A 72,089-nucleotide genomic window follows, 5' to 3' on the forward strand; every position below is an offset into this window, starting at 1 on the left:
CACTATACAACCTATGCAAAGCCATTAATCTTTCTCTGTTTCATCTTTAGAATACGGATGATAATAACAGACTGATCATAGGATTGTAGTGAGGACCCAATGAGTCTAAATGAGAGAGGTCAGGTTTGTAGCACAGGGCCTGTGACCACATAAGCACTCAGAAAATGTTATCTATTATAACCATGATATGAGAGCTGGATTCTCAATGATGACCAGGTCTTTGCTAAAGAGAAAATAGAGGGGAAATAATTCCTAGAGGTGGAAGGTACCTGTGTACAGTCAAAGAGATATAAAAAAGGGGGCAGTGAGACAGGGGAATGGATAAGGCCTTAAGAAGTGAATGAAGGGTGGCCAAGGAAAGACTTTGGAGCAAGTAAATTTAGGAAATATGACAAAAGACCTCTAATGACATTCTCCTAAATTTCCATTTTAGCTTGAGCATAATTGAGATGTGGCTACAAGGGAGTAATATGGTGATATTAATTTATTCCCATGTATAGAGGCCTAAAGGCAAAGGGAACAAATAAGGAGGCGTTGCAACAATCCTGGCAAGTGATACTGAAGGTCAAAATTAAAATGTTAGTTATGAAAGAGTGGGATGGTCAGATTCAAGAGACATTTCTGAATTTGAACACGTAGGTCTCAGTTAGCAATTAGGTAAAAGGATGACTACCAATTTCTTCTCTATGGTGACAGGAATGATGGTAAAGCATCTTGCCAATTGTCATAGTTAGGATTGGGGCACTGCAAGTAACAGAAAATCCAAAACACAGGGGCTTGGAAACATAGAAGTTTATTTCTCTCTTCAGTAGAAGTCCAGAGTCAGGCAATCCAGGGAGGATATAATGTTCCACACCGTCGGGGACCAAGTTAACGTTCATCTTGTCAATCGTCCATGCAAGGAGGATCTTCCCAAGGTCACCTCACAGTCAAAGTTGCTGTACCAGCTCCAGCTCCAGCCACATCCCCACCTTCCAGCCATCAGGAAGGGAAAAGTAGGTGAAGAAGGAAGGGTGCTCTCAACAGCTATCATTTAAGGAGGGTTCCCAGGAGCTGTCACCTTCACTCACATTTTATTAGAATGAATGAACAAGAGAGGCTTGAAAAAGTAGTTGCTATTGAGGGTGGCCATTTGCCCAGCTAAATTGAGGATTCTATATTAGAAGGAGACAGTAGGTACTGGAGAATAAGTACCAATTTCTGCCACAAGCAAACAGGACATGGGGTGGAGCAAGCATGTTTAGCTGAGAGAAAATAAACATTGAGACTAAAGTAGCTATGGGACATTAGATGAGAAATACTAAGGAAACATTGGAGACATATCTTTCAAATTTAGAAGAGATATGAAGATATATATACATTCCTTTTCTCTTGCCTCCAATTGCCCTAAAGATAAACCCTTGAGGCTCTGAAAGTTGCCCATGTATACCATTTCTAGAGAAACATATTGTATGACAATAAAACAACAATAGAAATTCCTACTTTATGATTCTTAAAAACAGAGTAATTCAAAAAGTTTACAGGTAAAAAGCCTGTAATAGCTCTCTATTGTTGCTGATAGACAAATCATTTCATGTCAGCTTTTGAAGGTATTTCCTCATTTGGCTTCAAGGATTTTTTTTTTAATTTTTTATTAGAGAAGTTGTATATTTACAAAACAATCATGCATAAAATACAGGATTCCCATACACCAACCCACCACCAACACTTTGCTTTGGTGTGGAACATTTGTTACAATTAATGACAGCACTTTTTAATCATTGTACTACTTTTCTAGCTGTAGTTACCTTTGTTATGATTGATGAAAATCATAACATTATTTTAATAATGTTATTAAATCATTTACTATCTATTGTCCATAATTTACATTAAGGGTGTTTTTTTCCCATATACCACTCTATTATTAACTCCTTGTCTTAGTATCATACATTTATTATAATTCATGAAAGAAAATTCTTATACTTGTACTATTAACTATAGTCCATCATCTACCATAGGGTTCACTGGGTGTACAGTTCTATGTTTGATCTTTTCATTTTTAATCTAGTAATATATACATCCTAAAATCCCCCCTTTTAACACATTCACCTCTGTAGTTTAGTGCTGTTGATTACACTCACAATATTATGCTACTATCACAACCATTCATTTCCAAAACTTTAGCATCAACCTAAATAGACAAGTTAAGCATCTACTCCCCATTTTCTACCCCCAACCTATCTCCTGGTAACCTACTTTCTAGAGTCTAACTCTATGAATTTGCTTATTATAATTAGTTCATATCAGTGTGATCATACAAAATTTGTCCTTTTGCATCAGATTTATTTCACTCAACATAATGTCCTCAAGGTTCATCCATGTTGTCGTATGTATCAGGGCTTCATTCCTTTTTATGGCTGAATAATATGCCATGGTATGGATATGCCACATTTTTGTATCCATTCATCAGTTGGACACTTGGGTTACTTCCATATTTTGGCAATTGTGAATAATGTGTCTATGAACATTGGTGTGCAAATATCTGAGTCCTTGCTTTCAATTATTTTGGGTATACACTTAGTAGTGGGATTACTGGGTCCTATGTTAGTTCTACACTTAGCTTTCTGAGGAACTGCCAAACTGTCTTCCACAGAGGCTGCACCATTTTACATTTCCACCAGCAATGAATGAGAGTTCCTATTTCTCCACAATCTCACCAAAACTTGTAGTTTTCTGTTTGTTTGTTTGTTTTCAATAGTGGCCATGCTAGTGGGTGTGAGATATCTCATTGTGGTTTTGATTTGCAGTTCCCTAATAGCTAGTAATGTTGAGCATCTTTTCATGTGCTTTTTTGCCATTGTATATCCTCTATGGAGAAATGTATATTCAAGTCTTTTGTGCATTTGTAAAAAGGGTTGTGTTTTTATCACTGAGTTATAGGATTTCTTTATACATTCTGGATAATAAACCCTTATCAGAAATGTGGTTTCCAAGTGTCTTCTAACATTGAGTAGTTTGTCTTTTCACTTTCATGACAAAGTAATCGATGCAAAAAATGTTTAATTTTGAGAAGGTCCCATTTATCTATTTTTTCTTTTGTTGCTTGTGCTTTGGGTGTAGAGTCTAAGAAACCATTTCCTACCACAAGATCTTGAAGATGCTTCCTATGTTTCTTCTAGGAGTTTTATAGTCTGGTTCTTATATTTAGTTCTCTGAGCCATTATGAGTTAATTTTTGTATATGATGTGATATTGGGGTCTTCTTTCATTCTTTTACATATAGATATCCAGTTGTCCCAACACCATTTGTTGAAGAGACTATTCTTTCCCAATTGAGTTGACTTGGCAGACTTGTCAAAAATCAGTTGGTCATAGGTGTGAGGATACATTTCAGAATTCTCAATTCAATTCCATTGGTCAGTGTATCTATCTTTATGCTAGAACCATGCTGTTCTGACTACTGTAGCTTTGTAATATGCTTTAGTCCTCCTAATTTCAGTCTTCTTTTTCAAGATTTTTTTGCCTATTCAAGGCTCCTTACCCTTCCAAATAAATTTGATAACTGGCTTTTCCATTTCTGCATGGTAGGCTGTTGGAATTTTGATTTGCATTAAATTTGTAAATCAATTTGGGTAGAATTGACATTTTAATGACATTTAGTCTTCAAATCCTTAAACAAAGAATGGCTTTCTGTTTATTTAGGTCTTCTTTGATTTATCTTAGCAATGTTTTTTTGTTCTCTGTATACAAACCTTTTACATCCTTGGTGAAATTTATTCCTAGGTATTTGATTCTTTTAGTTGCCATTGTAAAGAATTTTTTTCTTGTTTTCACAGTCAGATTTCTCATTACTAGTGTATCAGTACTACTACTGATTTTTAATGTCGCTCTTGTATCCTGCCACTTTGCTGAACTTGTTTATTAGCTCTAGTAGCTTTGTTGTCGATTTTTGGGGACTTTCCATATACAGGATTATGTCATCTTCAAATAGTGAATGTTTTGCTTCTTCTTTTCCAATCTGAATGCTTTTTATTTCTTTTTCTTATCTAAATTCTCTGGCTAGAATATCCAACACAATGTTGAACAAGTGGTGACAGTGGGCATACTTACCTTGTTCCAGATCTTAGCAAGAAAGTTTTTGGTTTTTCACCATTGAGTTTGATGTTAGCTGTGGGTTTTTCTTATATGTCCTTGATCATGTTGAGGAAGTTTCTTTTTATTCTGATTTTTCAAAGTGTTTTTATCAAGAAGAGATGATGGATTTTGTCATGCCTTTTCTGCATCAATCAAAATGATCATGTGGTTTTCCTCCTTCATTTTGTTAATGTGGTATATTAAATTAATTGATTTTCTTATGTTGAGCCACCCTTGCATACCTGGGATAAAATCCACTTGATCATGGGGTATAATTCTTTGAATGTGCCATTGGACTGGAATTGCAAATATCTTGTTGACTATTTTTGCATCTATATTCATAAGAGAAAATGGCCTGAAAATTTTTTTCTTGTAGTATCTTTATTTGGCTTTGGTTTTAGGGTGATATTGTCCTCATATAATAAGTTAAGAAATGTTCTCACCTCTTCAATTTTTTGGAAGAGTTTGAGCAGAATGGATGTTAATTCTTCATGGAATGCTTGATAGAATTCACCTGTGAAGTCATGTGGTCCTAGACTTTTCTTTGTTTGCAGGTTTTTGATGACTGATTCAACCTCTTTACTTGTAATTGATCTATTGAGGTCTTCTTTTTCTTCTAGAGTCAGGGCAGGTTGTTGGTGTGTTTCTAGGAAATTGTCCATTTAATCTATATTGTCTAATTTGTTGGCATACAGTTGTTCATAGTATCCTCTTATGATCCTTTTTATTTCTGTGGGGTCAGTAGTAATGTTCCCCTCTCATTTCTGATTTTATTTATTTGTATCTTCTCTATTTTTTTCTGTCAGTCTAGCTAAGGGTTTGCCAATTTTATTGATCTTAAAGAACCAACTTTCAGTTTTATTGATTCTATTTTTTTTATTCTCAATTTCATTTATTTCTGCTCTAATCTTTGTTATTTCTTTCCTTCTGCTTGCTTTGGGATTAGTTTGCTGTTCTTTTTCTAGATCCTCTAGGTATGCAGTTAGGGCTTTGATTTTAGCTCTCTTTTCTTTTTTAATGTAAGCGTTTAGGGTTATAAATTTCCCTTTCAGCCCTGCCTTCGCTGCATGCCATAAGTATTGAAATGTTGTGTTCTTGTTTTCATTCAATGACATATTTACTGATTTCACTTGTGATTTCTTCTTTGACCCAGTGATTGTTTAAGGGTGTGTTATTAACTTTCATATATTTGTGAATATTCCAGTTCTCCACTTATTATTGATTTCCAACTTCATTCCATTATGGTGATATAGAATGCTTTGTTTGATTTCAGTGTTTTTACATTTATTGAGACTTGTTGTGTGACCCAACATGTGATCTATCCTAGAGAATGATCCATGAGCATTTGAGTAGTACATATATCCTGCTGTTCTGGAGTGCAATGTTCTATATATGTCCATTACATCTAGTTCATTTATCACATTATTCAAGTTCCCCATTTCTTTATTGATACTCTGTATAGATGTTCTATCTCTTGATGAGAGTGATTTATTGGAGTCTCCAACTATTATTGTAGAGGTGTCTATTTCTCCCTTTAGTTTTGCCAGTGTTTGTCTCATGTATTTTGAGGCACCATGGTTAGGTGCATAAATGTTTATGATTATTATTTCTTCTGGGTGGATTGCCCCTTTTATTAATACACACTATCCCTCTTTGTCTCTTATAACAACTTTGCATTTAAAGTCTATTTTATCTGTTATTAGTATAGCTACCAAAACCTCTTTTTTTGGTTACTATTTCCATGGAATATCCTTTTCCAGCCTTTCACTTTCAACTTATTTTTGTCTTTGGGTCTAAAGTGAGTCTCTTGTAGACAACATATAGTTGGACCATGCTTTTTCATCTATTCCACCAATCTGTATCTTCTGATTGGGGATTTGAACCATTAACATTCAGTGTTATTACCATAAAGGCAGTACTTACTTCACCCGTTTTATCCTTTCTTTTTATATGTTATATCTTTTTTGTCTCTTTTTTTTTACCCTATTGGTTACCCTTATTGATAATTTTCATTTATTCACACTACTCCAAGCCATTCTCTCCTGACCTTTCCTTTCAACTTGCAGAACTCCCTTTAGTATTTCTTCTTGGGCAGGTCTCTTGTTGACAAACTCTTTGTTTCTGCTATCTGTGAATATTTTAAACTTTCTCTCATTGTTTGTAGGACAGTTTTGCCAGATAAAGAAGTTTTGGCTGGCAGTTTTTGTCTTTCAATACCTTAACTATATCATACAACTGTCTTCTTGCCTCCATGGTTTCTGTTGAGAAATCAGCACTTAGTCTTGTTGCAGATCCTTTGTAATTGATGACTTGCATTTCTCTTGCTGCTTTCAGAATTTTCCCTTTATCTTTGACATTTGACACTATGATTAGTATATGTCTCAGGGTGGGTCTTTTAGGATTTATTGTGTTTTGAGTATGTTGTGCTTCGTGGACATGTATATTTATGTCTTTCCTAAGAGTTGGAAAATTTGAGGCCATTGTTTCCTCAAATACTCTTTCTGTCCCTTTTCCCTTCTCTTCTCCTTGTGGGACACCCATGATGCATATGTTTGTATGCTTCATCCTGTCTGTCACTCAAATCCCTGAGACACTGCTCAATTTTTTCTATTCTTTACTCTAGCTGTTCTTCTGTCTATAATAGTTCAATTGTCCTGTCTTCTAGCTCACTGATTCTTCTGCCTGTTCAAATCTGCTGCTGTAAGCCTTTAGTGTATTTTTAATCTCTTCTATTCTGCCTTCCACTCCCATAATTTCTGGTATTTTACTATTTATACTTTCAATTTCTTCTTTATGCTCAGACAATGTCTTCCTAATATCCTTTATCTCTTTAGCAATAGTCTCCTCATCTCCTGGAATTGATTTAGGAGATTTGTGTGAACTTCTTTAAGTTGTTCCAAATTCTGTGTCTCCTCTCAAATTTTCATTTGTTCCCTTGACAGGGTCAAATCTTCCTGTTTCTTAATATGGCTTGTAATGTTTTTTTGCTGATGTCTAGGCATCTGATTATCTTGATGAGTTTAGTCTAAAGGTCAGCTCCTCTTTCTTGCTAGTGTTTTATTGTTGATTAGCTTTTATTTGATGCTGAGTCTGCCTTATTCTATACCTTTAGAACAACCCATCTTTAACTGATCTGATCAGATTTTTTCAGCTCTTCTTAACCTGATTCTTGTCCTGAATATGTGGTACAATTTTTGAGATTGTACTTTCTGTGCAACTGTTTCACCTCCAAGAGAAACCTTCCTTTCCTCTGTTCCATATCCAGGAATCTTAATCTGTTCTGTTGGGTTTTGTGCAGAAATTTCTCCCCAGTAATTTAAAGAAATTCTCCCCCTCACTCAGTGATCCATTTTCCTTTTACCTTTCAGTTCTGGGATCCTCCTAACTTAGAGCAGTTCAACTTAACCCCTACTTTTTTCCCTCTCCCTGAGGCTTTTCTGCCTGTGGTTTCTTCCCCCATTAGGGTATAATGCTCCAGAAGCTAGATGGAGTCAATCCAGAAAGGTGGATGACTCCAAAAAAGTCCATTTTATGTTTAGGTGGTCCAGCCAACAGAAACTGGATTGAGTGAGTTTAGCACTTTCCAGCCACAACTTCTCTCTCTTTTCTTTTCCTCTGGGGGGGAGGGGGGTATGTGGCATTCCCAAGTGACTTGTGTTTTGCCCTGGGTCTCTGTGGACTTGGAACCTGGTGCCTGGATATGCATGGGGTGCTAGCACCCTCTTGCCAAGTGGCTCTAAAGTCTGGCACCATGGTGGGAGAGAGGCATCCTAGCCTTTCTTTCTCCGAGGGATTCACAAGCTGCGTGGGACTGAGTGAGGGGAGGTAGTGGGACTGGCATTCTGGGACAGCAATTTCCTACCTGGCATGTTTTCTTTTTCTTTGCTTCAATGTTTGTGGAGAGCTTTTCCAGTCTCTACCATCCTCCAGAGTTTTAAGCTAGTGGGATTTGTCCTTTTATTCACTGAATCTCTGGGGAGGTATTTTTTCAGGGTCTGCCATGTTGCTATGTTGATGACGTCAGTCTCCTCCTTCATGGATTTTTGAGACTATGAAAATTCATTATCCCTTATAGCAACTTCTTTAAAACTATTTTAAAACTTCTTTAAAATATCCCACTGTGTATGCTGTGCCAAGAATAACTTTTATTTTCAGGACTCTAAAATTATAGAATTTATTTTGAGGGACAGAGCCTTTCCTGGAATCCATGGAACCTAGAAAACATGGTTTACCACCTCACCCTACCCCCACACCCAAACTCACCTCAGACACTATACCCTCAGAACAAATGTCAACATTGTGTTCAAGCTGACCTTCCATTTCCAAGAGGCTCCTCATTGTATTTCTGCTAGTTAAGGATTTAGGACTCCAAAGATAATCCCATACAGTCTTTCCAGGAAGGGAATTAATAGACTTCCAGGGCTGATTCACCACATTTTTTAAAGAGACATTGGCAAACTTGAGGAGGTTAGGAGAGAAACTGATGTGAAGTGTCTGAAAATCAAGTGCATGTATAAAAGTTTGAGGAATCTTGAGGAAAAGAGGGAGACATAGCAGGATCACAAGTTTCAAATATTGGAAACAAGGGCAAGAAACTGACATTTATCTACAAACCAGGATTAAAGGTAGAACTTGCAAAGAAACTATATGGAGAAAATGGGGCAGCCTTTCTAACACTTGAAAATAACCTATTGAAAAAATAAATTCTTAGTAAAGTAGGAAAAGAAGGCATCCCTGGCATAGTAAAGACTAGCTATATCAACCAATAACCTATTTAACAATAAACTAGAGGCATTCCCATTCAAATCAGAAATAAAACAATGACGTTTATTATTGTCACTGTTATCTGACATAGTTCTGTAAATTCTAGAGATTGAAAAACAACAATAAAAAGAAATAGGGTGTATAAGCATTAGAAAGGAGGTAATTAAAAAGACATTATTTGCAGATGATATGATTTATATTTTTACATAGAAATCCCAAGTAAATCAACCAAAAAAACTGTTGTGCTGGTTTGAATGTATTATGTCCCCCAAAATGCCATTATCTTTGATGTAATCTTGTGTGGGCAGACGTATCAGTGTTGATTAGATTATAATTCTTTGAGTGTTTCCATGGAGATGCACCTCACCCAACCGTGGGTGATGACTCTGATTGGATAATTTCCATGGAGGTGTTACCTCATTCAGCGTGGGTGTAAATTAAATCACTGGAGCCATATAAATGAGCTGACAAACAGAAGGAACTCAGTGCAGCTGAGACTGACATTTTGAAGAGGAGCTACAGCCAAGAGGGACACTTTGAAGAATGCACAGAAGCTGAGAGAGTAACTGCAGATGAGAGACATTTTGGGGATGGCTTTTGAAAGCAGACTTTTGCTCTGGAGAAACTAAGAGAGGACAAACACCCCAAGAGCAACTGAGAGTGACATTGTGGAGAGGAGCTGCAGCCTAAAGAGGAACGCCTGGGAGAAAACCATTTTGAAACCAGAACTTGGAGCAGACGCCAGCCACATGCCTTCCCAGCTAACAGAGGTTTGCCCGACACCATTGGCCATCCTCCAGTGAAGGTACCCGAATGCTGATATGTTATCTTGGATACTTTACGGCCTTAAGACTGTAACCGTGTAACCAAATAAACCCCCTTTTATAAAAGCCAATCCATTTCTGGTGTTTTACATTCCAGCAGCATTAGCAAACCAGAACAATTATTTAAACTAATAAATTTTTAGGAAGATATCCAAGTACAAAAAATGTAGAAAATCAAGAGCTTTCCTATATATCAGAAGCAATGAAATAGAATATGTAATGGGAAAAGATCTCATTAGTAAAGGAGTGACAAACATCGATTTCTAGCGATTTTTCTGTGCTACATGCAGAGGCAGATAAGCAAAGAGTCACCAGAATCCATCTAATCCCCCAGAAGTCCTCATTTTCCATTAAGAAACATGCTTGGACTAGGCTGTGTCCAGGGCCCCCCAGCTCCACATCACTTTACTTATTTATATTGGGAGAAGAGCATAGGGTCACAGATAGCCTCTGCAATGATGTGAGCTATGTGCCTGGGAAAGAGCCTTATTAGGAAAGGACAGCAAGTCAAGACATCCAGAGCTGAGTCCAGAGAGCTTAAAAATCAAACTGTCAGTATCAGCCAGAGACACTGCTGCCCTTCTGCTGAGCCAGACAGGCCAGCTGATAGCTCATAAAAAACCACCAGGAGGGTGAGTGATACTGCCTCCAAGGCCACACAGGAGACAAAAGTTTTGTCCCTTCTCACAAATAAATTGCAGTATATTCCTTAAGAAAGAGCAAAAATTTTCTGAGAAGCACTAAAGAATATCTCAAAAAAAATTTCAGAGAAGCATTAAAAAATATCTCAAGCATTCATTCCATTTATCCTTCATTCATTGAAAAATATCTTTTGAGAACTCATTCTGCTGGTGGCTGTAACAAATGATAGGTATGAAATGGTACATTCCCCTGGAGCTGACAGTCTAGTGAGAAAGACAATCAATAAACAAGAAAATAAATCTATAACTAAAATTATAGCAAACATTAGAAAGCAATTAAATAGGGGAAAAGCCAAAGAATAACCACGGGGACAGGACAGGAAGGGCTACTTTAGGTAAGTTGGTCAAACAGAGATAGTAAAATATGATGGTAGTTCAACGTTGTGGATGCAATTATAATGGGAAATTCTGAGTTGTGTATGTGTTGCCACAATAAATTTTTTTTTTTTAAATAGTAAGAAAAGTGACATTTATGGTTACACCTTTTATCAGAAAGAGTCAATATCTAAAGAGCCAGCATTTCAGGAAGAAGAAACAACATGTACAAAAGCCTGAGTTCAAAAAGAGCTAAAAGTTTTCTAGGAACAGAGGCCAATTTCATTAAAGGTCAATAGGCAAGGAGTACAGTGGTGCAAGATGAAACTGGAGAGGTAAATGACAGTAACCTTTGAGACCATATTAAGAAACTTTATTTGAAGTGCAATGGAAAATCATTTATGGGTAATAGACAAAAGGGTTATATTAACAGGTTTCTGGTTTTAAAAAGATTTCTTTGGCTGCTGTGTGGATGATGGATTGGACAAGAGAAAGAGTGGAAGTAGGAAAACCATTAAGTACAGAATTGATATAGCCCATGAGAGAAATGATCATGGCCTGAACTAAAGTGTTAGCAATGGAGATGGAGGAAAGGGGAAAGATTCAAGAAATATATCTGAAATAAAATCAAAATGAATTTTTAGGGATTATATGTGCAAGGTGAAAGAGGAAAAGAAATCAAGGAAGACTCCCATGTCCCTTGCTTGATCTACACAGGTCTTGGTGAAATGGCTAAGTCTGGACTAGGAAGAGATCAGGACAAGGTAGCTCAAGAATTCCGTTTGGAACATAATAAATTTAAGAAAGTTGTGAGACATCTAAGAGGAGCTGTCAAGGAGGCAGTCAGCTATAAAAGAACCTAAACTCCAAGGAGAGATTTAAGTTAAAGATATAAATGGAGCTGTCAGTGTGTCAATGGTTTAAGCCAGGGAAAGAATGAAATCACCAAGGAGAGTTGTTCCAAACTGAGTCATGATATTTGCCATATCTGTGAAGCACATCTATGTATCTTAATTTACTAAATATTTTTTCTATAAACCAACTAAAATGTTCACTCAATTATCCACCTTAATCTCTTCCAAAACAAAAATACCTGTGAAATTTCATGTTTAACATGATAGCAATATTCTAGTTTAACATGCAGTAAAATAAATATGTAACTATTAAAAGAAAAAATGTTTGCCATGTACCACATAAATCAACTCAGCCTCCACCAGAAGCTGAAGAAAAGGAAACATCGAAAGAATACGAGAGTTTAGGACAGAGGAGAAGAATTTGAATATTTAGAGTTTGGACAGAGGAAGAAAAACCACAAAGAGTCTGTAAAGACTGAAAAATAGCAGCTAGAGAAGAAAGAGGTAGACCAGAAGGGTGGGGGATCTTATGGGGGTTGTGGTACACCACTTAGATTCACCTTCAGGACTGAAGGACTTAATCCCCCTGCTCCAGAAGGTGCCTTCAGCCAGAGACAGCTGCCTCACTTGCGGTCACACTCCTCCTCAGAGGGCAGTCCCACCCCCACACCCCAACTCAGGACAATGCTGAAGGGCCCGTCCAGCTTCACAGCTCCCCACTGGGTCACCTAAAGTCTGGAGACTACATTGAAGCCTAACTTCTCCTGCTCAATCCTTTTCCTCCCCTTGCCCACAGGTATTGATCACAAGAGCCACTCCCTAATTAACTTCCTGCATGCTGGTCTCTGTCTCAAAGTCTGCTTCCTGGGAAAACCCATCGTGCACCACGTAGTCTCTTAGAAGGTAAGAAAGTATTTCAGGGAAAAAGAGGAGGATATGGAAAAGGCAAGTAAGAAGTCATAACACATTTCTTAATGGAAAGACTCAGTAATTGCAAAGATGTAGTTTCTCCCAAAATTCATTTGGATATTGTTTAGAAGAGAAAAAAAATTATTTTAAAATCTAACTGGAAAAGTAAACAAGTGAGAAGCATTTTTAAAAAAAAACTTTGAAAAGGAAAAATAATAAGAGTTCCATTTCTCTAGAATCTAAGTACTAAAACAAACTCAGTAACTCATACAGTATGGTGTTGATAACATAATAAATATAAAGATAAATAAATAGAAAGCTTAACATTGATCCAAAGAAATATGAATAAATGCATAAGCAAGACTTCTTCAGGAAAAAAAGGAGAGTTTTCCAGCAAAAGAATTCATATTTTCAAGGGTTCAGAAGTTTGGGAGAGGAAAGTAATTCAACAAACAGAAATTAATTATACCTAGGACAAAGATGAAGAAGGAGGACATAGCATGAGAGAAGACAAAAGAGTTAGGCAAATCAAGGGCTTGCTAAGTCGTGTTAAAGATCTTGGATTTTGTCCTACAGGTAATGGGAAACTGTCTAAGGTTGTGTCTATCATGCATTTTAAATGTGGCTGGTCTGAATTGAGAGGTGCTTCAAGTGTAAAATACACACCAGATTTCTAAGAGTTCTTATGGAAAAGAGTATGTAAAATCTCTTTGATAAGTTTTATATTGATTGCATGTAGAAATGATAATAGATTGACTATATTGGTTTAAATATATTCTTGATATTAAGTTCACCTGTGTCTTCTGTTACACTTTTGGATGCAGCTTGCAGAAAATTTTAAATTATGTATACAGCTCACATTTGGGTATCATATTATATTTCTATGAAACAGGGTCAAACTGAGGGTTTCAAGCCAGGGATTGACATGATTAATTTTGCATTTAAAAAAATATATCTCTGGCTTCTGTTTGTCCTCCTCCAATCCCCTCCCATTATGTGAATGTTGAGTTCTTGGTTTTCATTTCCTCCTCCCTACCCTCTTACACCTTCATGCCACATTCCCATCCAAACTATCCTCTTAGGAAAAGATCTTGTCCTAGTATGTTTTCTGATAACATGACATTTGCATTAGATTTCAGTTTTTTGTTGTAGAATGAAAGAGTTTATCCCTTCAGGAAAGAAGGACCAGTATGAGAAAGCAAGGAAGACAGATACATAATGCAGCATGAGGTATCATCAAGTTGATGAGTGCAACCCAAAGCCCATCCCTGCATGTCCATCTTCCTGTGTCGGGCACTACCTGCCCTGGCCCCAAAAGGCAGCCGTCCTCCACAGTCAGTCCAACTCAGAATCTTCTCTTCCCTCATCGTGTCTTACTTCTCCCTCCAAGCAGAGCACATGGCTCCCAGAAGCCTCTGCTGCCCATTCCCGCTAAGAGAACTGTGCTGAGCAAGGTGTGATCTGTGTATCCAGGTTGCTATTGTATGTGTTTATGTTTGCAGTCCTGAAGAGAATTAACCCTAAAACATAAGTTAGTTATCAGTTTGATTTTTGATATAAGGAATTTAAAAGTCTAGTCAAAGCTGCTAAGCAAGAGCCAGGGCACTTCAAGCATGAAGGACAGAAGGCAGTGGCACAACCAGTAACTGAGATGATGACAGAAGACACCTGGTAATAAACAAGCAATGTACAGGATAAAGAAATTAACTTGTAAACATGTTTTACTCCACATCAGTTAGCCGATTGGGTTTGGCATTTATCTTTATGTAAATGATTATCAGTATTGAGATCAACATGCTGAGGCTGGCTAATTTGCATATGACACAAACAAGTGGAAAAGCCTTGCCACATTCGCATCCACCAGTAGAGCTCTTCTGATTGAACTCCCTGTGCCTTCCTTCTGGGAGAGAGTGGAGAGAGTGGCTCCTGCCTTGCACACCAAGGCAGGGCCTCCTCCTGTGCCACTCAACGGTTAGAATGCAGGACGTCGTCAACAGTGCAGCACCCTGAGGACCCTGGAGTAGCATGAAAAGACAGTGCAAGCCACCAGCCCTGCTTTTCCCTTGTGCTTTGCTTAAGGATGTATGAACAATGATAGCCCTTTGGGTCATTATTATTATTCGTTACTCAATATTACCCTTGTTGGCTGCTACTTTTTGCTGGATATTTTAAGTAGGTTCTAACCAGCTTAACAAACTTGTGGTTGCCATTAATTTATCTGATGGTGATGTTGGAGGCAACCAAACATGAAAGGAGCCACTGTGCCCCAAACACCAGCTATCTAAAGATCCAAGAATGATATGACACTCCCCTGTCTAGAAAGGCTTCCATTCTAGTGGCAGGGTTATTTAAGCATCCTGAGAGAGAGGTAGAAAGGGAAAGTGAGGGAAAGAGGGAGAGGGACAGAGGGGGAGGGAGAAAGAGAGGGAGAGAGGAAGAGGGGGAAGGGAAGAGGGAGGGGAAGGAGAGGGCCATCTCCCACCTAATTCTTCCTCCCACTTTCTACATCCCTTGAGTCAAAACCTTCCATGGCACCAAGGCTAGGGCTAATTACATGTTCGTAATTTTCAAGCCTTGAAACTGGAATGGTAGTTAAAAGAGTATCTGCCTCCCCACCACACTCCAGGAGGTTTGGATTCCCTGAGAGTACAAAAATCTATATTTAAAATAAAAATCCCCTGAAGGGTTTCTTATGATCACCCTTGCTAGACCAGCACAGTTCTCATCCCTCACTTCACAACGTATCCCCAAAGCCCAGAGTACTTGTGCTAGTTTTTGAACTACCAGCCTCAGGGCCTGAAAATCACAACCATGGCCCTGACACAAAGCTCTGCTCAAAAAGATTGTTCAAAGCCATGGAAGGATCTGGCTTTTTCATAATTGTAACAGATATTGAAATGAAGCACATTCTATTCTCTCCATGGGGAGAGGTTTTTTTTTCCCCTTTCTCCCCTTCAGTTCAAAGACTCTTCCAGATACCCAGATAGCATAATAATTTGCTTTTCTTTCCTATTTATGCATGCTTATAGACACAAACTCCTCTGTTTTTGTCCTGTTTCAATAAAAATTATTGACACGAACTTTACAATGAGTGGCTCTGATATAACTGATTGTTCTCCCGGTGAGTAATAATACTCATAAAAAGAAATGGAAAGCACGGGAAGAATCAGAGAGCGGGCAGAAATTGGAATTAGAGGGAAACTGTTTAGCATTTATAACGTCCATAAACTTAACCTTGTATTTGTGTCAGCTACTTTATAGTTTTCCAATTTACTTTTTAATTGAGTCCTTTTTTTTAGCCATGTTTGGAAGATATAACTCTAAGTCGTCTTTCAACACCATACCACTTTAGTTCAGTTCAATTGATCGCTCCTTGTATTTATTCTTCTTGTGTCCGACATATATCACTTTCCATTTGGCCAACTGCAAATGCAATTTACCATGCATCAAGCCACTCACACAGCAGATCTGCATTAGTTAATATTTTACTTGGAGTGATCTTTCCATGTTTGCTATTAGCCTTGATCACTGCCACCTACCATATTGTTTACACTACAAAGACAGAAGGAGTGGTTCAAATGAACTGATTTACTTGCCTGATTGTATAGTTTTAGTTTAACCATGCAATGTGAGGCTGCTGTTAGAGGCACATAAAAGTGAGTTAACTGAAGCTACATTGGTCCCAAACTCTAAATACTCTGCAGAAATGTACATACTGCCCTTCCAGGCTTTCTTTTAGTGTGGTCTCCAGGAAGGATTCTGTAGTTGAAAGTCTGGTGACCTAAAGCCTAGTTGTGACTCGTTTTCTGTCTTTGCTTCTGTCTATCACCTGATCCTGGAAGGCTCAGAGAATGCTTCCTGAAAGGAAATGTCACTGCCATTTTCTGGTATGTCAAAAAAACTGATCAGTTGAAAAGGAGGGGGATCAAGTAAACAGCAGAAAGGCAAAGAGGTAGAGCCAAGGATAGGAAGTGCTAAAAATCCAAGAAAGGACAGTTCAAAACACTAGAGCTGAGAGAAGACAAACAGGTGGTGGCTTGCTTTGGAGTCAGAGGTACTTAGCTCTATTTAGAGAACATAAGATCACAGGCTTAATGTCTGCCATTCCGACTGCACTTCACTGGGTTGTTCAGAGGACTGGATGAAAGTACAAATGCAAAGGGATTTCCATTCAGTTTTGAGAGAGATGCTGAGGATACTCTGATAAAGGAAGCAGATGCACTCCCTGCCCTCTTGGTGCTCATGCCAGAGGTTTTATAATGTAAAGGACCATGGAGATGCAAGTTATTACTATTAGTACTATTGTTGGTGCTGTTGAAATAGGATCAATCCCGATTCTTCCCATTAGAAAATACTAAATCCTTTTGAAATTTTTTAATAAATTCTACTAGAATATATGTTGCCACTGGAAAAGTGCCATCAGACCAGTCTCACATTTACAGAAATTTTATGCTCTGGCATGCAACCATTCAAGCAGCTTCTCATTCTGAGTTAATTTCTACACAAATTAAAGGAATGTATTTAATGATATATATTTATCTGAAGACACTTCTGATTTCTGTTTACAAAAATGGAGGACGTATCAAAAGCTGTCTTCTTTTCATTCCTTGTGTTGGCAAAGTCCCATGTAGATTTATGCCCTCTTCTTTTGTGCCCATAGCACTTAGTTCATGTATCCATTACAGAAATTATCTGGTCATATTAATTATATCTACCGGCTCCTTGAGGACAACAATTACGTCTTAATTATTTTTGTGTCACTAGCACCTAATGCAGTTACCAAGCACCTACCATGTGACAAGCACTGTGGAAACCACTGGAGATAAAGGGTTGATTCAGATATTGACCTTCTTCTAAGGAACTCATAATTAAGTGGGGCAGACACATTTGTAAACAAAGGGTTGCAATAATGTGTTATGGGTTGCATCAGCTAGCATGCTTTAGGCTATAAGTAACAGAAAAGTCAACCCAAACAGACTTTAAAAATAAGAACATTTCCCTGCTATTCCCGTCTTTATTTTCCTTCCCATGCTATGCACCTATTCCTTCCCATTCTGATGCAAAGATGCTGGCATCTGAGGAAGCAGAGTGGTGAGAGGGGAGGGCACAGAATGGGCAGAGGGAAGAGGTGGCAGAGTGCTTGGTAGCTTGAGCAAATAAGTTAATTGATAAAGCAAGAAAGTAAATATGTTGAGGCTAATGGGGGCCAGGTTTTTTATTGTTTGAGAAGGAATTTTCCAGGCATGGAAAACAGGAGGCTAGAAAGAACCCTGAAGCATTAGACTTGAGTTTTAAACCTCAGTATGAACTCAATGGCTATTTAATATACATATTCGGATATATAAAGAAACAGTTGTTGATATATGTATGTGTGTGTGCGTGCGTACATACATAGGTAGGTCTACACATGTGTAGAGTTCCTAACTCTGTCCTCGGAGAGGGCCTAGATGCAGTGACACTCTGGAAGCTATGGCCACACAGAACAACAGGACTCAGTTTCTAACTCCCATCCTCCACTAGAGTTTGGTCATGAGGAAACATCAGAGAGACTCTTATTAAGAGCCATACTATAAAATAAAAGACCTGCTCTCTTTAAGGGTGTTAAGGACAAGGGCAAGAGAAAAAGACTGAGGACTGTTCCAGTTAGAAGACAACTAGTGAAACATGACAACTAAATGCAAACATGCTCTTGGATGGGATCCTCCTTATCTCAGTTTGCTTCATTCCTATTTACTCAGTTGCCTGCACCTTTCCCATTACTTTCCTCTAGCATTCATTGTTCCCCTTTCCCTTCCCTGCATGCTGTATGGATGCCTCTCTCCGTTCTGAACTGGAATGTTCTGTTTAATGAATTCAAAATGGCCGAAAAGCCATCAACACCTAGAGTAGCAGGGCTCACAGTGTGGGAGGCTGACCAACGGTGGCAAAAGAGGCCACGCAAGGGAGTCCACAAGTGGATTTTTTAATTTTTAATAGACTCTAGAAAAAATAGAATTGGCACATCAAATCTTTAAACAAATCCTGACATAAATGAGCAGGTGGAGGAAGAATTTTGTGACATATAAGAGTCTTCCAAGGTGTCCTCAAAATCAAACCACAGTAGATTTTATAAATCTAAGTGTCTTTTCTGACACATCCAACCACTGAGATAGTACAGGTCTCCCTGTTATAAAGTCTTAGAGTACCCTGCACCTCTCCTTTACAGCGCTTAGCCCAATTATAAGTCATTCTTTGTGGTAACTCTTTGTCAAGAGGCTATCTTCACCAATAGACTGTAAGCGGAAGACAGTAGTACCACAACTGTTTGTTTACCAATATATCCTTGGCTCTCAGCACACTCTCTGGGACATAGTAGCATTTCTTAAGCATTTATAGAATAAATGCATAAATAAATGAATGGGTAAATAAAGTTGGCCCGGATGATATGATTGCTTTCCTAAGATCTCTGAGTAGAAAGAGGAAATCATCATCTGAAAATTGGACCCACCAAAAATGAGTGAGCTAAATGCACAGTGCAAAGAAGAGAACAATGGACTCAGAGATGCAAGATCATGGTCTGATCCTTAACTCTGCAAGTAACTGTCGGAAATAAAGCGGTACCTGTAAGGGAATAAACGCTCCCTCGGTTCTGGAGGAGAAAAGAATTTATTTACGATCTTGCAAGATAGGGCGTCCAGCCAAACACATGGAAGGAAGGCTGGCGCGCCAGAGGAAGAGAATGGCAATCTTTAAATCTCCTACTCCTAATTCGCAAGTCCCTCCCCTGTTTCCCCATTGACTGGGTACTACAGAGGTTACAGCCTATCCGAGAACACTACCTAATTCATCTTTTGAGATTTTAATTTGTACAGCCAATCCTAGAGAGCCAACTAGCTCATTATTGAGATTTTGAACTGATCAGCCTATCCCCCTCAAATTTTTATTTTTTTTGCTGTGAGTTCCCGCCTCTGATATTACCTCATATCTCTTTACATTCCAGTAACTATGGTTACTTTTCCATATAAGGAGCAAGCAGATTCTCTCTTCTCTTTGTCTGGGGCTTGTTTAAACTGGTTTTGCCTCCATTTCCCTTATTCCATGCTGTCTCTGTGTGAAAACGAAACTTATTCCTTTCTTACAGTAACCAACTGATAAAGTGACTTCTTTTTTATCCCCTAGGTCATTCCACTTCTAGTGACTTTGTTTCCCCATGTGCAAAATGAGCAGATGTCCCCTAAGACATGTCCCAAGTCAAGGTGCTTTTCAATCCAGTCAACATAATTCAACAAGTTTCCTTAAGGCACATTTACTCTTGTATAAGTATGTGTTCTATGCCTCTTATCTGGAATTAAAGTTTCAGTCAAACAATGCTACTGTCAGTGGAGAAGATGTCAAATAACTGACTAACCAAGGAACATTTAAAATTCTATGGGTCCTATTAAAAAAAAAAAACTTCACCAAAAATAGTCACTTGATATCAAATAAAGACTTATAAATCAATGAAACTGGATGGTAAAGATTTTAGTCAGGGAGGTGCCTGCTGAGCTTTAAGCTTTAAAATGTGGCCCCTGATATTACTTCAGCCACCAAAATCTAAAAATATTCAAGTCTACTAATAATAATACCTATCACACATTCATATGCATGAATTTAGAAAACCCTTCCTCAGAAGCTTAATTCTAGCCAACTCTCCTCCATGAACTACAAATAATGTGCCCATGAATGTGGGTAACATTGATATAATATTAAATACTAAGTTAAAATGATCCAAGAACTCCATCACTTCCTTCACAAACACAATAAGTAAATAATTGTAAAACTCCAAATTGATCCTATCTTCTTCTGTCTACTCCGTTAGAGATCAGCATGCAGAGCCCTGAACAAGTACATGCAAGTTAAAAGCTCCAAACTTAGAAAAGTCCTGCTTCCAACAGGAAAAAGAGTTTTGCTGAAAAACAGCTGCATAAACAGAGCTGTTCCCCCATTCTCCTTCCCACTGATGTTGCCACACAATTTTCCCAGGGCCAGAGAAGCCATAATTTCCATGTGCCGAGAAACTACACCTGTGTGAAGAGAGGCATGTGACAGGCACGTGAAGAGATAAGTCATAAAGTAACAGGATCACAACGAGCTTACCAACCACATCTGCCCAGTGCCCTTCAAGACCAGTCTCAAGGACGAGCTTCACATTTTATAGAAATTGCAGACAAAATCCTCTTTTGAATTTTTTTCTAAATGTTTGATAAAATGGCCCATTTGATGCTTGAGAATGTGTAGCGAAATAAAACACAGAGTTTGCAAAGGGGTTAGTTTTGGCACATGACACAAATGTCACAAGGTGGTACTTAAAGGATTTGTTCACTGATATACCCATTAAAGAAGAGAATCTATATTATACTTCATATTTTCCCTCTTGCTTTCCCCCCTCTTGCTTTCACTTTTTTTACCAGTTATAAAAGTGATAGAGGTTCACTTCAGAAAATTTGGAAAAAATTGAAAAGTAGATTTAAAAAACCACCCAGAGTCCTGCAATCCAAAATGAATCACTTATTAACAATTTAAACATCGATTTCTGATCCATATCTAATGATTGAGTAAATTTTTGTTATGCATTTTCTATTTTATGTCTGTCTCTGCATCGAGGTCTTAGGTAATAAATCAACAGCGCTTTCATTATCAGACACCGGAGTTTTTAACTAAATGCTCAATAAAATGTTTCTGGAATAGTACAGGCCCTTTAGAGAAAAACAGCCTTATCAAATAAACACTCTTCGAAAGTTCCAGCTGAAATGTTATCTCCATGGGGACATCTCCCTGATTCTCCAGACCAGATTGGGCCCACTTATATACTCTCATAGAATCCTGTGCTTCCCCTTCACAACATCTATCACGATTAACCAGGTAGATCATTAATGGCTGTTCTTTTCCATACTTGGATGTAGACTTTCAGAAAGAACTCACTGAATCTGTCTTATTCCCTGCTATTTTCCAACAATTGAGTGAGTTTTATTATATAAAACAAACTTAATCAACAATTATTGAATAAATGAAAAAAAAAAGAATAAACCAAAGAAAAAACTCTAGGATGCAATCTGGGACCATGACTGGCTGAAGAGATGAACCAGCGTGGCCATGTAATTGCAGGAAGAAGAGCTAAGTTAAGACTTGGGTGAATTATTTATTTGATCCTCCTTTTCAGACACCAGGACTCTGAGGTAAAACCTCTGCTTAGTGTAGAGATACTACTCGAAGAACTAACCTGCTGAGACACATGAAGCAGAAACAGCAATGGGACTTCCATTTCTGGACAAGGTAGAGAAACACGAACTGGATTTAACCTTCCACCTGAAAAAAAGTAAAGGAAAAGACATTAGACATGAGGCAGTGCAGAACAGTGATCCCTGACACAGGAGACACAAATGAGGTGAGCCCTACAAGTGCACCAGTTTATTGCTCAGTTTCTGGCCACTAAGACAGATCCATGCAATGGGTTGGATTCACAACAGGAATTTATTGTCTCATGGTTCCAAAGGCTAGAAACCTGGCTTCTTCCCAGAGTCACTAGCATTCTGGCTGGCTGGCAATCCCAGGGTTCCCTGGCTTTTCTGTCACATGGCAATGTCCTCTCCTTTCTCTCCCAGCTTCTATTGACTTCCAGCTTCTTGCTCTTCCTTGTATCTTTCTCTCCCAAGTTCTAAATTTCTTCTGCTTATGTAGGACTCTGATAATCTGGATTAAGACCCAACCTCATTCAGTTGGGCCACACCTTAACTAAAAATAACATCTTCAAGAGATTCTACTTACAATGGCTTCACACTCATAGGGATGAAGAGTAAGATCAAAGCCATCACACCTAGAGAGAGTTTTCAGGCTGCCACACAGGGAGGGGGAACCTAGGCAGTTCCAGGGATCTTCCTGAGTTGAGGAAATGGAGCTGGTTGTCTGGGGAGGCAGAGACAGCCAGCGTTCACAGTGCAGGGTACCAGAGAGCAGAGAGCTGCACAGAGAGAACTCCACAGATCTCCAGAGAGGCCCCCAGGTCTTCAGTTGAATACATGCAAGTGAAGAAACTACCTGAGGCTGGGGAAAGGACCGCCTGAAAGAATCAGAGAGGAGAATGCATGCTGCTCACACAGAGGTGGAAACAGTTCCTACTCTCACCAAAGTGAAAAAGCCTCATGAATCACAGGCTTTGAGTAGAATATTCAGAAGGGTATTGGCTCAGTAGTTGGGGGAAATTAGCCCTAGACTAAAGGCTGCTATGTTCTCACCATACCCAAAAGGACCAAACTGTTTCCAAGTAATTTAATTGTATACTAAAACAAAGCTCAAGAATATTTATAGGAATGCAAAATTATCCAGTACCCAACAAAGTAAAATTCACCATGTTTGGCATCCAGTAAAAAAAAATGATCAAGCATGCTAAGAAGCAGAAACATAAGACCCATAATGAGAAGAAAGAGCAAATAGGAGAGTATCTGAAGGAAAAAACAAAATTAAATCCAGGTGGAGCATAGGGAGAAAGTAAGGTGTATGTGTATATCCACACACACACACACACTATATATATATAATGTACAGACACACACTCTAAAACATCCAGATTTGCAAACCATCTCCTTCATTTACTAGTAAACTCTGACTCAAACACCTATTCTCATAACCACTGCTTCCTCTCCTGTCAATGCTCTTGTAAGGACTGCAAGAATTGAGATGGGTATACAAACAGAACTGCTAAAATAAAGGGAGTCCTACATTTTCTATTTTGGATGATCAAGTCATCTGCACCTCCAAAGCTTATTCTACAAACTAGGGAATGCAAGAACTGACAACTCCCACCACTCCAAGGGAAGAGACTGATATTTTGAAAGGAATGCCAAAGCCCAATCAGTGTTTGCCTCCAAAGCTTCAAACCATCTGTCCTGAACTTTGGACTTGTTTTTTCTTTGCTAGCAGTTTTCAAAACATGATTCAAGAGGATGGATTTTTTCATCAATTAAGTGACATATCACATTGCCTGAACATGTCATAAATTTCATGGATTTCTCAATATCTTGTCATGATGAACCCAAATTTAGCAATATTATCAGACTGTGGCTCTACATATCAAGATACTTAATGTTTGTGCCAATAACTGAAATTTACTGTTTCTTGAATTTAATGGACCTAGTGTCATTGGTACTTTTAGATTGTTTTGGCAGGGACTAAACCTTTTGAATTCAATAAACTATTTTCTGTCTTTAAAATAAACTCCAACTGTTTACTCCTAAGTTGGTCAAAATATTGCTTCTCACCTCCAGCAACTGACTATTTGGAAAGGGATATTCTTAGAATTTTACTCACTGAGCCATAATTGAGGCTCTGAAATGGTCCTAAATATAATAAAAGAATTACCAAAGTCAATGGGTCCAAACCAAACATAAAGGTACAATGACCAAAAATGCTCTTTGGTTAAATTAAAGATGCCACACAAAGATATAGTGCCTATTAAAATATCACCTTTTTAGGAGGGACAGCCCAGGATTTTGGTCAAAGGAAGTCATGCCTTTGAAGCTTCCGCTGTCATCCAGCCTAGCTGAAAAGTGATTACAAACAGGAAGAGCAATACCAGAATAGAAGAGGATGCAAGGTAGTGAAGGAGGGGATAGATAAAGCAAGATTGAGATCAAAGGACAATCAGTGAAAGAGTGAGTAAATGCAGGGATTGAGGAGTTATCAGAAAGGCACCTGGACACATCCAAAATTACCAGCATTAGTGAGCGAGAACAAGGGAACAAATCAACGTGTTAGGTGGAGGCTATCTTTTGGAAATCTCTGACAGCTCTGAAGACCTACGCAGCCAATAGAGTTAATACAGAGGACACGGTCCACAGCTTCTGCTACAGGCCTGACAGGTACCTCCAGTGAGAGAGTAGTCTTGAACCATTATTTTGACAAACTATGGTTTAGATAATACCTATTAAGAAAGCCATAAAATGGCTGAGGATCATAAAAAATCAATTAAGGAACAAATGTGAATTTCAGTAGAGGCAAGGCAAGACAAAAATCCTAGGACAAGTGTAATCACAGAGAACAAGGAAACCAGAAGTCATGCTTGCACATGTATATGCACATACACACACACCTCAGTATACCAAGGAAAGACAGACCACAAATAGAGGACATACAGGCTGCTCAAGTTGGCATTTCATATAGAATTTCTAGAATCTTATGTGGAAAGAATGTTAGTAGCCAAAGTCAGAAGTGTGCTTATATTGGATGTAGTATGTGCCAATGTGCTTATATCACAGGAAACGATGAAGTTACATGGCTTTTTTCTTCTGAGTTTAAGACATTAAGTGGAGATTATGTAGAGGTTACAATTCAATGAAGTCAGGAGAGAGGAAAAGGAAGTAAAAGTAGGAAATGAAAGCTTATTTCTCACACTTTGTCCTTTCACTAGACTGTAAGCTCCAGATGGTAGAGAATATGTTTGTTTTGCTAACTACTGAATACACAGTACGTAGTACAATGCCTAGTGCATACTAAATATTCATGAGTATTTATTAAATCAGTGAAAAGGGAAGTAATGCTATAGAAAGACAGGACATAGGGAAAGCATAGATCCTCAGGGCAGAAGTAAAAATCGAAGGGTAAATTATTATAATTATTTGGCTGTAACTTAAAGTGTGTGGCTTAAACAAGACAGAATTTTATTGCTTACTCAAGTTTTAAAACCAAAATGACTAGAGGTAGGAAATGCTGGGGCTGGAATTGTGGTTCCACAAATTGGTTAGGGACCACCCCACCATTATACTCCACTATCCCTTACGTCTGGCCCTTATCCTCAAGATCCAAGGTGGCTGACAGAGCACCAGCCCCCACATCTTCATCCCAAGAGAAGCAGAAGAATAGAAGGAACAAGAAGGGCACATCCCCTTTTGTTGACGTCCCACATAACACTTTTAGTTACATTGATTAGCCAAAATTTGATCATATGATCACATCTAACTACAAAGGGAAGCTGAGAAATTAAGTGTTTTAGCTGGAAAGTAATGTTTCCAGCTAAAAATAAAATCAGTAATCTCTTATTAAGGAAAAGGGCAATAAAAGATATTGGGGCAGTTTCTGCCACAATTTGAATGCCAAAATTCTAGAATGTAGGGAGAGAAAATAGAAATTATTTAAGACCCTTTTCCCTTTTGTCCAATATTTTTGATAAGAATAAGCAAATTCTTTTGCTTTTGAAATTCTTAAGATCCATAAAATAATTAACCAATTAGCAAACCCCTAATTAACAAAAGATAGAAGAAAAGGAAAAGATGTTTTTCTCCTTTCTTCCTTTTTTTTTTTTTAAATCCTGAGCAAGGACATGCTTGAGCTCAGGAAGTTGGCTACCTCTATGTGTTTGTTACTAGAAATCTTGGAATCTGTCAATTGGGTAAAGGCTGGTACTAAACCCTCCTATCCGCCCCCACTAGCATACTGCCATCCACTGGCCCCTGCTCCTCCAAATGATTGCATCTTCCCATAGCTCCTGCCCATAGCCCAATTTTCACTACTTCAGGGCAAAGAAGAAGAATAAAAAAAAAAAAAGATAACAAGATGTCCTTTAATAGGGCATCTTTTAATGCCACATTCACTATTGACTACTAAAGGAGCAATCCATATTTTTGCAGTAAAAACACAAACTACAAAGGAAATCATGATAAATGTTTCCATCTATTGTTAATTTCTTTTCCCTTAAAAACACAGGATTTTAGCTGATGGTATCAACAAAACATTTCTTAGAAAATTAAGCCGCTGCCAAGAAAGAGACTGTACCTTAAATCTGAAAGTTTTAATTCATATCTGAGGGCTATTTGAAATGCCAGGAATTAAAGAGAACTGAATGGATTGGGGGGAAAAAAAAGGCTGATCATAGACACTGTCTTTAAGTCTTTGCTTGGTGACAGGATTGGAGCATAGAGATTTTAAAGTGAAATTCCTCAAACTCTTCCACATCCTCAGCCTAGTTATAAGGGAGAAAACAGAAATCATAGGAGGCATAGAGTAGGCCAATCAAATTTCTGCTTTTTTTCTGCTGTAAAGATTCTAAATCCATAAAAGACTTACAAAACTCCCTGTTCAAATTAAAAGTCAAAATATGAAACCCTAAATACTAGGGTGGCCAGGGTGGGATGGCCAGAACAATGTACTTCCTAACTGGAAATACACAAGCGAGAGGGTTACAATGGGAGACGAGAGTCTTCAACGATGACATTCAACACGTTTAGAAAAATGTCTTGGCACAGGCAGTGGCCCATCAGAAAGAACACCGGCCTAGATCAGTCCCCTGCTGGGTGGGAAACTCTTCAGCTTCTAGACTGTGAAGAAGGTGGCAGGACAGTGGAGAGGCCCAGGGTATTGGATATTTACCAACAAGTATTTTAACACTGTGTATGGCTGTCCTGGAGCACACCAGCCAAATATAAGCCCCAGTCCCACCCATCCAGCCACTAATAAAGCCAGCCCATGACCCTTGCTCTCCAAAATTGCCCAGTTTCAGAGGGTCATTTAGCCCTTGCCACTTCGGGCAGATGGCCATTCAATCATGAAGAGCATGTTGCCATTTTTTAATTGGGTTGTGTTCTAGTTTGCTAATGCTTCTGGGATGCAAAACACCAGAAATGGATTGGCTTTTATAAAGGGGGTTTATTTGGTTACACAGTTACATTCTTAAGGCCATAAAGTGTCCAAGGTAACACATCAGCAATCAGGTATCTTCACTGAAGATGGCCAATGGTGTCCAGAAAACCTCTGTTAGCTGGGAAGTCATGTGGCCAGCATCTGCTCCAAAGTTCTGGTTTCAAAATGGCTTTCTCCCAGGATGTTCCTCTCTAGGCTGCAGTTCCTCAAAAATGTCACTCTTAGTTGCACTTGGGGTATTTGTCCTCTCTCAGCTTCTCCAGAGCAAGAGTCTGCTTTCAACAGCCACCTTCAAACTGTCTCTCATCTGCAGTTCCTGTGCTTTCTTCAAAGTGTCCCTCTTGGCTGTAGCAGCTTGCTCCTTCTGTCTGATCTTATACAGTGCTCCAGTAATTTAATTCAGACCCACCCTGAATGGGCAGGCCAACACCTCCATGGAAATTATCCAATCAGAGTCATCACCCACAGTTGGGTGGAGCACATCTCCATGGAAACACTCAAACAATTACAATCTAATTAACACTGATAGGTCCACCCACACAAGATTACATCAAAGATAATGGCATTTGAGGGGACATAATACATTCAAACTGGCACATTCCACCCCCTGGACCCCAAAATGACATTATCTTTCCATATACAAAATACATTCATCCCACAATATCACAGAAACTTCAATCATTTCAGTAACAATAGTTAAGTACAAGATTCCATCAAAATCAATTATAGCGTGGTCAGTCCTAAAGCATAATTTTCCTTTAGCTGTGGATCCGTGAACTTAGAACAAGCTATGTGCTTCCAATATACAAGGGAGGGACATTCATAGGATAAACATTCCCACTGCCATAAGGAGAAACAGTAAGGAAAACAGGGTTAACAGGACCAAAACAGTTCCTAAAACCTGCAGGACAAAATCCATTAGATTTCAAAGTCTGAGAGTCATTAACAGAAAGACGTTGCATCTTTGGGGCTTGAGACAGTGGGAGTCTAACCATTCCTAAGGGCCTTTTTGGCAGCCCTTTTCTCTTCAAACACTCAGGTGAGTTCTCCAACATTTCCACACATTGGGGAGACCACCTTTTCGACCCCACCCTCCTCAAACATCGGGGCAGCACAGGGATTCCCTTCCATCTCCAGGGCACACGCTCAACCCCTTCAGAACAGTGTGGTGGCAGCCAGGATCTCCCCAATTCCCTGGGAATGTGCTCCACCCTCTTTGGGGCTTGGAGTGGCAGAACATTTCCTGAGCATCGAGGCGGAAGGCCCGCCCTCGACCTCCAGGGCAAACTCACCCTTTCCATGCATGTAGGCTGCTCTGCTCTCCCAGCCTGAGACCTCTTGACTCCAGACCTCAACCTCCATGGCTCTGTCTTTGAAGAAATTTTTCCTTCAATTTGTTCCTTGTCTGTCTCCTCCAGTCCAGACCGGCAGCATCTCTGTCTATAAAGATCTCGCAAAAATTCTGTTGGCTTCATATGAAGCACAAAGGCGTCAAAGCCATCAGACAATAGGACTTTCCACAAATCCTTTCTCCTTAACTCCTTTTCCAATCTTGGCTTGTATGGAAATGGCAGCGGGGTTCCATGTTTGGTTACATCCTCACGTTAGGCTGTAGCTTCTGGGATTCCACCCCTTGGAAGCCCGTAATTTTCCAAGCCATCAGCTTCTGGTTTCTTTGAACCCAAGAGTTCAGTTCTAAGTTTATCTCTCTCCACTCGCATTTTACTATAAGCTGCAAGGAGAAGTGAGGGTACATCCTCCACACGTAGTCTGGAGATCTCCTCAGCTAAGTAGTCCAGGTTGTAGCTTTCAAATTCTTCTTTCCATCTGACACCAGGACTCAATTTTGCCAAATTTTCTGCCACTTTAAAACAAGGATCGTCTTTTTTCCAGTTCGCAACAACACATTCATCATTTCTGTTCAAGGCCTCGTCAGAAGTAGCTTTAGATTCCATATTACCACAGTCTCTTCAAAGCAGTTTAGGCCTTTTCTATCAAGCTCCTCACAATTCTTCCAGAATCTTCCCCCTATCCATTTAAAAAGCCATTCTAACATGTTTGGTATTTGCAAATGCAGCAGCACAAACTCCCCACTTCTCTGGTACCAAAATCTGTTCTAGTTTGCTAATGCTACTGGGATGCAAAACACCAGAAATAGATTGGCTTTTATAAAGGGGTTTATTTGGTTACACAGTTACATTCTTAAGGTCATAAAGTGTCCAAGGTAACACATCAGCAATCGGGTACCTTCACTGGAGGATGGCCAATGTTGTCCAGAAAACCTCTGTTAGCTGGGAAGGCATGTGGCTGGCATATGCTCCAAAGTTCTGGTTTCAAAATGGCTTTCTCCCAGGACGTTCCTCTCTAGGCTGCAGTTCCTCAAAAATGTCACTCTTAGTTGCACTTGGGGTATTTGTCCTCTCTTAGTGTCTCTGGAGCAAGAGTCTGCTTTCAACGGCCATTTTCAAACTGTCTCTCATCTGCAGTTCCTGTGCTTTCTTCAAAGTGTCCCGCTTGGCTGTAGTAGCTTGCTCCTTCTGTCTGATCTTATATAGTACTCCAGTAATTTAATTCAGTCCCACCCAATGAGTGGGCCAACACCTCCATGGAAATTATCCAATCAGAGTCATCACCCACAGTTGGGTGGGGCACATCTCCATGGAAATACTCAAAGAATTACAGTCTAATTAACACTGATAGGTCCACCCACACAAGATTACATCAAAGATAATGGCATTTGGGGAGACATAATACATTCAGACTGGCACAGGTTGTTTGTCTTTTTTGTTGTTGAGCAGTACCTTCTAGTCATTTTAAGAAAAAAATCTTTAATACCAGCTTTTCAAACCAATAACAAAATTGCAGAATGAGTTATACAAAATAAATAAAGAAGCCTAGACCTTTTCCATACACACTAAACAAACATACACACTCACTTTGGTTTTAGATTTTTTAATTTTAATAATCCCAGTGTTCTAGTTTGCCAATGCTGCCGGGATGCAAAATACCAGAAATGGATTGGCTTTTAAAAAAGGGGGTTTATTTGGTTACACAGTTACAGTCTTACGGCCATAAAGTGTCCAAGGTAATGCATCGACAATCGGGTACCTTCACTGGAGGATGGCCAATGGTGTCCAGAAAACCTCTGTTAGCTGGGAAGGCACATGGCTGGCATCTGCTCTGGAGTTCTGGTTTCAAAATGGCTTCCTCCTGGGAAGTTCTTCTCTAGGGTTCAGCTTCTCTCCAAAATGTCACTCTCAGTTGCTCTTGGGGCGTTTGTCCTCAATTAGCTTCTCTGGAGCAAAAGTCTGCTTTCAAAGGCTGTCTCCAAAATGTCTCTATAAGCTTCAGCTTCTGTCTCAGCTCCTGTGCATTCTCCAAAGTGTCCCTCTTGGCTATAGCAAGCTCACTCCTTCTGTCTGAGCTTATATAGTGCTCTAGTAAACTAATCAAGGCCCATGCTGAATGGGCGGGGCCACACCTCCACAGAAATTATCCAGTGAAAGATCTTGCCCTCAATTGAGTGATCACATCTCCATGGAAACATCCAATCAAAAATCTCCAACCCAATCAACTACCAATAGTTTCCTGCCCACACAAGACAGCATCAAAGATAATGGCATTTTGGGGGACATAATACATCCAAACCAGCACACCCAGCAAGACAACAGACAAAAAGGCAAGGTATTTCTAGGGAAAATTAAAATTGTCTCAAAATGACATATGGGAAAATAATTTATTCATACATGTATATATTTAACAAATACTTATCAATCACTCTGCTAGGCGTTAGGATGATCAAAAATGTTGTAGCAACACTCTGAGACTCTGTACCATGCATATCTACATATGGAAAGATGCACTATAAAGAGTGTTTGTGTAAAGAAAACACATAGAGTGTGAGGGAAATTAATTGTGGGAAAAACTTAGCTCACTTTATTCAGAATTTAGAAGAAAAATAAATCTCAAACAGCCTAGAGATAGATGATCTGTGTTATTATCTACCCTTGCAAAAGATGTTATGTTAGAGAGAAACAATATCTTCCATTCCATGCACAGGGATATATCATCAAAACTCATCCATATAATGACTTTGAGTAGGTAGGTATTAATAATGAGGTACTAAATGTGTATTGTTCCCTTGGATTGTCGAGAACAGCTCTAGGAACAGTTTGTGGAAACTTGGAATATCAAGGAAATATGGAACTCAGATGAAAATATCTGATTCCAAGTTGGCATTTTTGTATGAAAGTCTGTAGAAGAAATCTACAAAACCAAGGATGAGCCTCAAAATGGTGAAAATGATAAATTCTGATTCCAATGCCTGAGTTTATGGGAAACCTAGGCATTCTGTTACTGAAATATACAGGTTTTCAGGACTTGATAAATGATAGGTAACACTGTTAGCAATATGGCTTAGTGTTAGCAAAATTAGCAATATGGCTTAGTGGCTTAGAATACAGGCTTTGAAATCAGATAGACATGGGTTTAAGAACTGACTCTGCCTTTTAACAGGCATATCACCAAAGGCAAGTTATTTACATCCCCTAGACCTCGGTTTCCTGGGTTGTGGAAAAGGGTAAAAGTATCCATTTCATTCATTTGTTGATGCTTAGCACAATGCCTGAGATATAGTAAAAATTATTATTATTGGTTTAGGAAATGACATTTATAGTGAATTGAGACAGAAGAATGAAGAGAGAGAGGAAAGGAAATCTGAATAAATTTGGATGTAAACTGAACTTGTTACAGATACAAAGTCCACTCTCCAGAAAGAAAAATGAGAATTCTGACATTTGTTGTTAATCTTCCTTCTTACTGATTATTCAGAAATGACAGCTGGATAATCTCAACTTTGACTCAAATGCAAACTCATTTACTTTGTTTGAGAATTATAAACACAGTCAAACTTTTCTAATCATGTATACTAAAAATATTTCAAGAATACAAATGCAATTCTTATTTTTGTCAATTCTGTGAGGTATGATCTATATCCATGTACCAGTGGGAGAGTGCAACAGAAGCCCAAGAGTTAAGGGGTCAATTCTAAAGACCACTGTTATGGACTGAATAGAGATCGCCCAAAAGATATGTCTACATCCTACACCCCATAACCTATGAATATTACCTTATATGGACAAAGAGTGAATATTACAAAAGATGTGATTAAGTTAAGGATCTTGAGAGGAAGCGCTTATCCGTATTATCCAGGAGGCTCCTATATACAATTACATCCATCCTAATCAGAGGGGCAGAGGAAGTCTAGACACACACACAACAGAAGAGGAGGAGGCAGTGTGACCACAGGGACAGAAATGGGAATGGTGCAGCCACAAGCCAAGGACTGCCTGGAGCCACAGAAGCTGCAAAAGGCACAAAAGGGATTCTTTCCTAGAGCTTTTGGAGGGAGTGTGATAGCGCTGACACCTTGATGTCAGATGTCTGACCTCCAGAGCTGTGAAATAATAAACTGTTATTTCAAACCACCATGCTTGTGGTCATTATTTACTGCACCCTAGAAACTAATACAACTATCTCCTCAAATACATATGTTTTTGGAGTAAAGTCAATAAGGTTGCTATGGAAAAATGGAGACTGGCTTTATCTACAGCCACATGGTTTCCAAAATAGTTCTTGCAGGACTAAAAACATCTGGGAAAATCAGAAAAACATGTTGCAACCCCCGGGCAGAAAAATAGCCACTAGTTACACAAATAAACAGTCTTTGCATTAACATGATGAAGCAGAGTTCTGATCTGTTAAATCCAACAAACATGAAACCCTTTTACACCAACTTCTTTAACCCAAAAATAAAAAGAGACATAGAAATAGTTTCAAGTATCACTACCTGTGATATCAGGTTCATGTGTCAACTTGGCCAGGTGATGGTGCCCAGATGTCTGGTCAGGCAAACACTGGCCTAACCGTTACTGCAAGGATATTTCATGACTGGTTAATAAACCAGAAGGCTGGTTTATTAAATTATCATGAATCAATTGCATCTGTGGCTGATTACACCTACAATGAACTACGTGAGTGTCTTCTGCAACAAGAGAATACAATCAGTTGGATTTAATTCAATCAGTGGAATACTTTTAAGGGAGAAGAGAGAACTTTCATTTCTTCTCAGCCAGCCAGCCTCTCCTGGGGACTTCATCGAAGACCTTCATTGGAATTGCCAGCTCACTGCCTGCCCTATGGAATTCGGACTCGTGCATCTCCACAGTTGCGTGAGACAATTTTATAAAATCTCATATTTATGATTTATGTTCGTTTCCATAAATCCAGAGCCAGTCAAGCACATGGAGGGCACTTAAGAAATGTTTATTGAACAAATTTATAAATACAAAGATTATTTACAGAGCATATCCTGCATTTTCCCATCATACCACGGATTTCAGGTAGTACAGAGGAAAGAAAGTTCACAAATATATATGACTGTACAAATAATTGGAAAGTTAGGAAAGATTTAGTAATGGGGATAGCCTATAATTAAGAATTTTAATAAGAGGAAGATAATTTTGATACATTAAATCACCTATAAGGTAACTGTGGAATAGCCAAATAAAGATGTGCAGTAGGTAGTTGGACATACAGCACCAGAATTCTTGTAAGAACTCAAGGATTGGTGTTTATCCACATCATAGTTGAAGAACTTTAGATAATTTCTCCAAAGGAAAAGGTAAAGCAAGGATGATCTAGGATTCAGGAGATGTCTTACAAGAGATAGTAAATTCTACTAGGCTTAGCACTGTGTTGTGCACTAAAAGAGATTAAATAAATGTTGGTGAAAATAAATGAAAAAAGAAATAAGTAGAATATATAGGCAGAAAGGAAAAAGCAAGGAAGAGGAAAACTCAGGAACAAACACATGAAAAGGAAATCATGTAGCACAGCCATAAAACTAACAATAGGGATTGCTTCAAGAAAAGATAGGGGTGTCAAAGTACCACATATTATAGAGAAATCATGGAGACCAAGGCCTGAAAGGAAGCCAGTAGCTTTAGTCAGACAGAGGTAATCAGTGATCTTTGAGGATGCCCTTTCTGGAGAATAAGAGCAACAGAAGCCAGATTTTCAGATGATAATGAAGACAGGAATAGTAGAAAACAAAGGCAGAGGCAGTTTTGGTCCCTACATTTCTTATTGGCTGGTGGGTTTATTGGTCTGTTGTTTCTTTTCCTGGATGAAGGGAAAACATGTATATTTAAAGGCAAAATGTTCCTATAAAGAAAAATATTTGCATAAGTATATCACGTAGTCAGATATGAACATAGGCAACTCATGGATCACCAAGGATCACCAAGCCTGCTAAGGAAGGTGATTCTTCTCACCACCACCCCCAACACACACACACACACACACACACACACACACACACATTCTTATGGCCTCACTAGATCATGAGAATGGATGAGATCTTGTGCTACTTCTTAAATTGTTGTGTCTCAGCTTCAAATGCATCCTTTTGACTCAGCTTTGCAATGCTGGGGCTGGAACTCTGAATCACTTTTCTGTTTTGCCCTCTCCTCGCTGTTAAATTCTGTCACTAGGGGGCCATAGAAGAAGAATGGAAAGCTGGAAGGGAAAGAAGGAATAATTCCTTCCTGTGCATTCTGTTTGTTTCCTGTTCCTGTCTACACCATCCTAATAACACTGCTGCACAAAAGCAGCAGTTGTTCTAGTAGCAGAAAACTTGAAAACCATTCTCCCAACCTTCCCTTGGAGACACAAGGATCAGCTGGCTGCCCTCCCTTCCTCGGAGGAGCCCACCCTAGGGAGACCCCCCTCCAAACTTCTATGTTCTAATAATTCCAATATTTTCCCTTTGTTTCCCAGTCCAAAAACTGGTAGCACCTTCCTGCCATTGTTCCCTCCTGTGATACCTTGGTGTTCTCTGTTTACCTTTTAAATCCGTCAATACCCTCTAAATAATTATTAATGTTAAATTCTCTCTGTTAAAATAACTGGAGAGGTTTCTGACTACTGACTGGACCCTGAATGATATAGATCTCTGGCCAATTGCCTTCTGGTCCTATTTCTCCTGAATAGCACTGAGTATTCTCAGAGCAGCAACTGAGAGGCTCATTTCCATCACTAGGAAGCCAACAAAGACTCCTCTGTCCATGCTACTGGGATACCTGGCCACATGCATTCTCCCAAACTTTGTGTGAATCAGAATGACCAAAACCTCCAGAAAAATCAACCTTTTAAAAAGGCAACTGGAGGGAAGCAGAGAAGATGGTGGCATTGAGAGGAGTGGAAGCTAGTTAGTCCCTCTGGAACAACTAATAAACAACCAGGAACAACTAGTTAATAATCTGGAATACCTGCTGGGGAACAAACATGACTGTCCACACATATACCAAACCTGGATTAGGAGGAATGCCCGAGATCACAGCATAAAATCTGTAAGTGAAAACTGCAGACCTGTGCCAAGATCCCCTCCCCCCACAGCAGCCCAAACAGCAAAGCCTCGCTGTGATAGAAAGCAGCACTCTCTGAACAAGCGAATATACCTCAGCACAGCTCCAACTGAGGTTTTAACAAATGTTGATTGCTCAATAAAAGCTACGAATCCCCAATAAGCACATGGAGGCCTCAGGTGACAACTGACCTTGGAGAAGCGGAGGATCTCTCTGGGAGGGAGGGGGAGCCCAGAGGACCAGGTAATATCTCTGGCCAATGGGTGAAACTGAGGGTGGCTGCACACTGGACCTGAAGGGGGATTTCTGTCCCTTTTTCAGCTCAGTGGAGAAAGCCTCAGCCATTTTCAGTTCCCAGTGCTCTGAGCCAGACAAGGGTGAAATAGTAGAGTCAGAGAGACTATTTAAATGCAGATGATATCTCCCTAGGGGGTGTATCTTCCCTAAGAGGAAACAGGTGGTGCCAAGCTCTACAACCTGCCTTCCATTCAGAACCAGACCCCAGAGCTTGGGGGAAAACAGTCACAGGACACACCACCTTACACCAGTCTGGAATGACAGGCTGATAGGTGCCAGCTGCTGGGCAGATAAGCACAGTGGCTTGAGGCCTCATAGGGTGTACCAATCTTCTAAGACACACCCTCAGGGACACCCAATACTATTGCCTCCTTCTGACACCTGAGCCCATTCTAGTCCAGGAAAACCTGATTGGGGTAACCAAGGAAACCAGATGCCTAGACAACAGAAAACTACAACCTGCACTAAGGAAAATGAAGGTACGGCTCAGTCAAAGGTAGAAACTTACAGTTCAACTGAGATACAGGAATTGAAACAACTAATGCTAAATCCAAAAAGTTTAGGGAAGATATGGCAAAAGAGATGAAGCATACTGGGCATACATAAGGTAGAAACTGAAAATTCAAAAAAAAAAAAAAACTGGCAGAATCTATGGCAATGAAAGGCATAACACAAGAGATGAAAGACACAATGGAGACATACAACAGCAGATCTCAAGGGGCAGAAGAAAACACTCAGGAACTGGAGAACAAGGCACCTGAAAGCCTATATACAGAAGAACAGATAGAGAAAAGAATGGAAAAATAGGAGCAATGTCTCCGGGAATTGAATGACAACACAAGAATGTACATGTCATTGCTGTCCCAGGAGAAGAGAAGGGAAAAGGGGCAGAAGCAACAATAGAGGAAATAATCAACGAAAATTTCCCGTCTCTTATGAAAGACATAAAATTACAGATCCAAGAAGTGCAACATACCCCAAACAGCATAGATCTGAATAGGCCTACACTAAGACACTTAATAATTAGATTATCAAACATCAAAGATAAAGAGAGAATCCTGAAGGCAGCAAGAGAAAAGCGATCTATCACATACAAAGGAAGCTTGATAAGACTATGTGCGGATTTCTCAATAGAAACCATGGAGGCAAGAAGGAAGTGGGGTGATATATTTAAGATACTGAAAGAGAAAACCACCAACCAAGAATCCTATGTCTGGAAAAACTGTCCTTCAAATATGAGGGAGAGCTTAAAATATTAGCTGACAAACAGACAATGACAGAGTTTGTGAACAAGAAAACTGCTCTACAGGAAACACTAAAGGAAGCACTACAGACAGAAAGGAAAAGACAGGAGTGAGAGGTTTGGAACACAATTTTGGGTGATGGTAGCACAAAAATGTAAGTACACTGAACAAAGATGACTGTGAGTATGGTTGAAAGAGGAAGGTTAGGAGCATGTGGGAATTTAAAGACTGAGACTGTATAACTCAGTGAAACTTAGGGTGCTCAACAATTGTGATAAAAGGTACAAATATATTTTTACATAAGGGAGAACAAATGAATATCAATATTGGAAGGTGTTAAAAATAGGGTGGGATTGGGGGAAAAATACAGTCAATGCAAACTAGAGACTATAGTTAACAGAAATACTGTATTATGCTTCCTCTAATGTAACAAAGGCAATATACCAAGGCTAAATGCATGGGATGGGGGGGGGTGTAGGGGATGGGCCTGGGACTCTTGGCATTGGTGATATTGTCTGACTCTTCATTCTACTTTAGTTTAATGCTATCATTCCTTTTGTTGCTTCCTAGCTGTCATGGTTTTTTTTCTTTTTCTTTTGTCTCTCTACGTTCTTTGACTCTTCCTCCTTCTTTGTGGAAGAAATGGAGATGTCCTTATATAGATAGTAGTGATGGTGGTGAATACATAAATATGTGACTATACAAGGAACCATCGATTGTTTACTTAGGATGGAATGTATGGTGTGTGAACAAAACCGTCTTTAAAAAAATGGATTGATGAAGAAATCTTGAGGATACTATATTGAGTAAAATAGATACATAAGGACAAATATCACAGGGTCTCACTTATATGTACTAATTATAATATGTAAACTCATAGACATGAAATATAAGTTACCAGGATATAGAATGAGACTAAAGAATGGGGAGCAGTTGATTATTATGAGCAGAATGTTCAACTAGGGTGAACTTAAACATTTGGAAATGGACAGAGATGATGGTAGCACATTATGAGAATAACTAACAGTGCTGAATGGCGTGTGAAGGTGGTAGAAAGGGGAAGCTCAGAGTCACCAGAAGGAAAGTTGGAGGTTAAAAGACGGAAATGTATAAAACAGTGAATCTTGTGGTGGTCAATGTCCATGATTAATTATACAAATATTACAAATCTCTTTCATGAACTAGAACAAACATACGACACTGTAACTAGAAGTTAATAATAGAGGGGCATATAGGAAAAAAAAATATGCCTATTGCAAACTATATGCTACAGTTAGTAGTATTTTAACATTCTTTCATCAAGAGTAACAAATGTACTATACCAATACTATGAATCAAAAATTGAGGGGGCTGGTTAGGGGTATGGGAGGATTTGAGTTTCTTTTTTTCTTTTTTGGAGTAATGAAAATGTTCTAAAAATTGAAAAAAAAATTAATTGTGGTGATGGATGCACAGTTGTATGATAGTACCGGGGGCAAGTGATTGTACACTTTGGAACTTTGGATAAGTGTATGGTATGTGAACAATCTCAATAAAAAAAAAGATACATCTGTGCATACCTGCCACCCACCCACACACACACACAAAAAAGACAACTGGAAAGCCTAGAGTAAATGAGTGTTGAGCTGGCAGTGGGAACAGGGTTGACTGCAGGCAGACACAAGAGATGTTTTGGGGGTGACAGAAATGTTCTTACACTGGTTTGTGATGATAGTTCTGTAAATTTACTAAGAGTCATTGAATTATACACTTAAAATTAAAATGGGTGAATTGAACATTAAAATGGGTGAATAATCAATAAAGATTTTTTAAAATCAACTTCTGAAGACTAGAAAGGATCCTTGTGATCGAGGGCTATCATAGAGAGAATGAGAGGGTCATTTAGGCCAGGATTCTCCCTCACAACAAACCTCAAATTTGGAGTCTGATGTCATCTCCAAATAAAGTATTACAAACAGTCACATAGAGACACCAGAGGATTGAAAGAAGATCTTCAGCACCAACATTAATTGTTAAAATATAATCTCTGTAATTCTTGGCCTCCCCACCTGTGAGATGTTTGTCTTCAATGTCCAGTAGCTACACACCAGCGGAATAGAATTTCTCTCTTTGGTATCTGTCTTAGTTTCCTAGGGCTACCATAACAAAGTCCATAAACGATGGCCTGAAACAATAGAAACTTACTGTTGCAGTTCCAGCAGCCAGAAGTCCAATTCCAGGTGTCAAGCAGGGCCACACGCCATCTGACACCTGTAGGGGAGATCCCTTCCTCAGCTCTTCTAGCTTCTGGTGTTTCCTGGCAGTCCTTGGCATTACTTGGCTTGTCGATTCATTGCTCCAATCTCTTTCTCCTCCACTTTCCCATGGCTTCTCCCCTATTTTGTTTCCAAATTCCCCTCTTTTATAAGGGCATCAGTCATATTGAATTAGGGTCCACCTATTCATATCTTCAAAAATCCTATTTAAAAACAAGACCACATTTATGGAATGTTAGGCTGAATTATGTACCCCAACAATATCAAGTCCTTTATCTAAATCCACACCCCTCTGGCTCTGAGTGTGAAACCATTTTAAATAGGACCTTTGGAAGTCATAATTTTTAGTTAACGTATGGCCACATGAATCAGGGTGGTTCTTTAAGCTATATTATTGAAGGCCTTATAAAGAGAACCCAGAAATCAGAGAGGCCAGAAAGGGGATGGGGGAGGAAATATAAGCCAAGGAACCCCAAGCATTGTTGGCAGCCAGCACCAGAATGCTACAGACTTTGGAAGAAAGCAACACTTCCCAATATCTTAATTTTTGGACTTCTTCTAGCCTCAAATTGTGAGGCAACAAATTCCTGTGGTTAAGTGCAAAACCAATTTGTGGTATTTGGTATAGCAGCTCTGGAAGCATAAGACTCACGAGACCAGGGTTGAGAACTATGAATCCATAACAGTATCTGAGCTTATCTCTAAGATGTTCCAAGACAAAGGCATAGGAGGGAAGTGAGGAAAGGTAACACTAAGCATCTACTATGGAATCGGCACTATAATCTCTGCTCTTACAAACATAATTCGATCTCATTTTTACAATAACACTATGTGATGGGCATTTTAACATAATTATTTTACAGAGAAGAAAACTGAAGCACTTGTAAGTGAAATAACTTGCCCAGTAAATAGGATAGTTAGATTTAAAATCCAGCTTTTTCTCACTTGAAATAGTCTTTGTATAAAATCTTGGTGCCTCTTTCAAGGAGGCATTTCTGAAGGCCAAAGAGATTTCTGCAGGGTTATACCTTTGAATCAACAAGTATTATTCTATAAGCTTATATATAGCACATAAGCGTTCAAGATTGTATGAATTATGAGGGAGGAATCTTAAAAGAGCTCTCAACAGGTAAGCAACCCATATTTTATTTTACATAGGTATTTATAAAGATTGCAAAAACTTCCATCAACTTCTGATACAAATTGTAAATACTGCAGTAACACAATTCAATTCAATTTTGACTCTAACTACCCAGAGTTAGGCCAGACTCCTCAGGCACCAGTTGCAAATCAGAGGGGCCAGGCCACCCACACTTCCTATTGGTTACAAATGTGGGGATTTCCACCACCATATCATGTTCGATAATTCACTAGAAAGATGCACAGACCTCACTGAAAGTGCTATATTTAAACAATTACAGTTTTATCATAGTAAAAGTCTAAATAAGAAGCCAGAAGAAGATGTGCGTATGACAAGGTCTGGGAGGGTCTCAAATGCAAGCTTCCATGTCCTTTTCACGTGTAGTCAGTGGAGTTAAAACGCTTCACCCTTCCAGCACAGCAATATATCTTACCAATCAGGGAAGCTCACTCAAGCTTCCAGTGTCCTGTATTTATATGGGGTTTTGTTATATAGGCATTATATGGGGTTTTGTTATATAGGCATTATTGATGGAATTGATGCCCACTTAGTTGAACTCAATTTCCTGACTCTTCCTTCCCCCCAGCAGGTCAGGCTGATAGGAAATAAGTCAAAGCCCCAACCCCCTAATCACATGATTGGTCTTTCTAGTGTGCCCAGCCTCCTGCTCTAAGACTACATTTGTGTCTGGCCCCACCCTCTCATCTCATTAGCATATAAACTATCAGGTGTAGTCCAGGGCCATCTTGAATAGCAAAAGCACTCCTATTATGGGAAATTCCAAGGATGTAGAAGTTACCTCCCCAGGAACTAGGGACAAAGATCAGTAAAATTTTTTTATTATGCTACACTATAGGATAGTATATGATATGATATATGTATGATATATGTATGATATGATATAATGATATAATATGTAATATATAAAGAGTAGGGCTTTTTCAGGTTTCTTTAGGTTCTCTTTGAATGAAATGCTTGGCAACATTTTGCATTATGTTTTGTAATGTTCTGTGCTGAAAAGTGGCAAACCCTGAGGAAATACATTCCTTTGATTCTAAACCTAAGAAACGACGTTGTGCATTTTGTCTTTGGTAGACCCTATGTTTGTGACTACACATTTAAGGCTGGTGTTCCCCTGGGATCACTGAAGGCAAGACTACTAACTTCAAAAAACACATCTCAAGATAAAAATGCATCTTTTCAATTGAGAAAACCAACAGAAAGCAGAAAAAGTGTTAAAAAAATTTTTTTTCTATTGGGAGAAAGGGAGAAATTATCAGAACTTGTTTTATCTTTTTTCTTTTTGCACTGAAATTAACTTTGCCATCTTTTAAAAGAGGAGAGAAAATCAGCTAAACGCATTTGTTTGTTTGACAAAATCTTAAACAGAACTGTAGAAGAATAGTTATGTCCCTGTGGTGGTTTGAAACTGTACGTACCCCCAAAAAACATGTTCCTAAATTTGGTCCATTCTGCTGGGTGTAAACCCATTCTGAGTAGGACCTTTGAGGAGGTTGCTTCAGTTAAAGTGTATCCCACCTCAGTCAGGATAGGTCTTAATCCTGTTACTGGATTCCTTTATAAGCAGAATGAAACTCGGGCAGAAGAGAAAGCCACAGAAAGCAAAAAGCCGAAACTGAACCCAGAAGAGAAGGAAGAGACCAGGAGATGCCACCACATGCCTTGCCATTTGACAGAGGAACCAAGGATCACCAGCAGTCAGCCCCAGGATGCCTCACTTTTCAAGGAGAAAGCATCATCTTGATAATGCCTTGATTTGGGGGTTTTCCCAACCTCAAAACTGTAAGCAAATAAATTGCCATTATTTAGACCAACCATTTAATGGTATTTGCTTCAGTAGCCTAGGAAACTGAAGCAGCCCCCAACCTCAATATCTTACAGATAATGGGAACAGCTTTAACATCTTACTGCCGGAAATTTTTTATTTAGTTTGTTAATATAGACAGCCCAAAATATGAACAAAATTGACATTAATTGAGACATTTTAAATCATGGGGTAATAGTATAAAGGCCAAGTCTACTTGATGTTTGGTTGTTAAAAAGATCATTTGTGGGGTAAAATAAAGGTCATCATGATAGACTCTTAATGGCTTACAATACAGAAGTTTTCATATATCTACTTAGGAGAGGAAAATAATGGCACTACTATAGCTGTGAGGTTTAGCTAAGGTTGGTGGGGGATATTTCCACTGAAAAAATCAGTCTCTTTTTATAAGAAAATAATATCACTGTTAACCTCAGAGAAGTTGACTAAGAAGTTGGAGAAAGAGATAAAGATATTTTTACTTCTCATATTATATTATTCTATACTTAAACTTTAAAGAAAATATTTAAACTTTTATTTTATCATAAACATGTACTGCTTTTTTACATGAACGAGGCAATTACCTTTAAAAAAAGGATTATTTCAAAACCAGAAACAAAAATGACTTAGAAAAAGTCACATAATTTTTAAAGAAATTTTCCATTATAAGAGCATAATGCAACCCCAGGAGATGTACACTCCTTGTGGTAAAATTGCAATTATCATTAAAAATGAAATAAGCAGTTTTAATGCCTAGAGGAAGAAAATATATGCATCCCGTGGCCTTCGAGTAAACCAGTGATACTCAAAGTACCCATCCTCAGCAAGTGACAGAACACAAATTAACACACTGCTTTCTTATTTAAGAAAGTCTTGCTACCAAAAAACTAAAATAAAATCTGATGAACTAAGATGTGTGCTTAATGGTTACATTGATTTGGATTCTAGTACAAACTGGTAACAAACAATTGACCAACCAGAAATCACATATTAAGTAACACTGAAGCCTATACACAACAAAAAAGAAATGGAAAAAGGAAAGTTTAAATTGTGAGTCAGTCAGGATTCAGTGTAGGAAACAGAAATTACTCTAAACATTTCAAGCAGAAAAGGATTTAATACAGGGAACTCAGTGCATACAGAAATGTCGGAAGGGTGGACATCAGATAAGAAACCACCCTTGGCTGAGTCAAAGCATTCCCACCATAGCCACAATCCAGAGATCAGGAAGTTATGATTGCCACCACTGCATCTTAACATCCATGAAGCTGGTGAGCAGGCAGAGGAATGCTGACTCTGGCCAATGCCTCTGATCCTCAGGACCTTGCTTGCTGGCTGGAAATATCCCCTACTTTTCTTCTGCCTTCTACATATCATACTAGGGCATCTAATTGGAATAATCTATTTTACAGCAGAACCCTAGCTTCAAGGAATTCTGGGACATGTAGTCATTAGATTTTCATCCCCTGCAGAATAAAGAAGACTTCTAGAAAAGCATGAAAATAGACATCAAGTACCAACTAATGATATGTAGCCTGAAAAGGAGAATTGTAGGAATGAGTCTTCAAACATATACAGGATTTTCTCACAGAAAAATAATTAGATTTATTCTAGCCAGTGCCTGAAAGTAGGCTGGAAAGCTTTGATCTGTCCTCCCTCGACTCCTTAAAGAGGTGTTCACAAGGATCTACTCCTTCGGGTTGAGATCAGTCTGCTTTGCATATGTTCATTCTGGGGCCCAGGTTGAAGGAGATGTAGGTATCCAGAGGATCATTTTCCCATGGTGATCAAATCAAACTACACATGCACATATATGTTTTTATGTAACATCAACTAACATCCCATTGTCCAAAGCAATTCACGTGGCCAAGCCCCAAATCAATGTGTGCCTGCCCACAATGGAAAGGCACAGCAGTATTACATAGCAAATGGTGTGAATATACAATGACAGTGAATGATTAGAACAAATAACCCAATCTGTACAGTCTCTAAAGGCTTTTTAATGCTGCAGTTTTGCATTTTGTAATCCTGAGAGTAATGAGGATGGGTAAACTCCCTGAACTTCCCAGTTACCCACTTTCTCTCCACTCCAAAAGACCACTGATAACTAATCTCAACCAAACTCATTCTTTCTTTGCCCCCTTTTATCTCAATGGAAGAGTTATCCCTCTTTCCAACCAAGACCCATCCCCCAGTTCAGTTCTGAATTTTAACCCCTCCTACTGACTCAGAATCTTTGATTCATCCCTATTTCCTCTTTCTTTCTTCTAAATCTTCACCCTGACTCAAACATTAGTACAATGACCTAAAACATAAAGGTCTCCCATGACATTACATCTCTACTAAGTAACATCATCTTCTTGCTTTCAGGTTTCTTGTAAAAGTATATTTATTCACTGTCTCTATTTCTTCTCCTTTTGTTCACTCTGAAGCTTACTGAAATCTGGCCAAAACGGCTCACACAAGGAAGGATAATGAAATCATGTTTGCCAAGTTTACTTTTTCTTTTTGGAGGGTTTGATGAGGCATGATAAATAGCACTCCTCTTCCCTGCTTGAGTTCTGCGTGAAATGAGAAAAGAAAAAAAGGGTGGAGCTAATATTGAATAATGTGTCTTAGATGTGAGACTCAAATGAGCATAACTTCCTACCCCCTCAGTACCAGTCAATCCCAGGAAATGTTTGAGTCTGCAGAGCAAACACACCTAACCTGGGTTGTCTCATGTCCAAGGTAGAAGAGGAAGGAGAAAGAGTTCAAATCCCACCCTGCCTCAGTGATTAGGTTTGGTAATAGTTAAGCTCCATTCAAGAAAAATGGGCCCACAGCAATTACCTAAGATCCAAGAAAGGACCAATGAAAGAGATATAGAGTGTATGAGGGAAACTGCCTCTCAGGGAAATGAGAGGGCTAGAGAAGAGGTGCCCCTTTCTAAGAGTTACTTTTCAGGTCTTTAAATTGCATGCCCTTTCTGGGATATTTACACAAATGGTCTTCTCTTTTTCTAGAAAAGCTTTGTTTCCCTTAAATAGCAAGAAACCCCTTTTCCAGATTTTCCTCTTAACACTGTTCTGCCCTATTTGATCTCCTTAATGGGGTGTTTGCAAGGATACTTCCCTGAGTGCTTTCCCATTCTGCATATAGTCCCTTGCCCATCCACTCCTGTAATTTTCACTGTCATTCATGTGCTGTAGGTCCATATAACTAGATATTTATCTACCTACTAGGCATTTCACCTCAGGAACATCCATATGCACTTCAACTGCAAAATGTCAAAATAGATTGGTCTTTTTTTCCCCAGGCAAACTTTCTCTTCTTTAGTCTCTGCTTTGGTGAGTGTCACTAGTATCTTCCCAGTCTCCCAAGCTAGAAATCTTAAGAAATATCCCAGATTCCTCTCTTTCTACCCCTCTGCCCTCCTTATCACTTTACTAGATTCAGTGAATTTCACTTCCTAAATATCTTTCAAGTCAGTCTCCTCCTCTTCTTTTCTACTGCCCCTGTCTTGGTTTGAAATCTCAGTATTTGTTCAAACCTAATTAACAACAAAAGTTCCACAACTATTGTACCCAATTTCAACCCCCCTTAGAGTAGACCTTTTTTGTTTTGGGTTATTGCAGGTTTGTTGGCTTTAGTTTCTTTTTTTGGCCTGCCTAACATCAATTATCACTGCTTTTGCTAACAGCGCCCCAATTTTGCTGCATGAATAAGATACCAGTTAGTATTTTCTTTTAAAAGTAATCTTTTCAAATGGAAATCTACATATGATTAACCAAGCCAGTTTTGAGTAATCAAAACTGGCTATCGTATAATGTCAGAAAACAGTATTCCATTTTGTGATTTTACCATTTGTTTAGACTTGATTCAGCTGGGTTAGGGTTAGAGTGGTTGTGTGGAGCAGATACAGTGTAATGTGCTCCAGGTGACCTCACTTCATAGATGCTCCTGCATGCCATAACCCTTTTGAAACCCCGATCACAGCATCTTCACTCTTTACAGAATCACCATGTTCACTGGTACCCTAAAGTGGGAGGAATATGCATGAGACAATGAGACAACTGTCCCCCACAAGGTCTCTGGCATAGACCCCAAGCCCAGCCATTCAGTCGCTCCTCCTATAGTTTAAATCTGGAAGAGGGTGGTACAAAACTATGAGAGAGAAAAAGACAGAGACAGAGACAGAGAGAGAAGGGGGAAGAGACAGAAGGAAAAAGGAAGAAAGAGAAAGCAACAGAGAGTGAGAGAGAAAGAAACAGAGAGTAAGAGAGAAAGGGAAAGAAGGAGGGAGGGAGGGGGAAATGCTCTGAAGAGCTAGTCCATCAGCTCCTGCTCCCTGTATTCCACAAACTATGCTGGTGCCTTGGTGGTAATCTGGTTTTTCACCTTGTCATATATTTATCTTCTCCTTAGGTAAGCCAGGGTCAGGGTCTTGCCTGATTCCTATAAGGTTAACTCCGTCTTTTCCCAAAAATCCTCCTGCTCTTCCACCTGCCACCACTTTCTTCACCACACTCTCTTTCCAGTCCCTGAAGATCTCCTCTGGGTGCCCATGACCCTCTATGCCCACTTCCATCACATCACACTTTATTACCTAGTCTATATATTTCTTTATCTTCCTCACAAGATAGTGACCTCCCTGGGGCTGAAGACTGTCTTTATTCTCCATTTCTCCAGTGCATTGCACCACATCTAAATCATGCTCAATTTAAAAATAAATAAATAAATAAAATAAAAAGTTGACTTAAAGAGAAGCATGAAAAATAGATAGCTCTTCAGGGATCAAGAGTGCTATCTCCATTTAAATATTCTGTACTCTTCCAAACTTGGTATACATGTTTTTCACTGGTAAAGGAAAGAGCATTTTATAAATATATTGTATTAATATCATTAGTGATGTCATCAAAGGCTGACAGACTATAACCCACCATTCCTAATCTTTCCTACATTCATTTGGCTTGTTTCAAGGATGTCCTACAGCATCACTGTACTTTTTGCATACACTGGAATTTTCTCAATGTTAACCTCAGCTAGAAGTATGATATTGGGGCAGGGGGGGTCCTAATAATAAGAATCTACATGGATAATTCACTAAATCAGATGTTATAGAAGAGCCCTTGTCTTGCTCAGAAGTCCGCATTGTGGCAAATGAATATAAAATACCTGTGTATAGTTACTTAAAACTATTTTCAATTGGTGATCTATGTGTGATATATATGACAGGTCTCCATAACTCAAATACTTGATTAACTAAAACTGTTACCTAATAATGGTGAACAGAAGTACAGTATGATCAAGGGATTAGGGAAATGGAGAACAGTGAAGAAATCATTATAAAATGAAATCCATCAAACTAGAGTTTCTATGATTCTTTGATTTTTCCTTCTTGGTCACTAGTAGTATTTTAATATCCTTGGGGCTCAATTGTTCAGCTTCTATGGGTTACATGGTTCCTTTGAGTACTATTGCCTCTGTAACAATATCTAAGTTAATGAAACACACTCCATAAGCTTATGCTATACAAATTTGTGCTTTCACCTCTCTAATTCCCTTTGAAAGACTTTTCTATCAAAGTAAGTTACCTTAGAAGTCTTCAAGCCTGCCTAAACCTAAAGCATTCACTGTAGCCAGTCACACACTGCTTCCTCCACCTTATAAACTGGGAGGAAGTCCTTTGGTTTGAAAGCTTTGCCAGTATTTGAGAAAGTAAATTACTTTCAAGTTCAGGGTGAATATTTTCAAAAGGATTTTATAAAGGGTTTTTATGACAACATGGTCTCTCTTCTTCCACCCTTAACTCAAACTGGAATTTGAACTCTAAATTCAACACGAAGCTTAGATTCTTAGACTGTAAGAGCTGAAAAGGACTTTAGAATTCATCTCAATCCCACCTACTTATTTTACAGTCCTGAAGACCCAGAGAGAAGAAGCATTGCTCAAGGTCTTGGTATGTTTGACCTGATTAAGATTTACTTCCCTAATAACGTCAGGGTTTTCAACAGAAGGGGTTTCAGTAACCCCCAAACTGTTGCACCTGTCTTGCCTGATTCCCTGGCCTCTGATGCCAACTCATCTGCCACTGATGGTTTCCCACAAAAGGCGAACTTCTGCTTCTTTTCATCAAACCTGAAGAGGTCCCCTCAAGTCTATGTTCAGAGGGAAGAGTCATGGGTGATGGGGAGGGGGGATTTTGGCTGAGGAATGAGACACTGCTTCTGATGTCTTATACCCCATCTCAGCCAGAACAGCCCTGGAACAAAAAGATGTTGCCAAAGCATCATTACACCTTTTTGAAATGGAACAAGAGTGGGATGAGCTCATGCAATATATTCTGTGCCTCTTGAACACTTTTCCAACTATAAGTTGATAGGATATTTTCTACCTACCATATCGCATGTCAATTGGTATATCGGAGGAATCCCTAGGCTTGAGGCAGAGAAAGTCTTACTCTGCAGAGGAGGGTGACATCCCTGTAGTGGCCAGATGTCTCTGTACTGGTTCAGAGAGGCAGCTGGGTATCCAAATGAAAGGCAAGAGATGGCTCTGGGTGGAAAATTTAATTGGGGAGAGAGGACAAAATATTCCCTCCTCAATAGCAAAAATAAAATGGCTGGAGTTTCCCCTTATACAGACACCAACAACAACAACAGCGACAATACTACCTGTCCTTGCCAGCCGTCATTTAGTGATTTTGCTATATAGTCATACCTATTAAGCTGGGGGGTGGGGAGGGGAAACAAAGATACAGCATTATTTCCTCCAGGTACCTCACTCCCATAGAGCACCCTACATTTCATAACCCCTCTGAAGCCCAGATTGAATTCTTAGGATCATTCAAGAGTTTCCATTTTCACTTTGTACCCTAAAGTATATGAAGTATGCATGGGACTGGGATTACAAGAGCCTTTTACTTCCAGCTAAAAGGAGAGCAAATGTTCATTTTCCTATTTATTTGTTTATTTTGCTTTCCCAAGAAGACAAGCAAGAGACAGAGTCTAGATCAAAATAAGAATTTCAAAGAATTAGAACTATACCATTATTCTAGTTTCCCAAGCTGCTCAAGCAAATACCATGAAAAGGGTCAGGTTAAACAATGGGAATTTATTAGCTTACGGTTGTGAGGCTAAAAGAAAATCCAAACCAAGGTGTCATCAAAGCAATGCTTTCTTTCTCAAGACTGTGGTGTTCTGGGACTGGTTGCTGGCTCTTTTTGTCCTTAGCTTGTTACATGACAACACAAATGGTACCATCTCCTGGTCTCTCCCTTCTCTTCCAGGTTTCATCAATGTACAGCCTCTTTCTGTGTTTCCTGTGGCTTTTTCTTTTTCTCTGTCTGTCTGAATTTCACTTTGCTTATGCACATCTTCAGTAACAGTATTAAGACCCATCCTGATTGAGATGGGTCTCACCTTCTTAACTGAAGTAACCTCATCAAACGTCCTACTTACAATGGGTTCACACCCACAGTAATGGATTAAATTTAAGAACATATTTTTCTGGGGTACCTATAGCTTCAGACCACCACACTCCAACCTCTGGACCTCAAAAAGACATGTTATTTTTACAAGCAAAATAACTCATTCCACCACAGTTTCTCAAATCAAAAGCCTTAAGTCATTTCAGAAAAAATGATAAGTACAAAGTTTCATCAAAATTGGTTATGGGTGTGGTCTGTCCTGGGGCACAATTCCTCTCCATCTGTTGACCTATGAAACCTAGAGAACAAGTTATCTGTTTCTGATATACAATGGAGGGACATGCATAGAATAAATATTCCCATTCCCATAGGTAATAATTGGAAGGAAAATAGGGGTCATAGTTCCCAAACAATTCCAAAACCTAGCAGGGCACACTCCATTAGATTTCAAGGTCTGAGAGTCATTTATGCAAAGACATTTTGTCCTCCAGCCCCAATGAAGTGGCAAACCCACCCTTTCCAAGCACCTGTGCAGCAACCATGCTCTCTGCTAACAGTGGGGTGAAAGCTCCACTCTCTCCAAGTATCAGGATGGTGGCCAGGCTCACTGTGAATGCCTGGAGCACTTGAATGGCAGCACTCTTCCTGAACTACAGAGCAGAAGGCCTGCCTTCTACAAGCACCAGGGCAGACTCACCCTTTCTACACATAGAGGTGGTCCCTCTCTCTTGGCCCTAGAAAGTGTCTTTGGTTCAGACCTCAGCTTCCATGGTTCTTCCTTTGAAGTGATTTTTCCTTCAATGTCTTCAATTTATCCCTTCTCTGTCCTTTTAGTTGAGTCAGGCAGTAGTTCCGTTCATACAAATTGTGCAAAAAAATTCAGTTTTGCATGTAGTTCACAGGAGTCCAAACCATCATACAAAAGAACTTTCCACAGATCCTTCCTGTGTAATTGTATTTCCAATCCTGACTTGCACTGAAATTGGTGACTGGTTCTGTGTTCATTAAACCCTCACATGGAGCACTATTCTGTGGGGAGTCACTTTCCAGAAATTCATAATGTTCCAAAGCAACAAATTCTGGTTTCTTCGTGCCCAGGAGTTCAGTTCTCCGCTTATCCCTTTTCTCTCGCATTTTACTATAAATTTCTAGGAAAAACCGGCTTCACTTTCCACACTTAGCTTGGAAATCGCCTCAGCTAACTATCAAGATCATCACTCTCAAGTTCTGCCACCCATCTGACATCAGTACTCAATCTTGACAAGTTCTCTGTCATTTTAAAACAAGGATTGCCTTTCTTACAGTTTCCAATAAAACACACACCATTTTCTTCTAAGTTCTCATCAGAAGTACATTCAGCATTCACATTTCTACCAACAGTCTCTTCAAAACAATCTAGCCCTCTTCTATTAAGCGTTTCACAGTTCTTCCAGCTTCTACCCATTACCCAATTCCAAAGCTATTTCCACATTTTTAGTATTTGCAATAGCAGTACCCCACTCTCCTGGTACCAAAATCTGTTTCAGTTTCCTGAGCTGCTCAAAGAAAATACCATGAAATGGGTCATGTCAAACAGTAGGAATTTATTCACTTATGGTTTGAGGTTGGAAAAAAGTCCAAATCAGGGTGTCATCAAGGTGATGGTTTCTTCCCAAAGACTGTGGCATTCTGAGGCTAGCTGCTGACTATTCTTGGTTCATAGCTTGTCACATGATAATGCACATGGTACCGTTTCCTGATCTCTCCCTTCTCTTCTTGGTTCCGTAGATGTCCAGCCTCTTGATTCCTGTGGCTTTCTCTTTTCCTCCATCTGGCTGATTTTTATTCTGCTTATGAAGGACTCCAGTAATAGCATTAAGATTCATCCTGATTGAGGCAGGCCACACCTTCTTAACTGAAGTAATTTCCTCAAAAGTTCCTACTTACAATGGGTTCACACCCACAGGAATGGATTAAGTTTAAGAACATGTCTTTCTGGGGTACCTACAGCTTCAAACCATCACAACCATTATACCATGAAATGAGATATAACTGAAAATAATGATATCCCCATCATTAGAAGTATTCAAGCAAGGACTAAAGAAACAAATGATTGTTCAAGCATCTAGCAAAGGGTTGGACGAAATAGCCTTTAAGTTGCTTTCTAAGGCTTGTTATTCCTTGTAAGCATTAAGTAGTCATGGCTAAAATGGTGTCTGAGATTGGAACTTGAACTCTGTGTGTTCCCTGACACAAAAACACACAGACCAATACCTGCCTTGCCTGTATTGTCTATCTCATCCCTGATGCCTCAAGCCTGTTTCATCTCTTTTGGAGGAAAAGGTTCCCAGAGGCTTGAGTCTGTTTTCCTATCCCTACTATCCCAGCTGTGGATCTATATTGACTGCAGTTATAGCATTAATTGGAAAATGCATTGCAAATGGGAATAAATGGAGAACAAAACAAGCCTCTATGGAGGTTAGTGAGATGGATTTCAAGGTGATACCAATTTTACAAATCAAAAGCATCAAGGCAATAAGTCCTTGCTTTAGTCAATATTTATCTTCCAGGTTAATTCATCTGAAGGAGAACAAAAACAAGAATTAAGTGCTCTATCTTTTCCACATACATAATCACTTAAGCAATGCAAGTTAGATTGGTGTCTGGCTGCATAAAAATTGACTATTGGGGATGTTCTTTTTGCAAAGAAACATTCTAAAGGCAAAATGGTCTAAAGAGCTTGTAAAAAGTCCTTATTTTCCTTCTGAGAATTGAGTACAATTGTAGTTAAGGCAAACAATTGTTGTCATTGAACTCAGAAGCAGCCAATGGAGAGAACTTATTTGTATATGCGAATTGACTAGTTAGTACTATTGCAAAGAGTCATTGATCCTAGATAGTGTGAATGATAGCAAGGCTCACAGCTTTTATCTCGTTTCCTTTCCCATCATAAACTAACAGTTTTTTTTGCTGTCATTGTCATCATTGTCACCAGTGTTGCTATTGTTGTTATTTTTACACTTAGAAACTCCATTTTTATATGAAAGGTGTTCCTCCCACTGCTCTGCTTCCTATTTCAGAGAGGGAACCAGGCAGGTAAAACTGGTTCAGAAAGAAGTAGCAGAAGGAAAACCCACGATCCAAAAGAAGAGGTCACTTAATATAACAAGGACAAAAAACATCAATATGAGGCCGTGGGATTGTAAATTTCAGGTATCAACTTGGCTAGGTTATGCTGTCCAGTTGTTTGGTAAAGCAAGCCCTGGACTGATTGTTGCTCTGAGGATATTTGGTGGATTTAAATCATCAGGCAGTTGACTGCATCTATGGCTGATAACAACTACCATCAGTTTAGGAGAAGTCTCATCCAATCAGTTGAAGGCCTTAAAGGGAAAACTGATTATTTCAGCAGTCAGAAAGAAGAATTTCTTTCTCTACTTCAGGCAGCCAGCTTCTCCTGGAGAATTCATCAAAACCTTCATCAAAGTTTCCAACTTGCCCTATGGAATTCAGACTTACCAATCTCCACAGTTGCATGAACCAATTCCCATAATAAATCTCGTAATGTTTACATACACACGCGCACGCACACACACACACACACACATATGTGGCAGACCCTGGCCTGAGCAAAACAAGCCTGCAGACCTTGGTGCACAGCAGTCTGCATGACCTGGGCAGCTAATGTTTAACCTATCATCTTTGCAAATCAGTAAAAAGAAAATGGTAAATTAACCTTAAAATGTAACTTTAAAATGTGAAGTAGGCAGGAGATGAGAAACTCTGGGTCTCACAACAAGATGTAAATGTACCCCAGACCTCCCGCTGTCAAATGTTAATGTAGTTTACCCACTGTAGTTTACCTGGCTCCCAAATGTTATCACTCTTGTGGTTATCTACAAAGCCCCATCCTATGATCCTCCTCTCCTTCCTGCATCGACCCCCCTCCCATGTCACAGAACCCTGATCCCATGTCTATGCTCTCCCATCCTTAGGAGCGTCTTTGTCTTAAACCCTTATAACCTGCTTGGCTGCTTCTTTAAGCAAGCAGTCAACCTCCCTGCGAATGCAGTACCCAGCCAGCGTGAGAGAGCCATCATGATCTCTACACCGAATTCCCACCCTGTTGGTAAGCCCTGAATAAAATTTCATGTATCAGAAAATGCCCAGTGTCTTCTTTGGCTTCTGGAATGACAAACCATTAAGGGCCACGACAACATACACACACCCACACACACACACACATCCAGTCAACTTTGTTTCTCCGGGGAACCCCAACTAATGTAACTGCTTTTCCTGACTTCCTTTGGGTGTACAACAACTCTCCCACCACCATCCAGAGAGGTTGTTCAAGGGAACAGATATGTTCTCAGGCATATTCTTCCCTGTTTAACCACGAATAATGGCCTCATAACAGTCTCCATTCTCTGTTTTCTTTTCCTTGCTTCTATAAGGAAAAAAATTATTTTCTCTTTCTTTCCCTGCCCTCCACACCTTCATGTCATACCTCTCTGCAACTGCCAGGGAACCATTATATGACTGAAAAGTGCATTTTGACAAAAAAAAAAAAAAAAAAAGAAAGAATGAAAGAAGTCTAAACTCCCATGTGACATAGAAGGAATATATACATCTGCAAGATGAAGTCCACGTTCCTGAACATGGCACATAACTAGCTCCTGTTGACTTCTCCAGCGTCATCTGCTGCAACTTCCCTGGATGCAAGCCACATTGAAATACTTATGAGCTTCAAAAAGCACTCTGATATTGCTCCTCCCCAAGTCCTTCACACATGCATTTCATTGACCTTGAATGCCTTTTCCCATCTCATATGCTTGATGATGTCCTCATTCCTCAACATCAGTTCAAAGGCCTCCTCTGTGAAAGCTTCCCTAAACCACTGGAAAAGCATTCATTATCACTTCTTCTTGTGTACTTTACTGCATCCTATTGCTCTTATTTCACTACATAGGAATTTTATTTTTTTTCCTAACTATGCCACGCATTCAACAATGGCCTTTCTTTTCTTTATACCCAGAAATTACCCAGCAGCTGCTTACCTAATCAGCTTTTACTAAATGTGAAAATAATGAATAAATAACGAATGAAGAAATGTGAGTCTTTCTTCCTTTTGGACCCAAATGAAATAAAAACTTACTTCAGGCCTTTGGGATAAGACCTAAAATGCTAACAACTTTGCATCATCATTATTGAAGGCACGTAGGCTATCTGATTCCATGCAGAGAAAATTAAAATAACAAAAGCAAAGATCTTATCCATTAGGAAATGTGTGTAAGGCTGACTCTCTGATATTTATCTTGCTCACTCCTAATTTCTTCAGATCCTTCACATCATAGAAGTTAAGATCTGTCTTTGCCTTATCTCTGAATAAATTAAATTTCTGATTGGAGACAATGGGAGGTTTAGCATAAAGGAGATAAAAAATTTTTAGAAGATTCTTGCAGGAGTGATTTCAGAGCCTGGCCCTCAACTGCAACAGGACAATATGTCACTGCTTTAAATTAAACAAAGCATCTGTAGCCCAAACTCCTACTGTTCTTCCCAGGGTGATAGGGTGAGTGTTCTGGGAGCTTTGCCAAATGCCCCATCTGTAAAGTCCAGATCTCCAAGGATAAGTAGAAAGAGCAAGTGATATTCTACCATTTAAGTCATACTAATTATCATTACTGTAAGAACTGATCTTTCTGTTTTTCTATGCCCCATAAAAAAAAAAAAAAGCCAGCACTTCTATACCTCTCTAGTCAATTCACTTGTAATGGATCAAGGTAGAGTTAAAAGATAGAGAAGAGATAAAAATAATTTTACTTCTAGGACAACAGTAGTTTGAGGGTAAGCCATGGTTTGATGAATTAAGTATAGCTTCTCCTAGTTTCTAGGGAAAAGAAAAATGTTCCAACCATGGAAACACCACAGATAGAAAGGTATCTTTAGAGAAATAGGCTTCCTAGTGGCACTCTGCCAGACAGTTTCTTTCTGTCTCATTTCTCAACAGCATCCCTGGTCAGCAGCACACTACTCCCTCCCCCAGTGCTGACAACCAACAATGTCTCCTGGGGGGCAAACAGCTCCTCCCTGAATCCTGAGACTGATATCCAACGATCCATGAATCTGTCTGGAGTATGTTCAGTATGGCTACTAGGCAGGGTAGCCAAAGAAGTCAACAAGTTCTGAAAGGTAAATTTTTTGGTAAATGGAATCAAATCCTTTCTGAAACAATCGAGAGTATATAAATAAGCAAAATAATTTAAAGAAATATTTGATCAGTGAGATCATTAACCCAATACCCATGTAGCCAGGCAAGTATCGGGCTTCCACAGTCAAAATGAGTTCTGAGCAAATGGTCAAGGATAATGTGTATCCCTATTGAAAGAGACATGAAAAGCAGCACAAGGAAGGAAGGTAGGGTCTCATAACACAAAGATTAGGCAACTGGAAGGTTTGGGGCTACACAGCAAGAAGGGTTGCTAATGCAGATACATAAGGCAACGTAGGAATGTGACATCACAAAGAGACAAAGAAGAATGAGCAAGAAAAGAGTTACATCAATAAAACAGCAATAGCAAGAGGAAAAATGGGGAAACTGCACATTTGAAAATTAAGTAGTAAAAGTACAGGGCATCTAATGAGCCTCTATACACTACTAATGAAGTTTTCATTATGTGAGACTGATTATTAAGGATGAGTATGGGGCCTACTGAAAAGATGGTTCCTATCAATCAGACCTTACCAGATGCTACTAAGGGAAACCAGGAGTTAAAATGAGTCATACTGATAAATAAGATTAAGTGAACTAATTTATTCTTTTTATAGTATACCTTTTGTGGTATTCTAGTTATGTTCAATCAGTTCCTTTGTCTCTATAGTCCCAAGTTAAAGGATCCTATTCAGATGTGAGAGCTGAAACACTGAAATTTAAAAAAAAAAAAAAAAAATTTTTTTTAAGTGAAACCAACAGACATCTAAGCCAGAATTTGGAGCTTCAGCAGCAATAAATAAGATGAGATTTATCATTACAGTTACATTAGGTAATTTTCTGGTGTCTCAACTAAGACCAAGTTTCCTCAACCTCTACACTTAACATTTTGGACTGGATAATTTTTGTTGTGGAAGACTGTCCTATTCATGGTAGGATATTTAGTAGCATCCCTGGCCAGTGTATATCACTCCCTCCCCACATTGTGGCAACCAAAAATGTCTCCTAGGGGGCAAAACTGCCCCTGGTTGAGAACCCACAAGACAAAATATAAATCTAAATTGAACATTGCTTAGGGAATTGCTACTCTGCATGATGGCCATGGAGCATTCCAAGTTTAAATTCCTGGATGCATTTATCTCTTCAGCTCACATTTCCAAAGGGATCTTGTATTTGCAAATGTCATTACATATTTGCATGCAAAGTCAATTTTAACCTGTCCATGTTAAGCTAAAACTCACAAAATTTCCCTGCCATCAAATATGTGTGGGCATAAGACAGAGAAAGAAGTGAAAGACTTTGTATTTTAAGTATAGGTGTCCATATGGGAAAAGTTCACTTTTTAAGGACACAGCACAGCCTACCTTGTCAGTCTGACAAATGTTTCCTTCAATGTGGAAAATAATTCAAACTGACAAAGGAAGAGATGGACATGGACTCTTACACACACTTTGAATCTATGTAAAGTTGTGTTTAATCACTTATTGATTCATAGAGCTTCTCCACACTGCTTTCCAGAGCAGTTTCAATAGGGAGGAAAAAAAGAAGTTACTGTCCTAATGGCAAAGTCGTTTGCAGTGATCAACTACCAGTCACATGGTTTTGATGAAAAATGACTTCTAAAGAAGGATTCCTGCATGAAGATGGAAGACTAGTAGTTACATTTTGACATTTGGACACAATTGGAATGTGATTGTGGCTTTCTGTATGACCAAGTCTGTGGAGGAAGCAGCCATTCACACTCTGACTTGTGTACCAGGGTTTCTCAGGCACTACCTCTTTTCCAGAAGTTTTTGAAGGATGTTTGGGTCTAAATGATTATCAAGGTTATTTTACCATCCCTATCCTGAGACAAATGTGGACTACTATGTGAGGCTGGCTGTTTTATGATGGTGAAGCCTAGAATTTCAAGATCCCTCTTTAATTGGAATTCCTTGTCCACTTGTCCACTGATGCATCATCACATCACATATTGACTAACCAATTAAACCCAAATTTTCTTCTATAACTTGAGCCATTGGTGCACTGGAGCCTTTGGAATCGGCATTTATAGTTGGTCCCCTTGGGATGTGATGGTCTTCTTTCCCAAATGCATTTTAACTTGTCTTGCCCCTCAGATTCTCCTTGCTCCTTAAGACTCTCAGGGAGAACCCTGACCAAGTTCCAGTCTTATAACCCAAGTATTTTACTGACCATTGAGTGAATCCACAAATCTTCACCTTTCCTGTATGAATAATAAAAACTCAAAAACTTGCTGTCAATAATAAAACACAAAGGTATGTAGTCTAGCTTGATTCAAAATTGTAAATGAGATCATCCTATTTTTACTATACATTATGGCAGATTGTAATTTCCAAAGTTGTCTGTAATATCTCCTATCCCACATGCTTTTCTAACACATTGCTACCCCATCAAGACGTACAGCATATGCCCCCCTCCTCAAACACAGGCAAGCCTTTGTGACTGCCTCAACCAGTGGAATATAATGAAAGAAGCACCTTGTGACTTTCAAGGCTAAGTCACAAGAATGCCATGCATTTCCACCTTGCTCTCTTAGGAAGCCACCCACCATGCTATGGCACCATGCTGACCCCACCACCACAACTGGCCAGACAGGTGATTAAACCGTCTTGAAAGTAAATCCTCCAGTCCTGGTGAATCTCCCCAACTGACACCACAAAGAGTAAGGACAAACCTGAGGAGACAATTTGAGCTCTACCCAAATTGCAGATTTATGAGAAAAATAAATGATTGTTGCTGTCTTAAGTTACTAAATTTGGGGGTGGATTTTTACATAGAAACAGGTAACTGATCAAGACTTCACTATATTGAGAATTAGCAAGTATGCTTTAAACAGAGACTTTTGGAGACATAATGAATTCTAGGAATCCCACCAGATAAAACACTTGGGTAAATATGGAAAAAAAAAATGATATTTATTACAAGATTGTTTAAAGAAAAAATCTAAATGCCCAACAATTAGGTACTGCTTAAGAGAAAATTTTCAATAATGACCAAAACAGCAACTTTTAAAACAGCATGCATGCTCTGATTTCATTTTTATAATGTATGTTTGCGTGTGAATGTATATATTTATATATGGGTAAACATCTTAAAATCTATACTCCAGAATACACACAAAGGTCAACTCTACGTGAGATGCTTATGAGAGGATTCTGCTCATCTGAATATTCTAACTTTTCTTCACTAAACATGTAATGCTGACATAATTTTTAAAACACCTAAGCAAAACTAAAACAAAGGATTCCTTTTATAATTTTAGCATAAGGGAAAAATTGTCAGGCCACCTCTGTCTGTAGCCATGTTTCCAGAAAGTGGATTGACCTGCAGTATATTCAAAAGCCTACCATGGTAAGTTGCATCATTTCATGGTTTCATGATACCTGATTCCTTGTTTCCTCCTATTTGATTTTTGAGAAACTCCAGAGGAGGGTACAAATTTCTCTCCTTTCCAGAGTAGCAACTGGGAGGCCAGAGGCACAAACACAAGCAAAGAAACTTCTCTGTGCATGAACGATTAGGTGCTGGCAGCAATGGCAGCGGTGACCACACCAGCATCTAGTGTGATTTTATAAAAATTTGTTACTACGGGAAGAGTGAGTGAAGTGATTGTTTCATGTGGAAGGAAAAGTTAATTCCTTGTGTCTCAAAGGGCAAGTTTGGATGAAGCCCTAGAGACAGGCAAAGAGAAGAAGAAATTGGACCCTCCCAAATAAGGCAACCTGGCCAACTCAATTTAACACATTTACAAACAGATCATAGAAGCAGGTTTTCCCACTTAATTATGTATATTCTGGCTTGTTAAAAAGCCCTTGTTTCCTTTTCTTCTGTCTTCAAATAGTACATTCAGAAACCGTGTGCTCTGCCTTCCCCCTGATACACTGAGAACCCATATTACTAATGCATCAGCACATAACACCTTCAGGTTTTGAACAGGTGTGTGTTGGGGGGAGTGGGGGGAGTGAACTTTAAGCTCTTGCTCTTCATGAAAATGATTTTAGCTGCATAAATTAAATGGCTGTCACAGGAGTGGCTAGCTTGTTCACTTTGGGAAAAAGGAAAAAGCCACCACTATACTCTCCTCCCTCCTCTCCCATTTTCCTCCTCTGAAAGGGACTTCCTATTGAAGTTATCTGTGTACAACACAGCAAAGTTTCATATTTCTGTTCCCACATGGGTTGCAGTTTACCTGAAACCATCTGATTTTCTGTCACAGCCTGGCCTTGGAGACTTTACACCGCAGGTCTGTAAACTGAGGCATTGCTCAGGATCTGTTATGGGTCTCCAGGGAATGAAAGGGAAGTGCTGAGGATTAGATGAAATGTACCTGGGGAAGGTTGCCTGGCCAGGGAAGGCTAAAATGTGAGCACCCCCAAGAAGCTAGCTCAGGTTTTCTCAGTCCTATGTAGGAGTCTAGGGTCAGTCTCTCTAACTTGGAAAGTCAAGGTGGAGAAAAGATAAGAGGATGGCATTTCTGAGTTGCTTATTGCTCTAAAGTAGCCTAAGTAATTACCAAATACCAGGCAGGGAATATACAAATTTTACAAGGAAGCTTTGGAATGTTCCAGATTTGGAGTTTCATTTTAGTTCTACCACATACTGGATGTGTAAGAATATGCTAAATATTTAATCAACTCTTACCTTGTATGGTAGTTTGAAGCTAGAAAAAACATGCTCATAAACTTAATCCATTCCTGTGGGTGTGAACCCTTTGAAAATTGGACCTTTTGATGAGGTTACTTCAGTTAAGGTGTGGCAAACTCAATCAGGATGGATATTAAACCTATTACTGGAGTCCTTTATAAGCAGAATAAAATTCAGACAGAAAGCCACAGGAAGCAAGAAAAGAACCCCGAAAATGGAACCCCAAAAAGAAGGGAAAGGCTACTTTGTGCATTGCTCCATGACAGAAGAGCCGAGGACCAAGGGTCACTGGCAACCAGCCCCAGAATGCCAGTATCTGTGAAAAAAGCACTGCCTTGATAATGCCTTGATTTGGACTTCTCCAAGTTGCAAAACCGTGAACCAATTAATTCCCACGGTTTAAGCCAAACCACTTGCATAGTATTTGTTTGAGCAGCCAAGGAAACCAAAACACCTTGCTTCCTCAGTGATCATATGGGGATAATACCTATTTAATAAGGCCTCTGCAAATTTAGTCAATGAAATACGATTCATCAGCCTAGTATATAGTAAGAACTCAATACATGTTAGCTCCCTACCTATCCCCAGTTTGCTTGCAGATTCTCCTCTTTTTAGTAAATCAGTACTCCAAGAGATGTTGAGGTGTTCAGGCTGAGTTCATTGTGTATATATCATAGACCACAAACTCAGGGGTACTATAAACATCACTTTATTTTCTTTATAGCAACTTGATTTAGACACCAGATACCTATCCCACCAGACTGAAGGGAAATTCTCAGTCACTATTGAGGTTTCCTCCCCTTCCAGGCCTTCAACAAAATCCAAGATGTTTTGTGGTGTCCAGATAACAGGAAGAAGTGGTGTCTAATCTCCACTCATAACTGACCTTGCATTGGTCAAGTCATTCCTTGAAGTCCAGAGGCACATGCTTCTATGCCATGTATGATTCCTGGGATCTGGGTGGAGGCTGGATACCTGGTGCCCAGGGCTTTACCTGCCCAGTCCCCACCACCACCACCCCCATCCCTGCACAGCATCAATAACCATGAGGACTCCTCAGATGCTGCTGCCCCAGAGGTACCTACACACAGGAAGCTACCTGAGGACCCTCAGCCTCTCCTACTTTCAGGCAGGATGAAGCTCTTCTCTCTCTTGGCCCTCAAAAGCTTTTGCTCATTCCTTTCCTGCTATGGAACACCCAGCATTTATCTCTACAAAGGGCTTATGCTTTACAGAAGGCAGAATCTGGCAAAAACTTCAGGCTGTTTCTGCTTTGGGACCCACCAAAATCCCAGAGGAGAAGAAAAACAAAAGTTCTGTTAAGTGCTGAAGATAGAGAGAGGCTGGGGGGAGGGAAGAATATTGGGGGGAAAAAATAAATTTTTAATTGATCATTCTTGCACATGTGGAATTGTGATGTAAAAGGCATCTCAAGTTTACTTTTTGTACAATGCCATAATTTATACCAAAAGTGTCAACCGATAATGTTTGTGGATGCCTTACCAAGGAACATTTTCTTCTTAAAGGCCTCAAACATTTAAAATCTCATTTTCATTGACATATTTTCTGATCATTGTCATCATTTGAAATCTTTCGAATATCAAAGGCAAAATAAACTTTTCATGCTACTATCCGATGACAGTTCTGTCACTCAATTATCATTCTACTGCGTATTTCATTTGATTTTAGAAAATTTGGAATGCACTGATGTACAATTTTGCTAAATGAGAGTTACAGAGGAAAAGGGCAAAACAGTCCACCTGAGGAAGGGAAGGAGGGGTAATTTCTATTAATACCTTGTGCTTTTGGTAAACCTAATTCTTGGAGCCAATTCCCAATAAAGTCTGGGGTGGAAATAGATTGTACTCACTTTTGGAAGGTTAAATAAACAGTGTTTTGTAATCCTATCCCTCAGAGAACAATGTCATTAAAATATATATTGATAGTTTTTAACTTTTTAGTATTTGTGCATCCAAAAAAGTCAGAGGCGTGTTCAGGGGGATGGCAATGAAAACAGCTATGGTGAAAGCACAAAGAAGAAAACCGGCAGAAACAACTAACTTATACAAAAGTAAACCTTTAAAATATAAAAAAGACAAGTAGACTAATAAGAGAACAAAGATCACTAATGGTGTTTCTGACTTGAAAACAAAAATATCTGAGGAGCGCCAGACTGAAAGATCCATTCAGTTATGTCATTTGCAGCCTGCTATGCCAGCAACTTCAAATCAATTCAACACCTAAGATTGGCAAACTTGGCAACACTTCAAATGACACAAAACTGGCCAAGATGAGAGGTGACAGACTCCAAGTTTAAAATTATCTTGTCAGGATTAAACACGTTTCTGAAGATAAAATAACAATAGTGATAATGATAAATACACTAAATCTCTGAGTTGGGGTTTAAAAAAAGTCAGTTGTTTCAGTACACCTGGGTTCATTTGTTAAGAAAGTAGTCTTTTTTAACAAATGAAAAACAAAACGGAGATTTGGGTTCATAAAAATATGAAACAGTGTAGGCAGTTTAAAAAGGGTACAAGTAAGAAGTAAATCTAACTTACACTAAAGAAATGTAGAATATAGGTTATGGAATAACAAACAGTAGAAATCACAAAGCATAAGCCAGTCACACCTTACTTGAACGTCAAGTCGTTCTCAATATCAGGTTTTAAGAATAACACAAACTCAAGAGCATCCAGAAAACATAACCAAAATAACAAGTATCCAGAAACACTGATTGTATGGTGATTAGTTGAAAGAACAGGAAAAGAGAAAATAAAGAAGGCAACCTGATGATTATTTCCAAATTACTGAATACATTTGAGAGAATTATATGGGAGAAGATGTGCTTGTGCATACCAAAAGAAACGAAGAGCAATAGTTGAGAGCTGGTGTCTTAGTTTGCTAATGCTGCAGAATGCAAAACACCAGAGATGGACAGGCTTTTATAAAACGGGGGTTTATTTCACTACACAATTACAGTCTTAAGGCCACAAAGCGTCCAAGGTAACACATCAGCAATCGGGTACCCTCACCAGAGGATGGCCAATGGCCTCCGGAAAACCTCTGTTAGCTAGGAAGGCAGCTGGCATCTGCTCCAAAGCTCCGGCCTCAAAACAGCTTTCTCCCAGGACGTTCCTTTCTAGCAAGCTTGCTTCTCTTCAAAACATCACTCCCAGCTGCACTCTCTTTTCTCCCCCAAAGTTAGCTCATTTATGTAGCTCCACCAATCAAGGCCCACCCCGAATGGGTGGGGCCACGCCTCCATGGGAACATCTCATCAAAATTATCACCGACAGCTGGGTGGGGCACACTCCAAGCAAATCCAACCAGCACCCAAGCGTCTGCCCCACAGAAGACCACAAAGATAATGGCATTTGGGGAACACAATACACTCAAACCGGCACAGCTGGTAAGAAAATTTTCAGTTTGAGATAAAACTTTTCCAACAAATGGAATGGTCCAGTAGTGGAATGGACTGCTTTTAAAAGAGTTCAAAGAGTGAAATCTATCTATGAAATCATCTATGAAGAATATATTGGTGAGATTCCTGCATTTGAGCAGAAAGCTTATCAAAAGAACTTCTGGAACCCCTTCCCAAACCAGGATTTACTGGTTGTCTTTGATGGTCCTGAATCGTGGTAGAGAAAGCTGCAATAGTGTGTGAAAAAGTAAAAGGATACCTTCTGGCTAGGATGGCATAAGTTTACACTCTAAGTTTCCCCTCCCCATCATGCTTTGCTCTCAACAAACAGCAATAATAAGTAAAATATATATACCTTCATAGAGAAGGAAACTAGAACACAAAGCAGTGAGTGGGGCTGAAGCCCCAGACCCTCTAGGTTCTGGGTCTGAAGTTTGTCAGAGACTGTCAAGAGTCAGATTAAAATACCCTCTTCTCCATATACACATCACAAGGGATCTAGCTGGTCTCTCTGCTCGAAATCAGCAGCTATGATAGGATTCCTTGGCCATGAAAAGTAAGTAAAAAAAATGTTTTGTTAAACACCCTCTGAGACTATATTCTATATAACCGAGTCCAAGAGGCTTAGGGAAAGCTGAGGCAGCGACATTCTCTCAGTCATGATCTGGATTGTGCCACCTCCTAGTTAGTGACTGTGTAAAGAAGAGTTACACAGCAGGTCGTAGGCTCTCTGTCCCGCTTACAAGATTGAGGCTTGGCTGACATCTGAGAATTTAGCACTAAAACCATTCCCTAACCGATAAGGGCAGCTCACTGTGCCTACATAGTTTGCACAAACATGTGATTTATTGTGAAAATCTGCTTTCCTTCTGGAGGTCTGGGATTTTGGTATGCGGTAGGCAGAAGGCACCTGCATGATCAACCCCCAATAAAAGGTCTAGAATGCTAATTCGATAATATGCTCTCCTGGGCAGAAACATTGCACCCATGTTGTTAGATGTTTCACTGCTAGAGAAATAGGCATGTTCATTGTGTTTCCTCATGGGAGGAAGAGAGCCTAAGGAAGCCTGTGGATGGATTTCTCCAGACTCTGTTTTTCCCCTTGACAATCCTGTCATGTATCCTTTCATTGTAGTAAACCTTAGCCATGAATCCAACTATATGCTGAGTTGCATGAGTCCTGCTGAAGAATGCCTAAACACATGGATGGTCTTGGAGATCCCAAAACTGTGGTGACAGTGGTAGGATTTGCTATAATGAACCCAACTGACTGAAATATGGCCACAGTATTAATTTGGAAAAGAGGGGCAGGGGAGATAACAAAACCCTGATGCCTGGTTGAGTGTAGAGTTACCCATGATATGAAACAGTAGCTGAACTGCTATTATGAGAAGTAAAAGGTACCTATGGAATTTGAAAATGATAGAGTCAAGAGAATTGGCTCATTAGATATCCTGGCTTCTATGTCCAAGCTAGCTAAAGCAAAATTTAAAAAAGCACACTTGATTCCTTTGTTTTTCTGTTCTCTGTATTGGAGTTTCGAGAAAGGGCTCAAATATTCCCATAAGTGGGCAAAACCTGTATTTTCGGTAGCACACTATATAATTTAACTTGTATGATCAGTTTATTCAAACACCATAATTACATGGAACTTTGAATAGGGAACGAGATCTGGTAGGTTTGTACAGGTTACTGTGAAGCCCCAAGACATCCCAAAGTAATGTGGACACGTGCCTTCCCAGTTAACAGAGGTTTTCCGGACACCATTGGCCATCCTCCAGTGAAGGTACCTGATGGTTGATGCATTACCCTGGACACTTTATGGCCTTCAGACTGTAACTGTGTAACAGTTAACCCCCTTTTATAAAAGCAAAAAGAAAGTAATATGGACAGAGGATAAAAATGTATTTGCAAAGCCCCTTGAGGGAGTGGGGAAAAATCTGGAGATATTAAACTTCCCCACCTAGAGAATGACTGATATTCTCACAAGTTTGGGAACTACCAATTTGGAAGGTCAAGCCCTCGATCTTGGGTCCTGCCCTTATGAAGTTTGTTTTTGCAAAGGAGAGACTAAGCTCCTTATAATTGTGCCCAAGAGTCACCCCCAGATGACCTCTTTTGTTGCTCAGATGTGGCCTCTCTCTCTTAGCTAACTCAGCAGGTAAATTCACTGCCTTCCCCCACTACATGGGACATGACTCCCAGAGATGTAAATCTCCCTGGCAATGTGGGATATGACTCCTGGGGATGAGCCTGGATCTGGCATTGTGGGATTGAGAAAGAATTCTGGACCAAAAGGGGGAAGAGAAATGAAAGAAAACAGTTTCAGTGGCTGAAAGATTTCAAATGGAGTCAAGAGGTCATTCTTGAGGTTCCTCTTATGTGTTATATAGATATCCAATTTCAGTTTTTAGTGTATTGGAATAACTAGAAGGAAATACCTGAAACTGTTGAACTGCTACCCAGTAGCCTTCATTCTTGAAGACGACTGTGAAAACCTTCAGGCTCAGACTCTCTTTGCTCAGTGTATGGACAGATGAGTAGAAAAATGAGGACAAAAATTAAATGAATAATGGGGGGGATGGGGAAGGGGATGTTTTGGGTGTTTTTTACTTTTACTTTTATTTTTATCCTTATTTTTTTGGAGTAATGAAATGTTCAAAAATTGGCTGTCGTGATGAACACGCAACTACATAACGGTACCGTGAACACTGATGGGTACACTGTGGATGATTGTATGGTTATGTGAATATATCGCAATAAAACTGAATAAAATAAAAAAAAATCCCATATGGAGGCTTTGGATGGGCCAAAGACAATAAAAATTAGTTTGGTAATTGTTCTCTCCTCCAAGCAAAAAAAAAAAAAGTTGGACACCTCAAGCCTAGTTACTGCACCTTCCCAGGGTCATCCCAGCTGGGCTCTGTCAGCAGCTATAATTTTAACAGTATAAATTCTGGATTTACTGCTAGGGCTTGGCACAAAACTTGCCATTTTAAAAAGAAAAGGATTTTTAAAAAAGAAGCTTTGAATTTTGTGGCTGTGGCACCTGTGAATGATAAAAATTGATGCAAAATGTCACGTGCTTGTAATTTTATAAATGCTGAATGGATCATCCCAATCAGGGAAAGCTACAAATTAAAGATGTTAGTAAGAAATAATCTTGTCTTTGCCATGGGTAGGAGAAATGAAATTTAAATTGAGTATTGAAAACAGAACAAATCTGACTTTTTTCCTGTGATGTTGGCCTATTGGAGTTTTAAAAATGGGAGACATGAAAAGAGAGGCAATTGTCAGATGGAAATATACTTTTGGAGTTTTGAAAGGCAGTTTTTAGTGTGCTAATGAGCTCTTTTTGAAATCAAATGCCTGACTTTTAGAGGCTGATGATTTTCTAGCCTAATGTGTGTATTTTAGAGCGGGTCAATTCGGACTCCAAGACAATCAAAGTAAAAGGACTTAGAGAAATCGTCTCACTTGGTCTTTGAACACAGCCGTCTAGCCCTGAAGTGTCTTGACTTTGCGACTGCAAAATAAAAGCCACTGGTTTGGGGGGGGTTTTTTTTTTTTTTAGATCTTGAATTCACAGACCCTAATTGCTTGGACCGGACTAAGCCGAAGCATTTCTGCTATGGATGTTCCAGCTGTACTGAACTGCTGAGATCACACGGCATCACTCTGATCAATGAACATGACTCAGAATCTGGGCCTGTTGCAGATTAAGAACTTCCCTCAGTGGGTAAAAACATCAAAGATGCTGGCTGGATTGTCTGGGGGTTACCTATACATGCCCATGAGAAAGGACTTGTTCTCTGATGGGGCCATCTGAAACCAAGCTGCTGATTGGCTCTATACTACTGACGCATTCCTAACTTGTGGTTCCTGCCAAAGGCTGCAGGTTGGGGCAGGGCACATCATATGAGGAAGCCATCAGACTTTCTGAGACGACCTTTATGTTTAATGGGCTTTATTTTAACAGGCTAAATCCAAGACCCTGGAGAACATGTCTGAGGTCAGTACTGCAGGTTGGTCCCAAGTTGGTTCTAGGGTTCCAATGATAATTTTGTGGTAAACATAGTTGTTTTGCCTAGAGGCTAAGGGGGTGGATTTTAGAAAAAAAAAGAGTTAACATAGCAGGCCTGAGGCTGCTATCTTTAGAGGGGCCTGCTTGCAAGGTTGGCGCTTGGCTGACACTGGGAATTTGGCACTACAGTTATTCCCTAACTGATAAGGGTGATTCACTGTGCCTAGACTGTAGAAACAATGTGATTTATGGTGAACTCCTGCTTTCCTTCTGGGAGTCTGGGATTTTGATACACGCTAGGCAGAGGATGCCAACATGGTGATCAGCCCCCAGTAAAGAACATGGGCACTATAGTAGAATAGTGGCCCTCCAAAAATTTGTAACCAAGTCCTAACCCCCAGAAATTGTAAATGTGAACTTATTTGGAAAAAGGGATTTTGCTGAGTTAATTAACTTAAGGATATTGAGATGAAGTTATCCTGTATTTAGGGTGGGCCCTAAATTCAATGACAGGTGGAAATGCAGAGGGAGATTTGAGACACAGAGACACATAGAGTAGGTGGCCATGAGGGTGGAGGCAGAGCATCTACAAGCCAAGGAAAGCCAAGTATGGCCAGTAGCCACCAGAAGCTCGGAAAGAGGCATGGAAAGGCTTCTCCCACAAAGCCTCCAGAAGAAACATGCCAACAGGTTCATCTCAGACTTCTAGCTTCCAGAACTATGAGAGAATAAGTTTCCATTGTTTTCAGCCATCAGTTTGTAGTAATTTGTTACAAAAGCCCTAAGAAACTAATACCAGGACTGAGTCTCTAATGGACTCTCCTGGGAAGAAATGTGGCACATGTTTCTACATTTTTGGCTACTGGAGAAAAGAACATACTTGGTGTATCTCCTCATGGAAGAGAGTGAGCGTAAGGAAGTTTATACATGGATTCCAGACTCTGCCTGTGTCTCTGTCCCTTACTAAACCTGTTGTGTATTCTTTTGCTGTAACAAACCTTAACCATGAGTGCAACTATGTGTTGAGTCCCATGAGGTCTTCTAGCAAATCACTGAATGTTGGAAGAGGGGACTTGGGGACCCATGAAATAAATCAGATATGTAACATCCTCAACATTTTAATAGAACAGGAGTGCTAAGTCATCCTAAGTCATCAGCATAAGGCCTGATGGTGGACTGGAGACCCAGGCAATCCAGTGGAGAAAACCATTTGGGGAGGGATAAGTACAGAGAGAAGAGGAAAACTCTAACTCAAGATAAGCCTGTATGATGAATGTACAACTATATTATGGTACTGCAAGCCACTGATTGTATACTTTGGATGGATTATATGGTGTGTGAATACATCTCAATAAAATTGCAGTTCAGGGGGACATATTTTTGGACCAATAGGCCATCTGATCTCCTGCTTCACGTCTAGCAATAAACTCTTCCTCTCTTTGGAGAAAAAAAAAAGATAAGCTTATAAATAAAGTTCCAAAACACAAGTGGAATCTAATGCCAAGAGAGGCAACAAAATCAGCAAGCATTATCAATACCCTTCCCCCCTCCAAATGAGAGTAATAGAGTAATAACAAAATGTATTTAAAATAAGATTTTACATACTTAAAGATACAAAGGAAAGAATAAATCCATTAAGAAGAAATAACACAGTATTACAAAACAAAAACAGGAAGAATAAAAAGAAAATACAAAATAAATAAATAAACAAAAACAGGAAGAAACGAAACAAATATATATAACAAAAAAAGGACCAATCAAAAATGCTGAATGAACTATAGGGTTACTGACATTTAAATTGCAGATGAAATAAATGCCAAAGACAGTTAAAGGGAGAGTAATAGTGAATTGTAATATAGTACATGAAGGAAATCAACTCAAATGTTACGCAGTAAAACAAAGGTAACACAAATATGAAAGTGAAGACATACGGTGTAGATTAAAAAGATTCAACATACACCTGCATATATCAAATGGGAGGTTCAAAAAGAAAGGAAGAGAAGGAATGGCAGAGAAACAATACCGGAAGATCAGAAGTCTGAGGACTGATCAGGATAAATAAAGACAAATCCACATTCAGACACCTATTGAAAATGTAAAACATTAAAGGCAAAGAGAAAATCTTAAACACTACTGAAAAAAAAGCCTCACAAAGTATGACAATTGGACTGAGAGCAGACATCTGATCAGCAACAGTAGATAGCAGAGGACAATGGAGTGACATCTCCAACATGCTGAGAGAAAATATCTGTTTACCAGGAATTCTAGGTACAGTTAAAATAATACTAAAAAAAATTCAAAAATGTCTTTATATTTACAAAAACTAAGAGTTTCTACATGGTTAAATGTTACTAAAGGAAGTATTCACCACAGAAAAAATGGAAGCCAAAGAGGAGGAGGAAATGAGAGAACTAATGGTATATACAGAAATTAGTAAAATAAGTTGTTACAATTAGTTAATTTGGACTATTAAAATGATATCTAATTCCCGGGTTAAAATAAAGTGGAACTAAACTTTAGACAATAACAAAGAAGATGGGGATTTTTCAATCAGTATTTAACGTATGCCAAAGTCCTGTGTTATTAAGGAGCAGAAGAGCGTCTGTGAATGACTTTATATCTTGTTAGAAAATTTCTTAGTTAAGTATGTGTATAAAGCATTTAAGAAGAATAGACCATAATAATATATGTCATATATAATGTTAAAATATATTTTAAAAAATATGTTTAATGCATATATATTTAATATATATATAATAAAACCCAATCATCTAAATCATAACAGATTATGGGTTAAAGATTACAATTCCCAACACATTTAAAATTAAATGAAAACAAAAGAACTACTTATCAAACTTGTATAATACTGATAAAGTAGTAATTATAGGTAACTTTACACTCTCAAATTAAGTTTTTACGAAAGGAAGAACTGAAATTCACTAAATGTTCAGTTCAATAAGCTAGAAAAGGAACGAAGAAAGCATTCCTTGAAAACAGTAAACACTGATCACACACAAAAAAGATATAGATAGCATAAATGAATAATATCACAATTGTAAAGGTAATAATATTAGGATTGTAAAGGGAACATAACCAAAGACAGAATGTAGGTTTTTATGCCAATAAATTCTCTAGAAAAAATATAAATTATAAAAACAGACTCAAGAGGAACAGAAAAGCTGAATAAACCAATAGCCACTAAAATGACTGGTCATGAGTCAAAAAAATCACCTCCTCCCAAAATACAGGCTCTGATAATTTTGCAGGAGAATATGATCTAACTTTTATGCCACAGATCATCCCTATCCTATGAGAGCTTTTTCAGAAAACAGTAAGAGGGAAATGTCCCAAACTATTTTTATGAGATTAAAATAAACTTGAGGCCAAAATTTACAAGAATAGTACAAGTATAGACCAAGCTTATTTATGAAAATAGATGCAAAAATCTTAAATATTACCATATCAATGACAAAGTAGGGAGTATTTGATAAATCTGGGTGGTAGGAATACAGCACTGATATCTATTATAGGATTATCTATACTTTTTTTTTGGTAGTTCATAATGTTTAAAAAAAAAAAAAAAACAGGCTTCTAGATAACATGCATCATTGAGAGAGAACAATGTTTTGAGGGGTAGGCTAAAGGATATTTTTCCTACTTGAGATGACTAGGAAGTCAGAAAGGAAACAGCAACCTGAACCATGGAATGAAACAGATGAGGTCTTGCCTCAAAGAGATTCATTGCACTGGCAAATATATCAGTTATTTATTATTATGATAAAGCTGCATAATAAACAACCACAAAACCCAGTGTCTTAAAACAATTAGCATTTTTTTTTTTAGCGTAAGAGTTAACATCAGTAGATGAGTAGATAAACAAACTGTGGTATAAACATGCGATGTGAGTCAAAATAAAGTCATGACACCAGCAACAATGTGGATGAAACTTGATAACACTATGTTGAGTGAAATTAGCCATAAACAAAAGGAAAAATACTGTATGGTCTCACTAATATGAACTAACTATAATGTGCAAACTCTGAGAGTTCAAGTTGAGAAGAC

The sequence above is a fragment of the Choloepus didactylus genome, chromosome 10 (genome assembly GCF_015220235.1).
Source record: "Choloepus didactylus isolate mChoDid1 chromosome 10, mChoDid1.pri, whole genome shotgun sequence".
NCBI lineage: Eukaryota > Metazoa > Chordata > Mammalia > Pilosa > Megalonychidae > Choloepus > Choloepus didactylus.